This window comes from Melozone crissalis, unplaced genomic scaffold, assembly GCF_028551555.1.
Source record: "Melozone crissalis strain CALT ecotype California unplaced genomic scaffold, PUWL_Pcris_2 ptg000016l_1, whole genome shotgun sequence".
In the NCBI taxonomy this organism is placed as follows: domain Eukaryota; kingdom Metazoa; phylum Chordata; class Aves; order Passeriformes; family Passerellidae; genus Melozone; species Melozone crissalis.
Genome location: NW_026535794.1, coordinates 4,967,007 through 5,036,975, shown reverse-complemented (window position 1 = coordinate 5,036,975; position 69,969 = coordinate 4,967,007). Strand labels below are relative to the sequence as shown.

Here is a 69,969-nt window from a genome sequence, read left to right as displayed (position 1 = left end):
ATGCAGAAGAGGCAGAAATGTTTTTTGGTTGATCAGTGTTGACTCTCCATGATGGGTTAGGCTCCCTCCCTGTACCTTTCTCTTGTGCTCAGCCCTGGGAATGTTGTTAGCAAATGATGGTAATGAACCCAAGAACTGGTGAGTGCCACAAAATGGATACAGAATGTGAGGAAATGCATCTCCGTGTACTTTCCATCTCCTCAAGGATGTGTGCTTTTCAGCAGCCTGCATGAAAACAGGTTGTTGTGTTGTGTGAAAGCTCATGTTGCACAATACCAGCTGAAGCTCCAGCACGGATCCACAAGGATCTCCATCAGCAATTCCCTGCCTTGGAGTGATGACAGCAAAGGGGTGGAGGGGAGGGACTGCAGGGAGCCAAGCAGAGCCAAGACTGCAGCAGGGCAGCAATCCCTAAAGCTGGAAAAGGAACAAGGATAGAGTGGATTTGGAGGAATGGAACATCTTCATAAAGAAGCTGTGGGGTTCTCTCCCAGGTGCAAACTGGAAATCACCTTCTAAACAAGCCCTGTGAGGGAGCAAGTGGGAGCTTTGCTGTCTGTGCATAGGATGCAGAGGATAGAGGCTCTGGGGTTATAGACAAGGGAGACAATTTCCTTGGCCAAAAATGAGACAAACCAATCCCATAGGTCATTCCTGCCCTGGGATTTTTGGGTTTGAGGGCTGGTTTTCCTTTGCCTTTACTTTTGTGTAGGGAGAGCAGGGAGAAGAGGGTATTTGAGTGCAAGTTGTTTTCCAAATAACAAGTGTTTCAGTGATGCACTGAGCACAGCCAAGCTGTTTCCCACATGCCTGGACAAGGCAGTGACCTGCTCCAGGGAGGGAATACCCACAGGTCAAAGGGGAGGTGGTTTTGTGGTTTGCTTTGAGACTCACTGGTTGTATCACAGCAGAACTCCCAGAGCTCTTTGCTTTCTAGCATCACACCTGGATGCAGTGACAGCTCTTAGGATCCAGGGTGTGTTGAAGGCCAAGTCTGGTACGCATTGTGTGGTCCCACAGTAACAAACCCTCCCTGGTGCTAAAGCTTTGGAGGATGCCCATGAACAGCATCACACCTCTAGCTCCATTCCCATCCTCATGAGTTCAAACCCAGCTGTGGCAGCAGCTCTCTGGTCACAGAGAGCAACAGACAACTTTCCCAGGCATCGTTCTGTGAAAGGCTCTGAGAAGCTCAGAGAGAAGAATTATTAACAATTCTTATCTTCACTTGCTGCACCTGTGGTTGTGAACATGTGGAATGTGTTATGGAGATTTGTGTTCCAAAGGCTGGTTCCTTAATTAGCCAATGGTGATGGTGTTTTAATTAAAGGACCAATCAAGTCCACCTGTAGGGATGGAGTTGATTGGTCCTTTAATTAAAACACCATCAGGTGTTTTAATTAAAGGACCAATTTTAGGGATAGGGATTTTATACTAGGGTATAAAAAGCAATGGGTTTGTTAATTAAGTGAATTGGCCTTCTGTGAATGCCTCGAGAGTCCGTGTCACTTATTGCACCACTCTGGACTCCTGTGCTGACACCCAGCAGCATCTCCAGGAGCTGTGTGCTCACTGGGGCAGCGTTTCTGGAAGGGTTTGGGTTGGTGGGTGCCCTCCCTGACCGTGTGTGTCCCTGCCCAGGCTCCCTGCACACCGGGCGCAGCTCCCCGCCGCCGGGCAGCGTTCCCGAGGAGCAGCAGCAGATCGCCCGCCAGGGCTCCTACACCAGCATCAACAGCGAGGGAGAGTTCATCCCCGAGACCATGGACCAGAACGTGAGTGGGGCTGGGGGGTGGCTGCTGTGGGACAGCTCTGCTGGCTCCTTGGGATCTCTGACTGGTCAGAGTGACCCTGAGATACATTAGAAAGTCTCTTTTCCCAGCCTGGTGGTCAAAGAAGGAGTCAGAGCTCTTCAGTTCTCAGTCTTAAGGTTGTTTATTGTTTCTCATATATAAAATTCTTTCTCCTGCCCAGCCGAGGTCCATTCAGCAAGACAGTCCAGGCACTCTGCCTGCCCCCAGGGCGGTGTTATGTCTTTATGCTAAAAATTACATATACAGTATTTACAATTACTTTCCAATACCTATCACCTATGTTAGACAGTGAGCTTCTACTCTAAACCAATCTAAAAGTGCCACCGTCACAGCAGAAGATGGAGGCCAAGAAGGAGAAAGGCTGGACATGCCCACATTCCTCCATCTTGCCCCCTGAACCCCCATTCTAAAAACCTCAAAAATCTAATTTTCATCCCATGATAAATTCACTGTCATTCTGCTTAAACTGTTGTGGCTTGCAGATCTTCGTACAAGGTTGGTAATTTGTTCCATGGGTCATAATCAAACCCACAGGCATTTTGGGCTCTGTGCCAGGGTCTCTGAGCCCCCTGGCAGGGGTCTTGGCAGTCCAGGACAGCCAGAGGGATGTCCTGAATTCCAGCACTGGCTGTGCTGGGAGACCTGCCCCCACCTTGGGGTTCAGGCCAGCTTTATCCAGGATTGGGTGCCCCTGGACTTGACATGCCCATGGGAGTGTCTGATTTCCAGGAGCCCTGAGAGCCAGTGGGGATGGCAAATGTGCCCAGGCACCTCAGGTAGCTCTGGGGCACACATGTCCACCAGCTGCCAGGCCCTCGTGGCCACAGCATTCCCAGATCCCAGGACTGTGAGGGAATGTGCCAAGCAACCGATTGCCTGCGATTGCAACAGCCTGGGGATATCAGCAGCTCTGGCTGCTTCCCAAGTGGTGTTTCTGCCTGAGCTCCAGTTACAGTTCTTGGCTCTGCCCACAGCCTTTGTGGTTTTGTGTCTCTGTCCCTCCCCCGTTTATATTTTTTTAAGCTCTCTTAATAAGGGCATTGTATATTCCAGTCTCTCAGTAATAAAAGAGCAGCAAGATCCTCAGTGCTGAGCAGTACCTCATCCTCCAGTCAATTTGGTACCCACGGTGAGGGAAACTGCAGTGTCAAGGGACCACAGTGGGAGAACCTTACACCTCCCTCTCAGTTTGCATTTCTGCTCAACCTGTAGCTCTGAAGAGCTTAGTGTAGATCCTGTGCAGTCAGCTGGGCTGTCTGAGCACATGTCATTCTTACAAAGCTCTTGGAAACACAGGACCAAGAATCCCTAGTTTGCAGGAGGAACATCTGGAAGGCACTAAACTCAATCCATCAGGTTGCTATGCTGGCCCTCAAGGATATTCCTGGGGAGATGTGTATTTCCTACACTCAAAAGCACCCACTAGCTCCACATTTGCATGCAGGCTGTGCCAGTGTTTCCATGGCAAAGTTGTGTTTTCAACAGTTTATTATCCAGCCATTAATAAAATAAGAAGTCACTCCGGGTGAGTCTTGGCAGCGTCAGAGTGCAGATGTATCGTGTGCTCCTTGCAGCCAAAAGCTGGCTCTCCATTGTTTTCACATGCCTCCAAAACATGTTGGGGAGGTTTAAGACAAAGTGTGTGTGTGTGCAAGGGGAGGGTCCCCCTGACCCCCTTGGGTGTAAATTAGCCCAGCTCCACTGGCTGTTTGTGCAGCTCCATTAATTCAGAGCCCTGAGCTTGCTCTGGATGAAGGTTCCCAGATGCTCTCCTTGCTTTTCCCCAACATCCCTCTGTGGGTGGCCCACAGCCCTTTGCTGGTGAATTAAAAGCAGGGAAAAGGGGTTTGGGGAATGGTTTGGGGTTTATTGTCTTTCCTCATTGAGCAGTTCTGCTTTTCCCTATATGGGCTTTGCCTTCAGAATGTTCTTGTACTGCTGCTTCCATATGTGCCTCATGGAAAAGCACTCAGAAGCTGGAGCTTTCTGCCTTTTGGGGAATGCCCCTGTGCAAGCCTGTGATGTAACTGTGGTCTTGGGACCAGCCTGGCAGATGAACAGAGGCTGAGTATGGAGCATGCTCCAGTTCCCAATTTTATGCTTTTGAGAAATGAGTCTGTTTCAGCTTTGACTGCTGGAAGAGACCTGGCATGGCTGGCAGAGGTGGGGAGTGGCTTCTGTCACAGTGCTTGCTCCTCTTTGGCCTAGTGCATTTTGAAGGAGGTTTTAGGGTACAAAGTAGGAAGCAGAGAAGAATTGCACTTTGCAGTTGGGACTGCCTGGCCAAAACAGCACGAGCTGTTCTGACAGCTGGCTGAGGAGGGCTGATGGGAACGGCCTGGGGAAAGGGAGGCTGTTGGGGAAGGAGGAGCCATGTGGGAAACAGCAAAGTGTGGCTCCACATGGTGTTTAACCCTTGTTGCTCAGCTTTCCCAGGAATGAGCTGTGGAGCAGGGCTTAGTGAATGTCCACAGCCAGGAGGGAACATGGCAGCACAGTGTGGCCTGGAGCAGGCTCTGCTCCATGTGGAGCTGCGCACAGCTCCAGGGTTTACCACTCCTTACAAACCCTCTATTGTTACTAACCAGCTATAAATAACCCTGGCCAGTACAATGTCTCATCCAGGAAGCAACACAAATGCAGCTTTTGACTTCACTGAGCTGGTGAGTGCCAAGGCGGTTCTTCCAGCCAAAGCCCTGATGATGCTGCTCTTATCAGCAGAGAGGAAGGCTGGGCTCATGTGCCAGGGCAGCTCGGGAAGTCAGGAGCCCAGGGCTGCAGTCCTGCCTCTGCTACACAATATCCACTTGGCCTTGGGCACATCATTTGTGTCCTGATACATATTTTCCTTTAGTAGTAAGGAAAAAGTAGTAAATATTGTTATTTCTCACAAATGCTTTGAGCACTTTGAATCTCATTGACTCCTCCGCACGCTTTGAACATCGGGGTGCTGATGATCTTTGCTTCAGTTTTTCTACCAGCAAATAGCAGCTGGAAAGAACAATAATGCAAAAAAGGCATCATAAATGGATGACCCTGCAGAGGTCTGCTAGTTCTGGAGCTTGGGGATCTACAGTGCATGGTTTTATTGTTTCCCTTTTCTTTCTCTGTCAGATGCTCGAAGCTTTCATCAGCCCTGATGATTCTCTGTCTGGGAGTTGCCAGTCACTGGACAGGTCTGTGGACAGGTGAGTTGTGTGTGTCACCATGTTCACAAGCTGAACTGCAGCCTCTGCTCTATAGCAGGAGAGCAATAGGATCAGTGGCAACCCCTGAAGTTTCTGTTGGGATGAGGATGCACCTGAGCAAAACAAAGTTACCTTTATTGCTGAAAACCAGATCCTAGCACAGATGTCTGTGCAATGGTATGATTTGAATTGCAGTGATCTGAGCTGGACAAAGACAGCCTAGCCTTTTGTGACCAGGTTTTCTTTTTTTGCCTTTTGAGATTAAAATTCTCACAGACTCACACAATGGTTTGGGCTGGAATGGACCTTAAAGATCATCCAGTTCCAATCCCCTGCCATGGGAAGGGGCAGCTTCCCCTAGACCAGGTTACTCAGTGCTCCATTTAGCCTGGCCTTGAATTCTTCCAGGGATGGGCACCCACAACTTCTCTGGGCAGCCTTTTCCAGTGCTTCACCACCCTCACAGCACCTCCTTCCCTCTGGCTCTCTGCAGTCACCAGGTCAATATTCCATCAGCCTCTCCGTGCCTCCTCCTCCCTGGGCATGCTGTCTGCTCTCCACTGACCACTGGCAAGCTCAGCAGCCCTGTGCAGTGCCAGCAGCCACAGACGTGTCAGTCGAGGTGCTGGGGACACCAGATGAGCAGTAACTAAGTTTAGCTACTCAGCAGGAAGCAACTGGGACACGCTGTACTAAGCCAGGCTGCGATTCAGTGCCTGCTGCCATTGAGCTGGATCCCAGCTCCCACGTGCACAGAATCCCTGTGTTTGCTGCTGTGCAGGGTGAGCTGTGGATAAGACACAGTGTCCTTTTGGGAAGCAGTGTATTTTTTTTTCCATCTGCATCAAAGGTTGTCTATTTTTTTCCGCTGTTGCTGTTCCATCCAGCCCCAAGGCTGTGTTCCAGCAGGCCTGCCTGCCTTGGGTTGATTGTGTAGCGTGTTTGGGGTTTGCAGCTCCGTGTGCTTTGGACCTGTCTCAGCATCAAGGTCCATTTCCTTTTTGTGGCTTTTAATAATTTCCTGTGATGTATTTGCTCATTGTTAGGGCTGTATCGAAGCTGGATTCCTTGTGTTCCCAACCTCTCTGCCCCAGCTTTGCTTTTGCACAGATTTTGCCAAGAAGAACAGCAGAAGGAGCATGGGCTGTTTGTAACACCCTGCTGTGAACTGAGAGGAGAGCTTTAGGCTTTTAGCTCTGTCTGTGAGAGGGTGGCATGGCCTGATTTCATGTCCAAAGCAGGCAGATGTGTCCAGTCATGGGTCTAGGAGCTGGAAAAGGCACAAGGAGGGCTGTATTACTCCAAGGAAGAGGAGTTAGTGGGACTCTTCCTGCAAAGAGGTGGTGGAAGCCTTGCAGCCAGTTCTTGGGACGGCATGAGCCCAAGAGGACAGAGCAGGTCACCAGGCTGAGGATTAGGGACAGCACCACAAACTCCTCTTTGCCACAGCAGGGATCAGCTCTGACATGAGTAGGTTTCAGAGCACTTTACAAAGCTGATTTCTACTCTCTTCCCATGTTGTTAAAAGAGAGAGTGGGAAACCCACATGCCCAGCTCACTCTGTAAGAGCCTGGGGTGAAATTGGGATTTCTGCAATCCCCTTGCAGTGCTTTTCCATCCTGTCACTGTAGTTTAAAGGCCTTGAGGCACCAATGCCACGCTCTCCCTCCTGGTCCTGTGGGAGGGTGTGTGTTCCCAGAGGTGGTGCAGAGTCTGTGTGAAGAAGGTGGGAGAGGAGGGAAGCCTGCGTGAACTGAGCATGGCTGAAGGGCTCTGGTGTGAGCACCTGCAGCAGCTCAGCAGTGTCCATGGAAAGCAGAGGTGTGTGGTTGAACACTTGACACTGAGGGAGCAGAAGCCTGTGGCCCTCCTGAGCTGTCTCCTGCACAGGGGTGATGATCTTTGGCTGCTTCATTTCAGCCTGGTGACTGTGGGTTTTGCAGCATCCCTGTTGTTTGCCACAAGAACAAGCTGTGATCCAGCCAAAAAAACCAGTCCTCATTCTTGTGCAGGATGAGGATGGGAGCTCAGTGGTCAGTGCAACTTGAGGTTTATCCTGTCCTTTCCTTAGTGTATTAATTCCATAGCTGTTCTAATATAATAAATAAATCCTTTTTTTCCCCCCATCCCTTTGCAGCCCTCCCTTTCCCCAAACCCCTGTTCCTGGAAGGAAGAGCCATCCCAAAGACGGTCTTGATTGCATGGGTAAGCACTCTTGGTAGTTTGTATTTGCTGAAAAGTACAAAAAGCTTATAGTGAAGAGGCTGGATGAAGACTATTAGCAAGATGGCACTGCATGAAAAGTAATAAAAGCAATCAAGCAAACCAGCTCTGTGGCTTTGGTAACCCTTCAGAACTGACCCTGCAATGATCAAACATGAATATTCTCTAAAATCAGAAGGTCCAGAGCATCAAATACAGGCAGGGCTGCTCTTGTCTTCATTAACCCTTTGTGATTCTGCAGCAATACCTTCGGGGCTGGTTTGGGAATCAATTGACAGCAGCAATAGTGCAAACTGGGCAGCTGGGGCCCTGAGGTGGATGGATGCAAGCAAGCAAAGCTTGAGATCTGTGCTGGAAGATGTTGCTCTTGTGTTTGCAGACAACTGCAGGGTGCTGGGAACAGCCTTGTAGGATCAGCTTTTGTCTCTCTTTTCTCATCTGGGAGTTGCCCCTTCAGGATCTCAACTTCCTACACAGCAAACCCCAACTCCCTAGGGAGTTACACCTCTTCCACTTGCATGAATAATAATCTGCAATAGTGCAAATGCTGGGAGAGAAGCTGTATTGGTGCTTGCACAGATCATAGGTTACTGCTTAATCACTTACAAACATCCAGCTGGTTAAATAATGGAAACTCTGTAATATTGTAATGACTTGCACTAATAAAAATGAGCAAATGGCAGCCAGCCTGTGGCTGGATAACTCATTGCTGGCCTGAGGCAGGATTTCTAGATTGAGCTGCAGAGATGAAGCTGCAGTCAGCCCTGGTTGCTGAAGGTTTTAATGCTTCCCCCATGGCACTTTGCTTTGAGACACCTCTGGGCACTGTTGCTCACACGTGGCTCACTGAGAACCTCTTGCCCTGTCCTTGCTGCTCCTCTTGCTGACCATATTTCAGCCATTATGTGCTCTTTTTGGCAATCACACCGAAGCACAGCAGAGGCCAGGAATGGCCTCTGAGGAGCTGCTGCTGGCCCCAGGCTAAGACAAACAAACAGTCAGAAGGGGCTGTGTCATTAGAATTGGATGGAGGAAAAACAGCAGGTGAAAGAAGGGGGTGGAATGACAGATATTTTAATCTCAAGTTATTTGGTGCTACCAGCAATGGCTTCCTGTGCTGGGATTTTTATTAAAAAAATATGTCCTTATCTTGCATGTCCATCCATCTCTCTCATCAGCCAGTGTCTAAACTCTGATGGTCTTTAATCCCTTCTGTATATTCTATCTTTCTAGCATTTAATCAAATACATATAAAAGTTTGGAGCTCTGGAGGTTTGAATTGGCTTTCAGAGGGGAGGAGTCACATCTGAGAAGAAAGAGGGGAGATGTTATCTGGTGTTAGTCAAGTGCTGGATTTTTTTGCATTTTCCTGGAAATAGCTGATATCATAACAAATGTTTTGGAGTGGATGTGTCTAGGCCTGACCCTGCCTGGCAGTTCTGTTTAATTTTTTTGCATTTTCCAAGTGCAAATAAGATGTTTTAGTGCTATGCCTTGGAAACCAAGCATGGTCTGTGTTAATCCCCTGCCTTGAATGTGGGCCAGGGTCCATAAATTCAGCACTTAAACTTCTGCTTTCGGGGCACTAAGGGCAGTGTGTCTAACCCTGATTTTCCACTGAAGAGTTTGTGAGTGTGGGCAGATTTTACAGGGAGCCTTGGGGTATGTAGGGTTGTGTAAATGAACACCTTGTCTCCTCCTTCTCACCTCTAACTCAGTGTTTCCCATAAGAAACACCCTGGGCATTTGATACTGAGCTGATCTCAGAAATATCTGTGTCTTCTTCCCTCCTGGCAGATTTTGACATCCCATTCTGTGAGAGGTTTGGGAAAGGTGGGACCTTCCCAAGGCAGTACCATCTCTCCCAAAGCCGCAAGGACTACAGCGATGGTAAGGACGGGATGGGGGCTCAGGGAGGGGGTGATCAGTCCTTGGTGCCTTGTGCCGGTGCCTGGGACTGGAAACACTTGGGAAGGAGAGGTTTCTGATAAAGGGAGAGCCCCTCCAAGTGCTTTGGGATTCACTTGTGTGTTCAGAAGGGGGTTCTCTGTGAGACCCTGTGGCTCTGCTCTTGGGAAGTGCTGAGCCGGTCCTCTGCTTACACCTCCTGTTTTAATTTAGCCATGGGGATGATTGGCATTTCTCATCCTGGGCAGTATCACCCTTCCTACTCCCCTAAATTGCTTGCTTTTGAGGATGATTTTTGTGACCTTTACAGCAGGTTTCTCACTGAGCCATAGGAAATCCCCAAGCAATTTCAGGGTAGCAGTATCTGTTTGCTTCTCTGTTTTAAGCTGGTGAGCTCTGAGCTTTGGGGCCAACTCCATCATCTTTTTCCTGCTCATTCTTTCACTGTGTGAGACTGCAAGTAGTGGGAGGCAAAAATTCCCCTGGGAAAAATGTACTAAGGACGTGCAGAGAGCATATTGAGCTTTCCAGAATGAGCTTCATCTCTCACTGCCACCCCTGTGAAAGCAGCTCTGGCTCTGCTGTGTGGTCATTTGCATGTGGACTTAGGGGATGGCAGGGATAATTTTCAATGTAAATCTCTGCCTGTTCAGTGTTTAATTGTGATTAACAACCAACACACCCGTTGATGTAATTAAACTGTTGCAAACCCCTCCGGAAACATCTACATGAGATGTAATGCCTGCTGTTATCAACTCTTAAATTGAATTAAAATCTTCACATGGCTTTGTTTCAGTTTCATGACACTTGCTTTGCTTAATTTGAGGAGGTGAGGATCTCAGTGATGTGAGAAGGTGGTGACAGGTGGATCCAAGCTGCTGTGTGTGTTCTGGCTCTCATTTTACCTCTTTTCCCCTGCAGGCCGGAGGACTTTCCCCAGGAGTTACTTCCCACAGGAGAACCTGTTTCAGCTCGTCCCTTCCAGCAGAACCAAGAGCTTTACTGGGGACAGCAAGCTCAGCACTCTGCAGTATGATGAGTACAGGCCCAAGTGTTGGAACAATTTTGAAAAGGGTCTGCAAGCCTTCAGCACCTCCCCTACAAAAGCCAGGAACTGTGAGTGAACCAAAGCCCCGAGTGCCCAAGATCTCAGGAGAGCTGGGATTTGGCACAAAATTAAGTTTTTGTGACCTGCTGAGTTACTAATTACTGATGTTGCTGGCCATCAGCTAAGCAGCCATGGGTAAACTTTGATTGCACCCCCCACCATGAGGCACACTGCACCCGCTTGCGTGTCACGAGCAGGGTTTAGTACAACACCCTGTGTCTTACTCAGCCTTTGGCTGACAGCTGTGTGGGTTCAGCTGGTGTTCATCTTGCTGGGTTGCAGGTGATTGCTTGTGTGTTGGACTGTCAGCTTCCCAGAAGACTTGGGATGTGGGAGCAAATGCATCCAGAGTTTCTGTTCCTTGCCTTGCATTGCTGTCACCCCAGCACTCAAAGATGCTCCTCTGCTATTGCAGCATTGCCCATGGTATAGAAGCTGGTGCATATTGGGCCTGTTTAGTGATGGACAACATCCTAGAAATGACCAGTGAGATAAAACTCCTCACTGGTCCCTGCCTGGGTTGCTGCTCAGCCATCCTGTATTCTGCTAAACACTCCCACAGCAGAAGGGAAATTCCAGTGTTGGCTAAGGAAATAGTTTTTAGAGGAAGGACTCTTAATGAAATAGGAATTTCCTGGGATTTGTTTCTGCTTTATGCTAATGCAGACTGGGGGACATTCCCCCCACACCAATAGCACCAGTATAGTTAAAACTGGTTTGTCCTGGTGCCCCTGGGAGAGAGAGACTCACTGACTGCCCTGTAGGGTCAGGTGGACCCTGATGCTGAAGTCTCCCTGCTGTGCTCTTCTCTCAACCCTCTCCTCTCTCTTGTAGCCCTGCAGGCACCTGTGAACTGGAGGCTGGGGAAGCTGCTGGGAAGAGGAGCTTTTGGGGAAGTTTATCTCTGCTATGATGCTGACACTGGGAGGGAGCTGTCAGTGAAGCAGGTGCCTTTCGACCCTGACAGCCAGGAGACAAGTAAAGTGAGTACAGGGGCAGGGCTGTTCTGCAGCACCCTGGGGAACTGAGGGCTGAGGGTAGAGGTGTCCATGCCCCTGGGAGGCTGTGTGTGCAGACAGGGTGTTGTTTCCCCTCTCTGGAGTAGTCCTGAATGGCTCTGGTGACTTCTGTGCCTCCCAGTTCCTTGGTTACATTGGCCTGCTCTGTGTCAGGTATCACCTCTTGCAGGTCTGTCTGATCTTACTTAGTTTTGTCCTTCTTGCTCCCTTAACCTTCTCCTCATTCTGCTCAGTGACTTTTTTGGAATCTTTCCAGAAAACCTCCTTAAACACAAGTAATAATAGTAATAATAATTAATGAAACCTGTCTGAAAGCCAAGCCCTGTCTTTCTCCTTACCTTTCCCTTAGGGCCATGCTCCTTATTTCTGGGCCTCATGTGGCCAATGGCTTTGTGGACAGCTTCACAGCTGCTACAAAAACTGTGCTCAGCATGGAGCAGTATTTCTATCATGTTCCCAAAGACACCATTTCCCTTCATCAAGAAGCCTGTGTGGTTTGTTACAGGAGGTGAATGCTTTAGAATGTGAGATTCAGCTGTTGAAGACTCTCCGTCACGACAGGATCGTGCAGTACTACGGGTGCCTGCGGGATCCTGAGGAGAAGAAATTGTCCATCTTTGTGGAATACATGCCGGGGGTAAGTGTGGTTCCTGCTAAACATTGTCCTGAGTGGCAGAAAACAGATTTAGAGTTTTCCTGGACTTTGGTGAAATTTGTATCTGTCCAGCTGAGCTGTTTTATGGCTGATGAACCAAACCAAAGCAGTGGATGCATCCCCGAGGCTTGGGAGAGCTTAGGGTGTGAGTCAGATCTCATGGTGAAGCCCCTCAAAAAGCACTGGGTGAAGAGAAAAGCCTTGCAGGCAGGTTTTAGGTTTGAATCCTGGAGCAGGGTGTGTGCACAGTCTGGAATCTGAGCTTGGTGAATGTGGGACATGATCCAGACCCTGCTCCAAACACTGTGGCCTGAGCCCATCCTTAAGTATTTACTGCAACTCCCTGCAGGACAAGTTAATAGTACAACTGTCCACCCACAGCTGTCACCAATTATTTGTGGCTTTCAGCACGTGTGTATTAAACACAGTGGTGTTCATTAGAGTCCTCTGGTGAGGACGGAGCTTTTTGTGGGCAGCATTATCCTCTTGTGCAGGAGTGGCTTCATTTGTGGCTTTGCTGATATAGGATGAAATAGTCATGGGGAACAAGATCAGAATGCTTTGAGGGAGTTTAAGCACGGGCTGGAGAATGTGCATGGGTGAGTTGAGCATCTCTGTGTGTTTGGGAGCTTGTGAATTACATCAGCCATTAGACTGATGGTGTAAAACAGCATAATGCTATTTACATTGCTGGAGAATGTGTTCTCCTAAGTCCCTTCTGTCCAGCTGGATTTGTTCCCCAGAGTGTGGGAGAATAAACCCTTGTTTATACAGAGATTTGTAAGGTCAGAAGGGACAATTAAGTCATTTGGTTGCAAATCATTTTAGTAGTTAAGTAAATGTGCTAGAGGCTCTCTGAATGCATCTTGCATGTGAGTGATCAGGTGGATTTCCATGCCTGAGTCCCTTCCATACCCTGTCCTCCCTCTTTCCCTGTGGGCATCTTGCCTTCAGGCCCTGCCACAAGGCATGGACCCAGAGAAGTAAATCCCAGGAATTCCAGCAGTCCCCTTGCTGATGTTTGTTAGCAGCCAGGAAACCAGCATTCGATGCTGGGGCAGTGTCCAGCGGGGCTGGAAATTCAGTGTTTGTTTTTTTAAATGATAAAGCTGAGCTCTGACCAAATACAGATTGACTTTGCTGCTGCAACAACAGCTCATTTGACAAAAGCAGCTTGGGGCTCTGGTTTCCAAGGCCAGTGGAAGTGAGGGAGTTCCCAAAGCTTGCAGGACAGCAGCTCTGCAAAGCTGGGTCTGGCCAAGCTTCCAGTTTGAGACAGTCAGCTTGGCAAAATGTTCAGAGGGCCAATTCTGGGTACATCCTGAGGCTGCCATTCTTTTGCTGGCCCCCAGTTAATAGCTGACTCTGTAGTTTCTGTCCTGCCCATAAACTGTTTTTTAAATTATGCTTGGAAAACAGAGTGGTCTGTTTGACCACAGGCCTCAAAGAACCAGTTTCCCCTTCTTGCTTGATATCCCCTGAAAAGAAAAAAGAAATCTCTTTTAGTTGTGATGAGGGAATGTACCATGCATACAGGTTATATTGAGGGGGTCATTTAGAGCATCTCAGGTTGCTTCAGCAGTGCTAAGAAAAGGAGAGGCCCATCCACAGGATCACCACCAGCCTCAAAAGAAGCCAAAACAGTAGCTGGGCAGAGCAACAGCAGAGATGGGTGGATGTGGAAAAGCTGATACAGTTGGATGGGCTGGCTTGGAGCAGAGCAGCCTCTGTTCCCAGAGCAGGACTGGCAGTCTTGGATCCACCCCAGAGCCGCAGGACTGGCAGAAACAGGATGGGTTTCCCCTCCTACTTCCCAGCTAACCTGAATACTGGAGGTAGAGCTGAATGTGAACCCCAAATCTGCCTCTGGTTCATCCCTCCTAAAACCCAGCTCTGGCACAGTGAGACACATCCATTTCCAAGTGGTCCAAAAATACAGCTGAAGCCAAGGGGATCAACCTGCTGCAGATGATGAATGTCTGCACCCCTGCTCCCTTTTTTCTTTGATCAATACCATCAAACCAGTTTGAGCCTGCATGCCTGGGTCAGGAATTCAAGGACCTGTAAATTATCTACTCTGGGTGGTCTTGGTGCAGTCGCTTTTGGGGCTGGTTGTCCCTCATGGCTGTGGGTGTTCCTTGCTGTGCAAAGTTTTGGGAGGAGGCTTTCAAAGACTGACTCATTATCTTGACCCTAAAGAACTGGCTCTCTGCAACTCCATGTAAGGAGATTGTAGGCAGGTAGGAGTTGGTCTTTTCTCACAGGTAATAAGTGATAGGAAAAGAGAACATGGCCTCAAGTTGCACCAGCAGAGATTTAGATTGGGTGCTAGGAACAATTTCTTCACTGTAAGGGTTGTCAAACATTAGAATAGGCTGCCCAGGGAAGTGGTGGAATCACCATTGTTGGAAATGCTCAAAAGAACACATGATTTAGTGATGGAACTGGCAGTGCTGGGTTAATGATTGCAATGGATGGTCTCAGAGGTTTTTCCCAACCTTAAAGATTCTATGAATCTAATTAATCTACTTGATCTTCTCATTTGGTTGCAATTCCTCGTCCATTTGGTCTTCTCTGTGAGCTGTCAGTGAGTCCCCTGCAGCCACTAGAGGGGGAAAAAGGTCTGTGCTGTTGGCAGGAGGAAGCTGTGCCAGGCACCAGCTTGTGTCACCTTCATCTCCCCAGGGATCTGGGACACGGGCACAAGTCTTTGCTCTTAGTGGATTTCTGCTGTTTTTACAAATAGGGTTTGGGGGTTTTTTTTGAGCTGGAATGCAGAGTGGTCAGAAAGGTTTAAGAAGTTGCTGAGATGTGATGGTTTCTCTGGTCCTTACAGTTGGTGTGTGTTGTTTCTTTGCAACAGGGCTCAATAAAGGACCAGCTGAAAGCTTACGGTGCTCTGACGGAGAATGTCACACGGAAATACACCAGGCAGATCCTGCAGGGGGTCTTCTACCTACACAGCAACATGATTGTCCACAGGGATATTAAAGGTGAGTGCATAATACAGAGGCTTCTTGCTTGCTTGGGTTTGTCCAGCCCAGCCTCCCCCTGCCTGAGTACAAATCCAGCATAGTGCTGGGATCTGCTCTTTGAAGTATTTTTGCCCCTGCCCTTCACCAAATTGAGCCATGAAAATCTTGAGCAAACAGCTGAAACCAAAATCTTGGGCTGTTTTCTCTCTCAAGGCATTACTGTTAACTGCCCTTACATGTCTGAAAATCTGGTGCAACATAGCCAAGAACTGAGAGGCTCTGCCATTTGGAGAGGTCTGAAGCTGCTTTCTGCTGTCTGTGGGTGGGATAATCTGTTGGCTCCCATGCACTGCTCATTTTTGGGAAACCTGCTGAATGAGGAGATGCTGGTGGGAGTCAAATCTCTTGGAGAGCAGCTGCCTTAGGAGAGAAGGATTTGAAATAATGCTGAGTCCAGCCCCACCACAGCCCTTTGGGTTCTCCCCTGCCTGGCTCGTTGCCTGTGCCCTTCCTGCTCTCCTCACTGTAGCCACTTCAGGTTCCTGCTTCATTTCTTGGGGGGTCTTATCTTTGCTTCTCATCCCAGGTGCCAATATTCTGAGAGATTCTGCTGGAAATGTGAAACTTGGAGATTTTGGAGCCAGCAAACGCATCCAGACCATCTGCATGTCCGGGACTGGGATTAAATCTGTCACAGGGACACCATACTGGATGAGCCCAGAGGTTATCAGTGGAGAGGGCTATGGAAGGAAAGCTGATGTGTGGTAAGGAACACAGTAAAAACCCCACCACTGCTACTTAAATCCAACAGTCCTTTTGGAAAGCTGTAATGGGAGCAACAGATATTGCTAGTAGCTGGAAGCAGTGCAAAGGATGGAAAATAGGAGATGCATGTTAGAATCAACTGTGCAGATATCCAGAGTAAAACTGTTGTAGCTAAGTTCCCAAACAGGAGCACTCAGAATCACAAGTTGCTTTTGGAAACTCTTGTCTTGTGTGAGTCTCACATCCAGCTCATCCCCATAACTGCTTTTAGATTCTGGAAAGCAGGTTGGTAACAAAGCTCACTGAAAGACCTATTAAGTTTTGGTGGCCCTGATTTTGGGTTCACTATGCTCAGAGGCTCAGGGGATCTTCATGGTCTTCCCAAATTTGTTGCTGGATGTTTGCATGTGGCTCAGGCACAAAGACAACTAAAATCATTGGCTGCTTGTGAATGTTTTGGTCTGTGGAGGATGACAGATGGAACCTGGAGGAGTTGGGATGACACTACTGTCTTCCCAGTATGAGGAAGAATGTCTTCCCAGTGTGCTTTCTGTTAGGTGCCCAAGCAAAGATGGTCAACAAAAAATAATCCTTCCAAGAGAGCCCTAATTGGGTGGGAAAACCTAGAAAGTCCTTAGCAGGTGTCCATGTACCCTGCACCACTTGCACTGGCTGATGGGAGGCAAATGTTTAAATTTTAAATTTTTTAGGATCAGTGGGATAGGTTTATTTTTTTTTAGGATCATTCATGAATAGAGGTGGCGGAGTATCTCTGCTGAGACCAGGATTCTTGAGCAAACCAAGGGGAACCTCTCAGGCTCTTTGCTGCTCATCCCACCTGTCCCTTCTTAGGCACACCTCAGAGATGAAGCTGGATATAGGCAAACATGTTTCATTGTGGCTCAGCTTCCCTGGGAACTACATGTTATTGCTGAAACTCTGCTGTCTGAAGCTGTGCATGGGTTTCCCTTTTGGGGATGCTCCAGTGAGCTTTTATGAGACTTTTAGTATCTGCCAATTAACTTAGTGTCTCCCTGACCTTTTATGAAACTTAGTAGCCTGGAGAAGAGGAGGCTTAGAGGTGACCTTATTGCTCTCTACAACTTCCTGAAGGGAGGTTGTAGCCAGGTGGGGTCGGTCTTTCCCACCAGGCAGCACTGACAGAACCAGAGGACACAGTCTCAAGCTACATCAGGGAAGGTACAGGTTGGATATTAGGAAGAAATTTTTCACCAAAAGAATAATAAAGTACTGGAATGCTCTTCCCAGGGAGGTGGTAGAATCACCATCTCTGGATGTGTTTAAATAAGACTGGACATGGCACTTGGTGCTATAGTCTAGGTGAGGTGTTAGGGCATAGATTGGACTCAATGACCTTAGAGGTCTCTTCCAACCTCATTATTCTGTGATTCTGTAAAGTGGGCAGAAAAGCCCTCAGCTTTAAGGCAAGGCTCGTGCACCCACTCAAAGTTGAGTGCCAAGAACCTGTGTGACCAGGGAGCTTCAGGGGACCAGACATTCCAGGGCTATGTGCCCATCTCCTGCAGGTTTGCTCCCTTTAGGCAGGTGCAGTCCCAGGGCTGGTTAGACTTGAGCTGCAGTGTGGTGGAGTTTGTGGGTCCCCAGGACAAGGGAAGAGATGAGAATCTTGACTTCATGTTTCAGAAGGCTGATTTATTATTTTGTGATATATATTATATTAAAAGAAAATGATATACTAAAAGAATAGAAGAAAGGATTTCATCAGAAGGCTAGCAAAGAATGAATAATAAAATCTTGTGACTGACCAGAGAGTCCAACACAGCTGGACTGTGATTGGTCATTAAGGAAAAACAACCACATGAGACCAAAGATGCACCTGCCACATTCCACAGCAGCAGATAATTATTGTTTACATTTCGTTTCTGAGGCCTCAGTTTCTCAGGAGAAAAACCCTAGGAAAGGTATTTTTCAGAAAATATGTCTGTGCCACCTCCCCAGTCCCCTCACGCTGTGCTCGGCCTTGTTGCAGGAGCGTGGCCTGCACCGTGGTGGAGATGCTAACGGAGAAGCCGCCCTGGGCAGAGTTCGAGGCCATGGCGGCAATTTTTAAGATCGCCACGCAGCCCACCAACCCCCAGCTCCCCGACAGCGTCTCCAGCTCCTGCCGCAACTTCCTCAAGCAGATCTTCGTGGAGGAGAAACGGAGGCCGACGGCCGAGGACCTGCTGCGGCACCCCTTTGTCAACTGCGGGCTCTGAGCGCTGCCAGCGGGGCCGGGGAGCGCCGTGTGGGGAGGTCGGGCCTCACCCGGGGCTGTCCTGACAGTCCCTCCTCGCTCGCTGCTGCCTCGGCCCCGCCGCCTTGTTGGATTTTCAAGCTGCGCTCGGGACTGTGGGACTTCAGAGCCAGGGATTTCCCGGCCTTGAGCAGGTGCTGGACCACGGGACCTCCCTGCTGCCAGCGGTACCGGGCTCGTCCCCCCTCACCAAGTAACTGCTCTCTTGGGGGAAGTGTGACGAGCGGGGGAATGTCCCCCTCAGCGAGCGGGATCCCCTCAGCGAGCGGGGAATGTCCTCCCCAGCAAGTGGGGAGTGTCCCCTCAGCGAGCGGGGAATGTCTCCCCTCAGCGAGCGGGGAATGTCCTCCCCAGCAAGCGGAGATGTCCCCTCAGCGAGCGGGGATGTCCCCTAAGCACGGCGGCGGTGCCGGCAGCATCCCCAGGAGCGGCGGGGGAATGGGATGCTCAGCGGCCATCAGCACCTTTCGCAGAGGAACAGACAGGGCCTTCAGCCAAGCCGGAGGAGATGATCCTCAGACCGCAGAGTCGGGGGGACCTGGGCGTCCCCGTCCACGAGGGGACCGACCCCGCTGGAGCGGGGCGGCGTTTCACACTGTCCTGTGCCTTACGCGGTTACAATCAAGGAGTGATGCTCGGCTCGGATCTGGTGTGAGGATGCAGCAGCCGTGTTGACTTTGCCTTGGCGTGTGTGTGTGTGTGTGAGTCTGGGAACCAGGGGGTCTTCTCGGGGTGCAGGAGGTCTCTGCCGGGTGCGCCCGCGGACGGATGCCCGGGACCCCTGCCATGGGCTGAGGGATGGGTAAATGATGGTGGTGGGGGTTAAATGCTGTGTGGGCAGCGCTGAGCAGCAGCCAGGTTGTGCTGGGAGCCATCAGGATTCAGGTGGGAGCTGAAGGGGGTCACAGCAAGGACAACTCTGCTCACAGCCACAGTTTGCTGAGCCGTGCCCGCGCTGCTGGGATGCCATCGTGTTCTGGACATGGAGTTGCAGGGAGAGCCCAGTGCATCTCTAAAACCCAAGAGAGTGCCTAAAATTAGGCAGAGAGGACTGATGCATGTGAATCTGGGTGTGTCCTCCTCCAGGCACCTCCTCTGTGCCTTGTGGAGCATCAGTGGTGCCCAAGTGAGCAGCTACAGGACAATGCAGCCCCAGACTGGGAAAGTGGAGCTGCAGCAGTGGAGGGCAGCTGGAAGCAGATTCCTTCCCTCCCTCAGTAGGTTTGAAGCTGTATGAGAAAATGGGCCAGTCAACAGCAGAGCTGAGCTACAGCCTCTGACCAGACTACCCTGGAAAACCTGGGCAGCAAGCACGCACAGAGTCCCTGGAAGCTAGTTAATTAATTAATCAGATCTTGGGGGGTTTGGGATAAATTAATTGCACTATCCTACCTCCCTTCTCTGCTGCATTAGCTGTTTCCACTGACTCAGCAAAGGGTCCAAAAAGCAGTTACCAGGAGGCTCCATCCTCAGGCCAGTGTGTCAGACACAGGTTCATTTTAATGCTGGTTTTCAGTGAAAATGAAAAATGTTGCTCAGACTTAAGAAGAAAGTGACAAATTGGTTGTTTGTGTGAACACATCCTTGAATTCTTCCATGTGGAAGAGATCATGACTTTGCATCACTGGTGTGGTGGTGAGAGCATGTCCATGTCCTCAGCTCTGAATAGAAAAGCAAGATTGAGGAGGCTGCCCAGTGTAGCTGTGGATGTCCCATTTCTGGAAACATTCAGGGTCAGGGCTGGATATGGCCAACCTTGGAGCAACCTGGTCTAGTGAAAAAGTGTCCCTGCCCCATGGCAAGGGGTTGGAATGACATGAGCTCTAAGGTCCCTTCCAACCCAAACCATTCAAAGATTTCATGATTTCAAGAATTATTTCAGTTTAAAAAAAAACCCAAACAACACTATTTGGACAAATTAAAAGAAATACCTAAAAGCATTCCCTATAAATCTGTCTGAAAGCTATCAAGGCCATTTATTCCAGGCCAGGTTCCAGGGAAGCTGGGTGCAATGCTGGAGCAGCACTGGGGCTTGTGTCAGTCAGCCATGGGGTGATGGGCAGCTTCCATGGGGAGGGGGAAAGTCTCCTTTTGCTGAGGGGAATGAAGAATTTTATTCTGTGAATAGGACCAAATCCATCAGTCTGATCAGTAATATGGGATGGATGGAAACAAACACAAGGGGAAAAAAAAATCAGCGTTGTCTGGGAACGGGTTTGGCAGAAGAGGGTAACAAAGTGTGTGTTCACCAAAGCTAAAAAAAAAAATCAAACAAATTTTTAAGCTGTTTTCTCTTCTTTCATTAAATCTGTTTGGTTTGGGTTTTCTCAGCCCTTCAATGGTGGGAGGGTATTTCCCTTTTTCCCAAAGATTTGAGAGCCAAAGGGGGCTCCTGGCTGCCCCAGAATGCTCCCAGGGCCCTCAGACCACCTCAGTCCTCCCATGGATGGATGTGGTGAGTGTGAGTGAGTGTGAGTGTGTGTGTGAGACACTCCTCAGGTGCCTTTGCCTTTCTGGTTTGTAAAACCCTTGCAGTGTTCTGATGTACAGAATGGAACTAGGAGAAGCAAATGGAATTATTCTACCATGTAAAGTCATTTTCTGTTGGTTTGTTTGGTTTGTTTTTATTTTATTTTCCCCGTAGCGGGCCCTGCGGCTTTCCCTGTGTGCTGCCACATGTCCATGGAGAAATAAATTCCTTTTGGGGGGTGGGCAGGGGCAGGACATGGGAGAACAGGCTGGCAGGAGGGTGGTGGCATCACCATCCCACCATCCCTGGAATTGTGGATGTGGGATGTGGTTTGGTGATGAACATGGTTGGATTTGATGATCTTGGAGGTCTCTTCTATCCTTAATGACTCCATGAGCCTGCATTCCTGCTGCCTGTCCCCTGCTCCCAACAGGGCAGCTCCCAGCAAGGGTGGGGGGCACAGGGGGCACTGGTGTCACCATCCCGGGGGCGGTGACAAAGATTGGATGGTTCTGGCTTTTTCTGGGACAGATGGATCTGTGCAGCTCTCTGAGCCCATGGTTCTGCGTGTCCCTCTGTCCTGATGTTCCAGCTTGGCCTCCCAATGCACAGGATTTTGTGCTTCTAAACTTAATTTTCCTTTATTTTAATTAATTTCTTTTTATTTTAAAATTTGGAGTATTTTTCTTTGTTTCTGTTTCATCTTCATTTTCCCACTCCTCCCCTCATTCCCCCATTGTCTCTACCCTGTTCCTTTCCCCCCCTTTTTTCCCATTCTTCCTTTTTTCCCCTTTTCCCCCCTTTTCCCCCCCTCTTTTTTCTGTTCTTCCCTTCTTCTCTTCTTCTTCCCTTCTTCTCTTTTTTCTTTTTCTTCTTCTCTTTTTTTCTTTTTTCTTCTTTTCTTCTTTTTTCCTTTCCTCGGTCCTTTTTTTTTTGTCCTTTTTTTTTCACCTCTTTTTCCCCTCTCTGTTTTTCTTGTTTCCATATTTTCCCCTTTCCCCTGCTTTTTTCCTTTATTTCCCCTTTTTTATTTTTTTGTTTCTCTTGGGCTGTTGGTTTTACGGACGGAGCGCGCTTTGGCCGGGGGGCGGCGCCATGCAAATGAGGTGGGCGGAGAATGCAAATGAGAAGGAGGCTTGCCCCAGTCTCCCGTATGCAAATGAGGTGGGCGGGGAATGCAAAGCAGCGAGGCGCTCCCGTGACAAGATGGCGGCGGCGGCGCGGCGGGCTCAGCTGGTGCTGGGGCACTTGGCCGGGGCCGCGCCGGGCCCGGGGGTCGCCCCCAGGGCCGTGCCGTGCTCCGGGGGCCCCCCGCGGGCCGCCAGCCCCGACGATGTGGTGGTGGTGCACGGCCGCAGGACCGCCATCGGTCGCGCCCGCCGCGGTGGCTTCAAGGTACGGCCCGGGGGATCCCGCCCTGCCCGCCGGGTGCCCTCAGGGGCTTGGCATCCCCGCTGGGAACGGGGTGCTCCCCTCTACGCCTCCCCTCCTGGGTGTTGGGCCCCTGCTTGACCCCAGACACCGCTGCTGTGCTCTGGGAGAGCCTGAATCCCAGCTCTGTGTGATGGTTTTAATGCCGGGGGTGGCAGCGCCAGTGGCATCCCCCGAAGGAGCCGGGCGTTGTGTCCCCAGCTCCCCTGGCAGCGGTCACAGCCCGCTGTCACCTGCCCTGCCACGGTGTCCCTCACCTGCACGGCTTGGCACGGACCTGCCACCCTTCTGGAACCTGCTTCTCCTTGGGTGACATTCGCAGGGTGCTGGGGAAGAACAAGGTGCCAGGATGACCCCAGAGGGTGCTGCCCGTTCCTTGTCACCCTCCCAAACAGGTCTCCTCATGCTGGCAGTGCTCCCCAGCAGCTGAGGGGTCAGCCCTGCTTCTTCCACAAAGCAAATGGGGCTCCATTCACTGGGTCTTGCCACATAAATCTCTGTAGCTGTGTGATTTTGAAGGCCCTGCGGAGCGTGTTCCTATAAATCCAAGAAAGGTGAGAAAGCAGCCTCTGTGTTGCAGTGCCTGAAGGAAACCTGGGGTAAAGCCATGCAAATAATTCCACTGTGGTAGGGAAACAACAACCACAGTGAGCTGAGGAGTGGAGTAAAGCTGCCTTAGCACCACAGGCCAGCCCTCTGAAGTGCTCTGAGGCTGAACTGGTGACAGGGCACTTACTGGTGGTCACTGGTGGTGCTGATCCCCTGTGCTTTTAGGACACAACACCTGATGAGCTGCTGGCTGCTGTGATGACAGCTGTCCTTCAGGATGTCAACCTCCATCCTGAAATGCTGGGAGACATCTGTGTGGGTGAGTGACAGCCTCTGCCTGGTGAAACCCCTGCTCTGGGCAGCTCTGTGGGACAGGCTCCCCATGTGGGATACTCACAAGTCTCATGAAGCTGGGTTAGTGTGTAGCATTAGGTTTTTATGCCTGTCCCGTTGGTGTGGGGCTCTGACCTGGTGCTGGGCAGTACTGAGCTGTGGTGATGGGAACATCCCTTCAGTGCCTGTGAGGGAAGTGCAGCCAATTGACTGGAATTGTGTCTTTGTACTCAGGGAATGTGCTGCAGCCTGGAGCTGGTGCCTTGATTGCAAGAGTTGCACAGTTTCTAAGGTAAGCTCTCAGCCAGACTGAGGATCTTCCTCTCCTCAGTGAGCCATGGAGCAGCACAGGTCAGAGATTGCAGTGGGGCTCATGCACTCCCAGGAGTTACAGCAAATCACCTTTTGCCTAGAAACTGGACTTTGATCGAGCTCTGAGTGCTGATGGCAAAGAGACAGGGAGGCAGGTGAAGCTGTTTGATCTGTTTGTGCTGCCTGTGTTGGGCTTACAGAGGCACAAGATGTTCTGTGGGCTCCCAGCTGCACTCTGAGGCTGCACCTCTCTCTGCTGGTCCCCAAACCATGGATGGGCTCAGATCTTTCTGTCTTTGCTCAGTGCTGGTCAGGGGCTTGTCCTGAGCTGGATCCCAGATTCCAAATATTGCAGTCAATTTCTGTTGCCAGTGTTTGCTTCAATCACTGCACAACTACCACTTTAGAGAGGTGCAGGCACAGCTTGCCATAATTTATGAATATTACAGAACTTTTTAGGGTTTCTGGCCTGGGTCAGAGCTCAGGATCTCCAGGGCAGGGCCTTGCTTACAGAGCACCTTCTGAAGACAAACCCATGGGGAAACAGCACTTGGAACCATGTGCAAGTGAAGTGAGGAAATAATCTTTGCACTTTGCTTTCACTTGGTGCAGGACCAAATAGATCAAGAGCTGGATAAAGGGATCTGCCTGGAACTTGAGGGTTAAAGTTTAATCAGGTGGATAAATGCACTCTTTAGAGCTTTGGGTTGTTGTTGTTTGTTTTTATCACTGAGGCTTTGCCAACATTGCCTTGTTTTCCAGTGGCATTCCAGAGACAGTGCCGTGCTCCAGTGTGAACAGGCAGTGCTCCTCTGGCCTGCAGGCCATTATCAACATAGCTGGTAGGTGTTGTGGGCACTGGCATCAGACTCAATCCACCCAGAGCCTGTCCCACTCCAAGGGCTCATTCCTCCTGTCCTCCAGTCTCTCTGAGCAGTAAAACACTGATAATGTCTTGTGCTGTAGGGAGTTTGCAGTGTGGTGCTGTTTAAATACTTTTATATCCTCGAGTAGCCAAGTTTATCCCTAGAAAAGGGACTTGGTTTTCTGGGGATAATTTCCACCATCACCTCCATATCAGGCAGCTCCCAGAAGAATCCTTCCAGCTCTCTCTGGCCCCATGTTAGCCTTCAGCCCCATCAGCTCCTTGGCTGTCCCTCTGGCAGGCAGGAGGGTGAGGAAGTGCCCATTTGGCTGTTGTGGGTGCCCAGGTGTTTGGAAGCTGCAGCTGGGCTGGAAATGCTTTTGCTGCTGCTGACAGTAAGGACATTTCTGCACTGCTGTTACAGGTGGCATCCGAAATGGAGCGTATGACATTGGCTTGGCCTGTGGGTAAGGAAGGATTTTCATAGTGCTTGCTTAGCCTGAAGGTAACACTGTCCCTGTGCAATAGCCTGCCAGAAAATTAGCTTTATAGCTAATCTGCAATTAACTAGCCTCTTGAAAGACCAGCAGCTCTCTTGGGTGAAGAAATTAATATCCTATGTGTGCTAATCGGTGTTCTGCAGATTTACAGGATCTGTTTTGTGCTTCAGTCCTAACATCACAAGTAATACTTATTTTTTGGAGGATTATGTAAACATTAGGTTGGTTTTGGGGAAATACCAGTGACCACATACACATTGACTTCAGAAGAAGGAGTGAAAAAAAGCTATTCAGTAATCTTGAGGCCAAAATACTGGGTTTCTCTTTTTTTATAACTTGATGACTCTAATCTTTCATTAATTATTACTGCACACAGTAGTGTCCACCAAGATGTTGTGTTTGAAGGGGCTGATGGCCTTTGCACCCCTGGCTGTGCCAGACACTGGGTTTGGCTGTGGGAAGCTCTCTGGCCTCTGCCCTGCAGAAGACATACAATCCATAAATTACAAATAGCTTTTGGGAGCTGGGTTTATCCCAAGTCTTACTCTTCCACAGAGTGGAGAAACCCTGGATTCAAGCTCAAAAAACAGTAGCTGGGGTTTCCCTTACTTAAAACCCAGTCCTGTGCCTTCCTTCAGGAGCAGATGCAGCTGAAGTCAGTGATGGAGTGTCCCATCTTAGAGCTACTTTAAATTGCTGATAGCACTGAGTACAAGCTGCCTTACTTTCTGCTTGCCTTTCATTTTCCAGGAGCGGTTTCTTTGTTATTTATTCTTCATGAAGGTATTTGTGTGGTGCAGAGCAGAATTCAAACTCTCTTCCCATTGTAGGCTTCATGATCTAGACTGATCTTACAAAAGCTCATCAGTCTTAACTGAAGGCTTTGTATTTCTGCAGTAAATTTGAGTATCTTCAATGTGTTAATTCATTTGTGGGTCAAAGATTGCACCCTGTGGGATCCATGTCTGAAATTCTTTCTATTGCAAAACACACATGGTGCAACTCACTGAAATCTCTGTGCCATGGTTTGCTCAATACTTCTTTTTCTACTGCCAACCTGTTCAACCTGTCCTGGTATTTTTATGTCTGTTGGCAATCTCACTGAAAACTCCAGCCTTTGAACCTGATTCTGTTTGAGGACAAGTTTGCTAGAATCATAGCAATTCCTTCCTAGCTGTGGAAACACAAGAAATTAACTGCTGACATTGGTATCCTGTTCTAGTGAAGCAAGAACCAATTGAATCTCACAATCTGTTTTCATTTCATAGTGATTCTTAAATTGATGATTAAAGAGCTTCTGCCTCAGCCAGTTCCTAATTAGCAGCTGTGTTTCTGTGGGATAATGGGAAAGCATGTTGTCAGGATACTGAGTTTTGATCAGTCTTAATGGAGCAATTCAAATTTTTCTTGTGTTTAGAGTGGAAACAATGTCCCTCAGAAGTGCAAATAACCCTGGTGATATCAGTTCCAACATGATGGATAACCCCAAAGCTCGAGATTGCCTTATTCCTATGGGGTAAGTGTTTCCCCTTGCCACACTTTAAGGGTTTTATAGCTGCTCTGTCTTCTCAGTGACGCCGCAGTTACAAATCAACCTGAAGGTGGTGAGCTTGGAGCTGTGTGTGTTGGCACCCTTGGCTGTGGTGGAAGATTAATGATGTGAAATGGGGGGGAATCAACAACTCTGATCAAGGATTTTCTTGTCTTCAGATCAATGGCTTGTTGAGCAAGGAGAACAGATTTGAACCTTGTTCTGGTCCTAGATTGGATTCAGGATTAACTTCTGCCAGCAGTTCTGAGTTGAGAAGGCAGCAGTTGGCTTTCAGTGTGGCCATTCCTGCTTTTACAAGTCTGAGTGTCAGTTTGTGTGACTCCAAGGAGAATCTGGTGTTTAACCATATTTTGGCTTTCAAACTCAAGCCATTGCTTATACCTCATGTGCTCTTGGTAGAAGCCAGTGCAGCTCCATGAGAGGGGTCCTTGCATTAACTCTGTGATGTTTTTCCCCAGAATCACCTCAGAAAATGTGGCAGAGAAGTTTGGAGTTTCCCGGAAGAAGCAAGATGCCTTTGCCTTGGCTTCCCAACAGAAGTAATTGCTGGTTTTGTTAGTCTTTTGGGGTTTTTTAACCTTTTAGTTAAGAAATAAGAACAGCTAGAAAGCACAGTGCTGCTTTCTGGTGAAGTGCAGCCTTTGTGTTGCCTTCCAGTCCTTAACAGTGAGCAGAGGCCTGAGGGATCCAACTGAAATGCAGAGCAGGGTTGTGGGTGATGGGGGAACTGGAGTCCAGAGCTGTGCTGGGATTGTGGGACTGATCTCACAGACCCTGAACAGTGAGTGCCCTGCTTGTTCCAGCATCCAAAGGTCCCTGCTCATGGCAGTAGGGGTGGAACTGGATGATCTTTAAGGTCCCTTCCAACCCAGACCATTCTGTTTCTGTGACAGAACCTCAGGGAGGTTTCTGGAGCCAGTGCCTGGTGAGGTGTTTTCACAGTGGCTTTGGCTCAGGATCACTGGAACCTGACCATGGGAGCAGCAGCAGGAGGAGCCTTTCCCATGAGGGAATATTTGAGTGTGGCTGTTGGTAGGGAACTGCTGAGCTTGTGGGAAGAGTGGCTTGTCCTCAGTGCAGGTGTTTGGCTCTGAGGGAGTCCAGTCCTAGCTCTGATAACCTTCCCCTGGGTTAAATCACTGCCAAAATCAACTGACCCCAGAATCCATGGGGCTGTGCTGCCAGAGCAGTGGCAGGTGATAAAGTTCCTGCCATCAAAGAGTTAAACTTGCTTTCAGAGCTCTGTTCAAGCATCAGCCTGATCCAGTTATTTATCTAACACAGGAAGCCACTGCACAGGGTAGTTAACCTTTAAATTCCGGCCCTGCTGCTCAGGGAACTTGGCATGCCAGCCTTTCTCACTGCCATGGAACTGATAACCAGGAGGGTTTGTGAATGTGATCCTCAGCTCACATCAGGCAAGGGCTGACTTTCTGGCCTTGGTCTCAGGATATCTGTGGAGTTACTGACCTGTCCTTCAGCACTTTGCTCCAACTCTCACTTACCTGGGAGCACTGAATGTTTTCATTTTTTATGGGTAAAAGTGCAAAGTGATGAAGGGATAAAACAAGCTTTTAGTCTCCAATTTGTATTCTCTGAAGTATTTTCCTCTGGAAGGTAAATCTAAATAAGCTCTGCTTTGAAGAGCTTATTTAGATTTTTAAAATATCTTGGTGATAGGAAAGATTAAATCTACATGGCTTGAGCTAATTCAGGTTTAGTTAATTGTATTCTGCCTTGTCATGACAGTTGTTGACTGCTGCTAGTTCAGGGTTCATTTATTTTCGTACAGTTGTGATGTGGCTGTAAAAAAGTAAAATTTCATGTTGGAGGCTGGTGGTGGTCAGTCAGCACAGAGGTGTTGATGGGAACAGAATGGGGATCTGAAATGAGTGATCCTGTGACCCAGATTTAGGGACAATGCCCATAATGTTGATGTAGAGATAAAAAGTTTGTCTTTCCATGAATGGAAGTAATAATTTGCCTGTTGTCTTCACCACCACTAAGGGACAAGGTACCAAATCCTCTTGTATTTGTGGGGTTCCCAGATGAAGGAAGGAATGATGAATCTAACTTTATGTTTTTAGAAGGCTAATTTATTATTTTATGATACTAGAATATATTAAAGAATATTATACTGAACTATACTAAAGAATATAAAAGGATACAGACAGAAGGCTAAAAGATATTAATGAAAACTCCTGACTCTTTCCAGAGCCCTGACACAGCTTGACTGTGATTGGCCATTAAGTCAAAACAATTCACATGAAATCAATGAAACAACCACCTGTTGATAAACAATGCCTAAACACATTCCAAAGGAGCAAAACACAGGAGAAACAAATGAGATAATATTGTTTTCCTTTTTCTCTGAAGCTTCTCAGCTTCCCAGGAGAAGAATCCCAGGCAAGGAGATTTTTCTAAAAAATATGACAGTAACAAAATCCCACCTTAGTTCATTCTCTGTCTAACTGCTTTCCTTCACTTTTGTTCTCTTGCACTTTACCTCCAAAATATTTTAACCTTTCATACTCTTTTTGTTTTACCAGAGCAGCAAAAGCTCAGCAGATGGGACTGTTTAAAACAGAGATTGTTCCAGTCAAGACCACTGTTGCAGATAGTGATGGCAACAAAAAAACAATCACTGTGCACCAAGATGAAGGGATCAGACCCTCCACAACACTGGAAGGCTTGGCAAAGCTGAAACCTGCCTTCAAAGAGGATGGAAGCACTACAGCAGGTGAGCTCAGCTGTTCCATTTGTGCTGCTGCTCTGGTTTAGCTGCCTTTACTGGAACAGAAAGCATGTTAACAGGTCTGTTCCCACAGGGAATGCCAGCCAGGTCAGCGATGGAGCAGCTGCTGTTCTCCTGGCAAAACGCTCCAAGGCAGCGCAGCTGGGCCTGCCAGTGCTGGGGGTGCTGAGGTCCTTTGCTGTGGTGGGGGTGCCACCTGATGTGATGGGCATAGGGCCAGCCTATGCCATCCCTGTTGCTGTGGAAAAGGCAGGTGAGAACCAGCTGGCGTTCAGGCAAAGCAGATCAGACTCCTTGCACTGAGATTTAAGGTTATATTATTCAAGCTTGTGCAGCTGTTGGCCCCAGGAACAGAAGTTAAATCTGAAACTGTAAAAAAGGTCCTGCCTCAGATTGTTGGAATGCCTTTCCCTTGTACTGGTGTGTAAATTGTCATTCACTCACCTTTGAGAAGCTCAGGAGTAAATCCCTGCACAGAATCAACAAGAGCTGACATGTGGCAAGTGATTCAGTGCTCAGTCCTGTTTTCTCTATTATGGCCAATGTGTAGGGGGTGGCTTTGTATTTGGTTTTTGATAGATTTTTCTCTGTACAGTTTTGTCACCTTACTTAGGTTTTTTACCACACTCATTGGATTAACCAGCTTTATTGGCTGATGGGCTGATTTAGCCTGGCCTGGCTACAGTCCCATGCCCACCTGTAGCTTTATCTTTCACTCTCCAAACCCTTCAATCCTTAATCCCTCTGCAGAGAAACCACACTTAATCTGAGGAAACCTGGCAGACGCAGTGGCACAGTGCCATGAGCTGGGATGTTTTGCAGTCTTTAGACACTGCTGTACATAAACTTGTTCCAGTGCAGATACCCCACATGGAGCTGAGCTCTTTCTTTGATGGAGTAGAACTGGAATTCATAGAGGGAGGCTGTCAGGCAGTTGCTCTCTTTGATATAGTCATGAGGCAAAAATATCTCCTTTTAACTCCTGACTTATCTGGCCCATAGGTCTGACTCTGAATGACATTGATATATATGAAATTAATGAAGCCTTTGCAAGCCAGGTGAGTGAGCATCATGTTTGTGTTGCTGCATTGCTTGGCAACTGAATGTATTTCAGCTCGGTCTCCAGGTTAAGATTTTTAACTTGTTCCACATATTACATCTTCAGCCAGATGTTAATAACATGTGCAGACTATTTTCCTTTTCCTTCAAATAAAAATGACCAGGACATTGCTTATACAGCTTAATCTTAGAAAAAAAAAAGTCCACTAAGAATTGGCTATTGTGCTATTGTTGGCTATCATGCCAGCTTGCAACATCTGTTTCATCAGGTCTGTGATTTATTGTCAGGTTGTCTGAATGTGTGTGGGCTCAGTTTGAGATGAGTGAACAGTTTTAGCTCACTTCTCTGCCTTGGATCAGTTCCCCTCCTTTCCCCTGAGAACGATGGTCTGGCTGGGCTCAGGCCTCTGACCTGCAGGAGCAGAGCTGAGAACTAATGAAGACAAGAGCACCTCCATGAAAGCACTCCCTGTGTCTTTGCAGGCTGTGTACTGTGTGGAGAAGCTGGGCATTCCCATGGAGAAGGTGAACCCCCTGGGAGGAGCCATAGCCCTGGGACACCCCCTGGGCTGCACTGGGGCCCGCCAGGTCGTCACTCTGCTCAATGAACTGAAGCGCCGAGGGAAGAGGTGAGTGCTCACATCAGCACTGGCCTCACCTGCTGCCTCTGCAGCTCCCACAGGCTCAGGGGTCACCAGTTTGGGTTAAGCTTTCTCCATCCCCTGGATGAGGTAACTGTCCCTTTGGGTTAAGCTTTCTCCATCCCATCGTTGGCTTCGAACTTGAATTCCCCAGGGCTCTCCTAGCAAAACAGGAGAGCAGTAGACAGCTCATGTCGCAGACATTTTTTCATAGAAATCCTTTCTTTGGGACTTGTTCATCTTCTGGGAAGCTGAGGCCCCAGAAAGAGAATGTAAACAATGATTATCAGTTGCTGTGGGATGCAATAGGATGCACCTGTGATTGGTTCATGTTCCATGTGTACAATTAAGAGCCAATCACAGGGCAAGCTCTCTGGAACACAGTGACAGAGAACTCTCTTGTTTTTAGATTCTTTTCTATTCTATTCTTAGCTTAGCAGCCTCGGCAACTTCTCTCCTTATTCTTATTAGTATAGTTATAATGTATTATATATCATATATCAATAAATCCAGCCCTCTGATCATCAAACAAGATTCTCATCCTTCTCTCACCCTGGAGACCTCATCAGGTCGCTGTAATAAGCTCATATTTTTATTTTTTCCTTGGATGATGTAAAGCTGAGCTGTGCTTTTCTTTCCCTTAATTCCACATGCTCTTTGTTTCAGAGCCTATGGAGTCGTGTCCATGTGCATTGGAACTGGCATGGGAGCCGCAGCCGTGTTCGAGTACCCGGGGAAGTGAAGTGAGCTCCAGGGCTGACACAACACCACCACAGCTCCCTCTCTGCCTTCCCCAGGCATGGCAAGTGATTGCCACTGAAATCAAGTGGGTTCTGGGATTTGTTACTAGATCTACACATTTTAGGCAGAAATTGTGAAGTAGAATTAATGGTGCAGTTCTGCAAAGAAGGTGAGGAAATGCAAAACTGGCACGTGGCTTCCTGACATAACTAATTAGCTCAGCTGAAATTCCACTACAGCCCATGGTGAGATGATTATGAATGATGTGGTGATTATTTTAAATTTAATTGATCTTTTTTACTCTGTGAATATTACCAAAGGGTAATAGTTCATGGGACAGTATTTTTGTATGACAAATTGGCAAAAAGAGTCACTCAAAATGAAGACATCAGTCCAGGTGAAAAGACTTTTCCAGCATTTCCTTAAAAGGTTTCACCATTTTGTAAGAAGTTTAAAAGAGTTTGTTTTGAAGCAAAGACTTGACATCCTTGCCTTTACAACTGTGTCAGAAGTTGTCTGTGTCTGAAATTGTCCCTGCACTGGAGGATGGGCTGTAGCTCACTGCTGGTGCAGCTGCTCTGAAGCCTCTCTCCAGTGGGGGAAAGTGGAAGGACTGAACATAATTTCCACAGGAAATGCCTGAATGGAAAGGTTCTGGTGCATTGCTAGAAGCCAGGATTTGGATGTGGCCATTCCTTCTTTTACATGTCTGAGTGTCAGTTTGTGTGGCTCCAAGGACAATCTTGTGCTTAATCATATTTACCTACCTAACATAAAGCAAAGAGCAGCACTACATTTACTACATGAACATCAGTGACAGCTCAGTCCTTCAGTGCTAACACAAACATGTTCTATCTTGTGTCTTTTGTCATCCCTTATTTCTTCTTTTGTCTGAACAGAAAGATCACTGAAACTCAGCTTGAAAAAGAAATTTACTCATTGCTGCTTTGAATTTGTAACAAACTGAAGTTCTTTGTCCTGACTTTTGTTTTTGCACTTAATAATACAATTGGGTTCTTGCAATACAATTGTTTCCTTTTTATGATGATTTTTAGTTGAAGGTCATGATGAGTTAGAGCTCTCTGATATTTTCACAATCCCATGCTGTAACCTGTCTCACCCAGCAATCACACAGGTCCTGTCTTAGAGCCAAAACATTGAATTATTTAGAGGGAATAATGAGCCATTTATAAAAGCCTTTTATTTCATGGAAGTGGAAAATTTAACAAACTCAGAAGTGGGAATTCCAGTGACCTTTAGCTAAAATAATACTAAAATAGTTTAAAAGAGAAGTGAGAGTAAATGGGAACCATGTGGGGGGAAAGAATGAAAATGAAGAAGGGTTCCTACCTCTGTTGCTGAAGGGGATGTTCTCTAAGCCCAAGCATGATGAAACACACAGGTTGGTAATTTTCCAAGGAGACCAGGGAAAGTTCTCTCTTCCCTTTTTCATGTAAGGCACTGAGAAAACAGCCTGGGAAATGCTGCCCTATTCACCAATTCTTGTTTTATTATGTGTCAATGTCCATTTTAATGTCAAATAAATGAGGCAAAACAAAAGCTACTTTAAGGTATGAATAGTCTTTAGCTGTGATTCAAGGTATGCTGGGCTCTGCAGAGGGCTTTGGCCTGACATACACAGCTGCTTTGCAATTGAAAACCTTGTTCTGTGCCTGAAGCTGAGCTTATCACAGTAATAAAAGTAAAAGTACAGAGTGTGATTATGACTGGTTAAGGTACCACGAGAATTTCTTTCCTCACAACCGAAATTTTCATTCTGCTATAATTCCAGTCCCTACTGAAAACAGAAGTAGATGACAATACAGGCTCAGCTGCTGCCACATCTGCATCCAACCTGTTACCTTGACATTGTGCTGCTTAATGCACCTTCCCACAGTGCACTCCCCTCCCTCTGAGGTGCAGCTTGCAAGGCTTCTCTTCCAGCATTCCAGAAATGGTCACAATTGCTTCATAGTCAGTGTTGCTCCTAAAATGCACAGCAAAAAGTTCAGTTACAGCTACATGCAGGCCTGTGTTTAGGGATGAGATGAAAAGGGGACAGTGGTGTCTTAAGAATGCTCAGGTCACTAATGTTAGTGCCAAGTCCACAGGGCTGTGTTCCATGGGTACAAGGTGTTGGAAAAGGATGTTCAGCTCTGTGCCTGAAGACACTGGATTCATGTTTTGCAAGAATGAGAACATCATCCTACTTGGGAAATTCTGGTTTAGGTGAATAAAGAAATTAAGCTCTGCTGGGAGCAAACACCTGCACTGCCTTGATAGCAAAACTCCTCCCTGTGACAAAGTTTGAAGGGAAAAGTTTCTGTCACTCCTCTTGAGACAAGGGGCAGGTAGTGGAGCCCAAACTGTAAATTAACATCACAAAGGTTACAACAACTCTAGTTTTGCACTAAGTTGAAGAACATTATTTGCCCAAGGCTAATGCCACTCAGTGCTCCTGTGGAGGACTTCTCTGTGCCCAAGTGCCAGCTGTTGTAAGGGCCTGAGGCAAATGCCTGTTCTGCCAGTCTTTGTTTTTTCTTTCATAAAACAATTCTGCAGAAAGACCACTGAACTGGGGAGGTGAATTATTAAAATCACCTCACACCTTGCATATAATTATCTCCTACTGCCACATTGATCCCACACTCTGCTGTGTTGGGAATTCTTCCTATGGCTCCCACAGATGAGCTGGTTGCTAAACAGAAACATCTTTGCTTTCTGGTATTTCCAGGCATTTTCAGCCATGCTGATTAGTGCATTTGTCAGACAAAAAGAAGTGCTTCAGGCATATTCAGCAGAATTCCAGAAAAATTTAGGCAGCCAGGAGCCTGGGGAGGCTTCTGGACCACCATGCTCCTCTAAGTAGGGACAGTTCAGTGCAGCTGCTCAAGGCTCCATCCCACTGCAGCATCAGTGGCTTCAGTGATGGAAATCACTGGGTTGTGTTCCAAGGGGATGGGAGTTATGGCAATAACTCGCCCACAGTTTGCCTGAAATTTCCCTGTCAGCAGTTTTCAGAGCTCACTGAAATCACTGGGATAGACTTATTATAACTTGCTGCCACCATGTGATAACCTCCAAAAATACTTTGTAATGAAAAATGATTTTTTTTTTACATGTCCCTAATCAGAACAAAGAAATTAAAGTCTTTTGGTCATCATATATCATGAAATGTTTTGGGTTGGAAAAGACAGCAAACCTCATCTTGTTCCAAGCCCCTGCCCTGGGCAGGAAAACCTTCCACTAGAGCAGGTTGCCCAAAGCCTCATCCAGCCTGGCCTTAATTCCAGAGATGGGGCAGCCACAGCTTCTCTGGGCAGCCTGTGCCAGGGCCTCACCACCCTCACAGTGCAAAGTTCTTTCTCATCTAACCCTGCCCTCTGGCAGTGTGCAGCCATTCCCCCTTTGCCATCACTCCAGGCCTTTGTCCCCAGTCCCTCTCCAGCTCTCCTGGAGCCCCTTGAGGCACTGCAAGGGGCTCTGAGGCTCCCCAGAGCCTTCTCCAGGCTGAACAAGCCCAGCTCTCTGAAGAACACAATTTCAGTCACAATTACAGTTAACTGTACCTTGCAGCAAAGCTGATCTGCAGAATCTCTCTGGTGGGTGCCTCCCCTTCACGTGCCTCCAAAATGCCTTTGTTTGGGAAGATGGAAAATACCTGCATGGCCTTAGGGCTTTTCTGTTCATCTGCAGTGGAAGGGGCAAATGTCAAACAAAGCCATACAACACCCTCTAACCGTGTACAGCAAGCAGCACTCATGGCAATGCAGCTCTGAGCAACTAACACATCATGTCTCACACTGTCAGAGGGTTTCTATGCATGTGCCCAGACTCTGCTTTCATCTTCTCATCAAGGGCAGTGATCAGTGGTCTCCACATTGAAATAATAAGGCCCTGATCTTCTTTCCTCTGGAATCTGTTATTAACATCTATTATTAACAGCATTAGGCTCATGCTCAAACTGAAGCCATGAGGAGCTGCTGGTTCTTGTTGTCCCTCAGGACTGATTTATAAATGAGCAGAGCACGTCCAAGCATTGTGAGGGCTGAGACTCAATCTTTTGGTTAGATGTGGAGTAATTGCTGAAATCAGTAGCGGCACAATAATGTCAAAAAAAAGGAGGGGAAAGAGACGAGGGGAAAAGCCCACATCAGTGAGAACAAAAGCAAACCATGTTTGCACCCAGGATCATCACATATTGCCCCTATATTGAGTGAGTGCATGCAGTCTTAGTGAAACTCTGTAACAAGGAAATCAATTGCAAAACCAGAATACCCAGCAAAGCAGTCCAGTAGCTCCTGCAGCCACTCCTGTTGTACAGGAAGACATGTTCTGTCTTGGTCTGTGCAACAAAGCAGGTCTGGAAATCAACCCTGTCACAGGAGAGCTCCAGGACTGGAACAGTGAGGTAGGCAGTCACTGGGACCAGCTGCAAAACAGGGGAAAGGGAAAAGAGAATAAAACCCACCTCAGTTTTACAGAGCTTTAGTAATGCCTGCTCTAGCTGGATCATTCTTAACCCCAACCACTGAATCAAGAATGATTGTTCTGTGTTCTTTCACAATAGAGTCAATTCCCATTCTACAGCCTTGAGTGAATGAAGTTGTTGCTTGTGTGTTACTTTTTTGGGATAGGTTTTCAAACCAGACACTGTGATCTTAATGAAGTAACACAGAGTGAACATTCTCATTTGTTTTTGGGGTTTTCTGTGGAACTTCAGACATTACAGCATCTCCTGGTCCCTCAGGACTGTATATGGCCCACTGTGAGTCATTCAGTTTGTGCAGATTGCCCAGGGTTATGATTCACTTGACTGCATCTTAGGTATGGTGCTCAGTCTCACACAGGTCCTGCCTCAGAAATACCTGGTGTGAAAGGAACACAGGAGTGCCTGCAGTGTGCTGGGTGCTGCAGGCTGGGAAGGGGTTACAGATTTCTGACTGGAAGGGATCAGTCTTTACATGCACCTGGGCTTTGACCACACTGCCGGAGCTCAATGGACTCAGGAGCCTTTCCAGAAGCCCTTGGTTGCTGCAGGAGGCATTGCCTGGTGACTCAGGCATGGCTTGTTCCCTGAGACAGCCCTGACTCCTGTCTCAGAGTCATCCTGAGACTGGGTGTGTGGCCCTTTGAGTGTCACCAGGGCTGCCATGCAGAGCTGGGGTACCAGGGTGTGACCCCAGCCTGCACAGCCCACCTGGGAATCACCTGCAGTCTCAGCAGAGAGCAGCCCCACAGCCATTTACTTTCCCTGGATGACCCCATTTACTCCAGAGTAATTCAAGGCTGAGTAAATGCTAATCCCAGTCAGAGATGCTGCTGAAACAGCCCTTTCCCAGGGCCCAGAGCCCTGTCCTGACCTTACCTGGGTAGTGCAGTTACTGTGCTCAATGACCAGATTTTGATGAAACTTCAGCTTTCTCTCTCCACTCTCCAGCTGGAGCACTTGGCATCCAGGAAGCAGCTGGGTCTCTGGCAAATGCTGATACCTGAGTAACTCCAGACTTGTGTGGAATGACACTTGCACCTGTGGGAAGAGAAATCCTGATGACCATCACATAAGATGACAGGAATCCTGTCAAAGAAAGATGTGTGCAGGAAATCCAAAGTACACAAAGGCCCAGGCACACATTTTCCCACTGGAACCCAAAGGTGTCATGCCAGCAGCCAAATTCCCACTGGAACAAAGCAATACAATTAAAGAAAAAAAACCACAGCTATTTCCTATGAATCCAGTACACTGAGATGGAGTGTAAAGGGGAACAGCTGATCCCTAAACCACAGGGGAGAAACTGCCTCTAGCAAGCCAAAGGCTTTGAGTTCCTGAGGGTACAAATACCACATTCCCAAAGCTGTCTTAGACATCTAAATCCTCTTTCTTCCCCCACATGCAGAATTGAGATGTGAGTGTCTCCATGTCAAAATGAACACAGCAAAATGAGAAGCACACTTCAAAAATGCAACAGTTGCTCATTCTTTGCAGGTTACCTAATTCTCTACTGTGGGACTTCCTTTCCTTTAATGTCATTTGTACACCCAAAACTAATCAAATTTTTCTCTCCTTGCACTGCCCACATCTAATTTAAGGAAATGAGGGAAGACTGCAGTCCTTGGAAATCTTTTAATCTATCCAACATATATATGGCTATTGATTTAAGTGAGCTGCAAACCCACAGGGTTTCTGCAGGAGTTTGCAACAGGTCAGAGTTGATGGGAAAAGCACATCAGGAACAGAAAAAGATTATTTGCAGGAAAAAAAAAAAAATCTGCACCTGCAATGTAGCAGGCAAAATGGCAGTAATTAGCATTTGCTAATACAGCACCATTTCCCCTGAAACTGGGAGATTTCCATGCCAGTTGTGTTTTTCTGTGGTTCCTCCGGGCCACACTAACACACCAATTACTAAACTCTCTAATCTGGCACAGGATTATTATTTTTGAGCCTACCAGCATGTTTTGCTGTGGATAAAGTACATGTTGCAGTTGCTGTTTCCTTTCCTCCTTCTTGCTGTGGGATGTTTCTGTGCTCTTTTTGGGATCTGAGCTGGAGAAGCTGAAGGGCATAGAGGGTGTAGACAGAAAGAGCCTGAAGTACAGCCGGACCTTGGTACAATTCATGAGTTTCAAACTCTGAGTAATTACTGCATCTGTCAAAACCTGGGGGAGAAATGATTCAGAACTGGTCAGTTTTACTCCCTGGAGAGGTCTGTGTTGCTCTGTTTGGTAACAGTAAAATCTGAAGGATTTTACCCCAAAGCAACTCACTATTTTCTACCTGCGTTACTCAACATTTCTTGAGTGAAAAAACAAAATAAAAGTAACATAATAAAGTCTAAGTTTTCAAATGCCAAGGGTCACACAACTGAAGTGGCTCATTTTGCTTTTGGACTTTCATGTCCTGAAAATCAGAACTTATTTTTCTACTTACAAACTCCCTTACAATGAAACAAAAATTTGAATAAAACAGGCATTGTCTGAGATCAGCTTTTCTTATTCCTGGCTAATAAGTGCTTGTATGCTTTTTTTTTGTTGTTGTTGTTGTTCCTTTCTTGTTATGTGCAATATAGAAAATGAGGCTACTGGTGATTAGGATGCATTTTCACATCCATGTGCACACAGCTCTGAATTCTCCCAGCAGCACAGGAATACAAAGCAGCCAAATACACCAGTGTGGGAAATACTCACTCCAGAGAAAGGCTTGGCAGGTAGGAGATCACTCGCCACTGAATAAAACACCATTCCTCTCTCGTGATCCATCTCCACTTCCAACCTGAGTGTAAAGAAGCAGGGCTGGTCACATCCCTGTCACATCCCTGTCCCAGCTGAGCCTGCCATGAGGGTGGCAGCTGTGACAGTGGCACTTACAGGGGATGTCTCAGGACAGCCTCCACGTGCACCCGGAGCGGGGGAGCTTCGTAGACGTGGCTGCGCCGCACCTTGCTGGGCACCCCCCTGGCCAGCTGGCAACAAGATGGAAACAGAAATCCTGTGGGAAATGGCAGCACTGAACCTGAAATGCTGCTTGGAGCTGCCAGCCAAAATAGGGCTCTGCTTGGCAATGATGGAACAGCAGAGGCCAAGCAGTAGCTGGACTCTGAATGGCTGTGGGTGATACAGGTGCAGGGAAGGTTTAGGTCAGATCTTGGGAAGAAATTCTTCACTCTGAGGGTGGTGAGGGCCTGGAACAGGTTCCCCAGAGAATCTGTGGATGCCCCATCACTGGAAACATTCAAGGCCAGGTTGGATGGAGTGTGGAGCAACTTCTTCTGGTTAAAGATGTTGCTGCCCATGGCAGGGAGGTAGAGCTAGATGGTCCTTTCCAACTCATACCATTCCAGGACTCCATTATTCTACATCCCTTTCTTCAGAAATAAGGATTATTAGGGTTGTTTTTATTGAACATTCTATTAGCATTCATTCAGGTCACCTTGCATCTTTGCAGCAATTCATGTCAGGGAATCACTGAGTCATTCATAAAACCCTGATCAAGCCTCTCATCAGCAGTTGTTGAAGAGGAAGTTTCCCAGAGGAGAGATATGCTGTCCAAATTCACACAGGAAGGTGGATGCAGAGCCAGGAACAGGACTCAGCAGTCCTGAGTCTCATTTCCATTGTTAATTATTGTTAGCAATAAAACCTGATGCTGTGATAGCATTTCAAACCCCTGGGCTTTTGTCTGGGGTCTGCTGCCCCAGACAATGCAAGGAGATGGTGACATTCCCACCCCAGAACGCTTCCAAGCTCCAAGAGAAATGCAACAGATGAACAACCCTGGTTAAGGAAGGACGTACAGGATGGCAGGAACTGGGCTGTTTACACAGACCGGCCAGGTAACAGCAGCCTGTACATAAATACAGAAAGGGAAATGACATTCCCCTTTGGCCTTGCTGTGACAGCCAGTTTACCTTGCTGTCCAGGCTCATGAAGCCCAGCAGCAGCGCGGCACAGCACAGCTCCGCCTCGGTGTCCGGGATGACGAGGGGGGTGAAGGAGATGTAAACGTCGCTGCTGCCACCTCCTGGAACCACCTGCGGCCGGGAGAGAGCGTTCAGGGCACGGAGCCGCCGGGGATTGCGCAAGAGCCTCGGGGCTCGGCTGCCAAAACGGAGTTGCACAAGCAGCACGAAATCCCCCGGGCACGGGCTCAGGCTTGCACGAAAATGCCAACATGTGACAGCCAAACTGACAATTACTTCAACTGCAAATATCTCTGTGGCCACTTCTCAGCACCAACAGAGTTTAAGCACTGTCACAGACCAACTCTTTAAGTACACAAACATGTACACATCTGTTTGTTTTTAAAAATACCCAGTTCTGCCCACTCTTACTCCCTGGCTACCTTAGGTGATTATTCCACAACTTTCATATATGAAACATTTTTTGAAGAGTTACAAGTGTGAACTAAAAGTATTTTACAGCTCAGTTTAGTCTTGGCTATTTTTTAATTTTACATGACAGCAGGGAATGTAATCACATGCACTAGCCAGCTGCAGTGGATTTTCTGGGATTTACAGGCTGGCTAGATTATACTTTCTTTAGGTGAACTGTGCAGGTTAAATCCTGATATTGCTGCTGGCTACACAAAAGCTGCCTCCACAGTGAGGCACTTGTTTGTCTGACCTTTCTCAGCCTCAGCCACCTCAGAGCTGACTGCAGCTTCATTTCTATCATCATTCCTTTTATGTAATCTTTAGCTCATTTTAACTTGTAACTGAAACCCTCTGGCAAAAAAATATTTAAAAGTAAATTTGGCACACTGATGTTTTGGGCAATCCTGTCACTCCTAGCTAGATCTTTCTAGTGCTGACTTTATTTTATGGCATTCCTAAGGGATTGTGACACTGTGTATTTGCACAACTCCCTTGTGAAGCACTGTGGGTTACAATGGTTTATCCACCAATTATCTACAGAGCACCCCCTTTCCAGCAGCCTGATTTCCAGCTCTGCATGTTCCCACAGCTTCAGGCTGGCACATTTCACCATGCCAGCCCAAGTGAGAAGAGCAGAGATGTCACTCTGGTGTACAACAAACACTTCAGTCATCAAGTCACTGCTCAGATGTAGATAGGACACTTTTGTTGTGTTGACCTTACAAACTCTTCTCATGATATCTCCAAAGCCTTCCTTTTACTGTTCAATAGTCTACCTCAAACCAACCTCAAAGCTACCTCCTTCTCCTTCTCTGTGTCCTCTGCCCTGCAGAAAATGTGCTAAATCTAAGCCCAAAGAAAATGTAAAAGCTTACTATCTGCCTTGGAGCAACAGAGTAGGGGCTGTCTGCAAGCACCCCCTCATGAGGTCGGATGAGAACAGAGATATTTTTCTCTCCTGCAGACTCCTGGCTGCTGATTTCCATCTCTTTGCTGTCAGAACCTGGAGGCTGCAGAGACACAGGGGTGGGGAATGGTTAAAACTGTTACACTGCAAGGGAGGAATGTGAGTGATGTGCACAGGGAACTGCTCAGGAAGCATGGCCAGCTCCAGTTTCTTTCTGGCACAAGGGCTGGACACGTGGATGTGTCCTGTACGTTAATTTTCTCATCCACAGAGTAGCTTTCCTGAAATTGCTCCTGAATTCCTTGGAAAATGTGCATGCTTGGGTCCAGTTCTACCCAACCATGACACCTCTGGCCCATTATACAAACCAGCACTCTGGGGCAGTGCTGTTCCTTTTGTGCACAAGAAAGGTTAGAGCTCTGTTCAAAACAACTGTGCATGCTGAGCTGAAGCAGAGAAAATGTGATTTTAATATCTTTTGTGCGAAGCTTTTGCCAGAGAAATATAGAATATCCTGGGGGATACCTTCTCCCTGTCACTGCCAGCCCCTCAAGACACTAAATTGCCACATTATAATCAAACTTCATGTGTAATAGATGTTACCATATTCTAACAGAACCAATCTAATTTTAGCACTGGGATAATACCTCCATATCATTAGGTGCAATTTGAAATTTGCAGGGTAGGTTCTGCTCCCTGACTACAGCACTTGTTGACACCAGAAAGCACCCATGAGAAAAGCAGAGCCAAAAGAAGGAGTTTTAGTTATTTTAATTCTTTCATGTAATAATGTCAATAGTTTGTCACTGACAGTATTTTAAATAATATTTCTTTAGCTTTTTAAACACTTTTAAGGAGAGCCAATTGCTTATAGCTCACTCTGGAAACAGACTGCTGATCCCCAAAGCCACCTACCCACATGTTGCATGTTTGACTGGGAGAGGAGCTGACATTCCTTTTAACAATCCAGCTCTTAGTTACAAGTTCTATCTCCTGTTATTGTTTTCAACCCTTCATGCCAAAATCCCATCATGTATCTCAGCGGCAGTACAAGAAACAGCCTAAGAGCTGACCTCATCTGTGCTTTCCAGAGCTGGACAAATGCTCCCACAGGGAATCCAGCTGGATGCAGCTTTAACACTACCTTTGACTCTGAGGGGCTACCACTTGATGCAGCCTCCTTTCCAGCCATGTCCACAGGAGGAAAAGGGTCTCCAAAGAGCACCAACAGGTCCACCAGCTTCTCATCATCTGGCTCTTGGTTGTAAACTTCCAAGTCCAGCCGGATGTCTGAATGGGAAAGGAAAAAAGGACAATTACTTCCAGTCAGTGAGAGGGCTCATGGCTTAGTTGGTACCAGAATATCAAATTTGTGTCTGGCAACAGGATTTGTATTGAAATGTATCTCTTAGGTTTCCCATTTTTGCTGTAAATGAAAATTATTCAAGAGCTTGCTATAGTTTGGCCACTTTCTATGTCCTAAATGATAATCAAAATAAATGATGAGTATTTTGTTTAAGCAAATGGATCTAGTAGAATTAAAAAAAAAAAAAAAGGTGATTGACTTTGCTCTGAAAAGCTTACAATTTCACTCAAGAGCTAAAAAGACTAAACAGAAGAGCCAGATGATGCCAGTAAAAAGCAGGTAGCACACCTGACTGACCAGGCTTAGTGTTGTAAGAAATTCATAAAAACAGGATGGAAAATCCTGAATTCCCACCATTTCAATGAGGGAAAACCCAGCTACATCAGGATGGGAAGTGCAATTGCATAGTGGCAACACATTGAGTCACCTTCTATTTTTTTTTTGCTAAAAACATCTTCATTAGAGAACAAGTATGCCTGTCAATTAACAGGTTAATGGGTCCTTCTACTTTTATTTCTATAAGGAACACAATAAAGGCATCAATGTTTGCTGTTCAAAAGCCATCCTTACCAAAGGGAGTGGGATTGTTGAGCTGGACCCTCCGAATCACAGCGGACCCTCCTGAGATCTGAGTGCCAAACCTGGACAGGGAACCTTGCTGTGAGTGCATGCAGAGAACAAAGTGTCTGAAATCACTGAAGAGTTGTTTAAAAGTGGAAATGATCTGGCTGCACTGGAGTGGCTCTCAGGTAAGGCATGGCTGCCACAGACATCTTTTATGGAAAATCCTTTCCTTAGGATTTTTCCTCCTGAGAAGCTGAGAGGCCTCAGGAACAAATTGTAAACATTGATTATCTGCTGCTGTGGAATGCAACAGGTGCATCTGTGATGGGGTTGTTTCTAATTCATGGCAAATCACAGTCCAGCTGTCTGGACTGTCTCGGTCAGACACAAGCATTTGTTATCATTCCTTCATTTTCTATTCTTAGCCAGCCTTCTGATGAAATCCTTTGTTCTATTATTTTGTATAGTTTTAATATAATATATATAATAAAATAATAAATCAGCCTTCTGAAACCTGGAGTCAGCATTCTCGTCCCTTCCCTCATCCTAAGACCCCTGTGAACACCACCACACATGGCCTACACTGTGAAGTGCAATATTGGTTTATTTTATCTGTCTCTTTCCTTTTTTCCCCAGTTTTTTCAGCTGTCTCAGACATTTCAGAGTAACCATGTGCAGTGCTGGGGTTCCCCAAACACCAGCCCTTACCCCTCATCCCGAGGTGCAGATGCCATTTGCTGTGTGAGAGGGTTTAAACATTCCCCTGCTGACCTCAGGGCTGCATTTCTCCTGGTGCAGGTAAAGGGCCAGGGAGGAATGAGCTGTGGGTGATGAGAATTGTCACCATGTGCCAGCTGCCATCTCCACAGAGCCAGATGAGGCTGCACTGGGTGAAATTCTACAGCTGCAAGCCCAGAACAGACACAGCTGGCACACTTCAGCAGTCTTGTAGTGCAGATCATATTCTAATTGTGTTGGCAGAGAAAAATGTAATGATGTTCTAGAAGCAGATACTGTGCTTTGACTGACACTTTGCTGACCTTCTCATGATATCACAAGATGGAACAGGTGTGTGTGTTGGCTGCAGCCCATTGGCATTTCATTCACTGATTTGTCTGACAATATTTTGCACTATACCTGACAATGGGTGGCTCTGGTTTTGGTCCTGTCACCTGCAGGAAGATTGGACAGCCTTCCACAGTCATTTGCATAGGAATTAATTTAGGTTGTAAGTGTCCAACCTATTAAAAAGAATTTTTGCTATTAGGATCAAGATAACATCTTAGTTCTCTGCGTTATGAGATTATGTTTTGCAAACTGGTTGGATTTTCAAATATTTTTGACTAGTTTCCTTTGACAACCTCTAATTTATATGCTAACAACAACTCTTCTCAGCAGGAGAATGCAATAGCTCATGCATTTATCAGCTTTCCTGCTGCTTTTCTACACAACACAATCTATGGTATTGGTAGAGCAGAGCAGTGCACTGGCCAGCTCCCAAACAGATGTTATAAATCAAAACTACTCCAGTCATTTTCAAGGCACATGAAAACCTCCCAAAGAATAAACATGTGCCCCTAAAACGAAACAATTGTTCCTTACATGTCATTGGAAGTAGTGGTATAGCAAGATCCATCCTGAATTTTTACAGAAGGCCTAAAAAACTGAAAAAGTATTTCTAACAGAAAGGCATCTGGGAAATATAATTAGTGTCAAATCTGCAATGGTAAAACCAAAACCCCACCTACCTTACAGACAAGGTTATCCTGGTACTCTCCCCACATGTTGTTGTAAGCTGCTATTTCTATGGTGAGCTGCTGGAAAGCCTCCAGAGTTCCTGAGGAAGGTTGGATATGGAAAGCTGCTCCCTTCCCCTGGGACAGCAACGCTGCTGCAAACTCTGAAGGAGCAGAGCAAAGAAGCATTTCATGAATTCTGAGGAAATGGAACAAAGTTAGTCTTTCAAAGAATACACAGGACCACAATTTTAGTTGCCTTTAATCAGCTTAACCTCACTGACTTAGAACCCCTGGGATCATTTGCACAGCTCACATTGTACCACTTTACCCAAATTCCCTTCTGCAGTGGGTCTTACTTTGTTTTTAGAGCTAGTGCTTACCCAGAATATTTTACAGCAGGACAACCCTTCCAGAAACCTGATCCAGAACTCTTTGGGATATACAAGGCACTAACTGGTTACCTGAAAAAATCTGAGAAAAATAGGCTGGGATTTGTGTTGACTGCTTCTTGTTCACTAGCAGCTGCCTGTTTACCTCAGCGTGCTCTTCCATGCAATGAATTAATTACAAAGAGCAAAGCCTTTCCACACTCTGAGTTACCTAGGCCTGCATGGAATCTGTCAGAACAGCATTTTTCTAATCTTAAGCACTAATTCAACAGCTGAAAAGCTCTGTCTGTGGAACAGATACCAAACTCTATGGCAAGGTACCAATATGTGCAAGTTTTATTTTGGATACAGAAAACACATCCACACTTCACAGCTTTTTGCTCCCATTTCCTCCCTCCCTCAGTCTCATGTGGCTGTAAATATTATCATTTTTCAGTACAACACATCAGAAATGACAGATGGGGCTGTGCTGTACTTTCCACACTGGGGAAGGTATGGTAAAAGGTTTGAGGGAGAAAAACTTGCTGCAGTGGTGCTGGAAAACTGTGTGGGAGAGAAAGAGCCAGAATTCTGCATGTCATCCATCCCATGTGCTGGGAGTGTTCTGGGAGTGGACTGTCACCAGAATCACCAACTTTGTTTCATACTGTTGTTTGCAAGAAAAGGATGAAGAAAAGGAAGAAAAAAAGGAAGGAAAGGAAGGAAGAAAGGGAGAGAGGGAGGGAGGAAGAGAGAGAGAGAAAGAAAGAAAGAGGGAAAGGAAAGGAAAGGAAAGGAAAGGAAAGGAAAGGAAAGGAAAGGAAAGGAAAGGAAAGGAAAGGAAAGGAAAGAGATTGACCTAATGCTTATACAAGCTGGGCTTTCAAACTCAGGAATGAACAGAGGAATTAAGTAATTTAACAGTTTAGACTTCACCAAATACCCCAACAATGAGAAGATGTGCCTGACTGGCACATTTAGTGCTGACATTCAACTGGCTTTCACTTTCTCTCCACAGAAGAAATATTTTCATACCTGACTTTACTTTTCTAGCTGCATGCTCTGTGACAGGCCCCCTTTTTTTCACCAGGTAGCTTGGAGAACATGAAAAAAAATAAAAATCTGATTTCAGGTTTAAACCAGACCTAAATTAGTATTTGAATCATTATGCAGAACAGCAAGACTCACGGGCAGGCTCCTTGTTCTGGAGGCACCAAACAGGCACTAAAATACTCAGCTTCCAGTGTGAATGGAGCTCTGATTCCTGAGAGATTTGTAAGAATCAGCTGATGCTTTACAACATCTTTGACTGCAACTTCAGACCCAAAGTCCAAAAGAAGCTCACATGGGCTTTGTGGCATTTGTCCTTCATCACTGCCAGAAAAAATAACAGTAGTATTAGACATGGGTCTTATTTTCTTATGTCACAGATGATTTCAGGAGATTTAAAAATGTGCAACATGCAATGTGCTTGTGATGCACAGTGTAAAAGGACCATGCAGTCTATGATTTTTGCCATCAGCATTTTCTGCTTTTCATTTTTTTCACTTCTACCCCCATAAGGATATTTCTGGGGTCAAATTTTTATCCTGTATAACATGCTAGTCTACCAAATTAAAGACATATTTACTTATATGAAAAGATATAAAGATGCGCATGTTCCAAAATACAGTCATCATTCTATGTATCATAAAAATGAAATAATATTCAGTTAGATATTACCTGTCAGCTCCACTGCCAGAAGGTACTGAGTATGTGACATGAAGTCCCTTCACTTCTCCAGAAATGCTCAGGAAGAGGGGTTCAGCCATGTCTTCTATGCTACAGCAAAGTGTGAGGTCTTTCAGCTCACCCTGGAAAGCAAAGAATCAAGTTTCCTTGGGAATGAAGCATCTATCACAGAGGCAGACTCTTAATGGTATTTATTTTTAAAAGGTGTGTAAACTTCCCTGGATTAAACCCAGAACAACAGAATTGTCAGAGGTTTTACTGAATTGTTTTCAGTGCATTTTCTGCAGCATCAGAGCTGCTTAGAGGGCAGTGCTGAGGTAAAAATTTCTGGCTGTTTTTCAGCTTTGTACCTGCAGCTGTCTGTGAGCCTAGAACTGCTCCATTACTGATTTCTGACATAATTCCTATGCTCCAAGTATTGAATCATAGAATCCTTTAGGTTGGAAAGACTTCTAAGATGATGGAGTCCAAACATTAATCCAGCACTGCCAAGGCCACCACTAACCCATGTTCCCCAGTGCCACAGATACATAATTTTAAATAATAACTCTGATAGTACAGAACACCTACTTTTAAGCAAATAAATGAAACCCAAGTCTCCAGTGACTGTAATGGGAACTAAGACACCATATCTATAGGAAGATCCTGTATTTAGCTGCCTTAGCTCAGGTATTTCAATGCCCTTGCAAAGTATTTTTCTGAATTCCTAGAGTTTGTAAGCTCTGCTCCTGTATTTTGCAGATTCTCAGTCCCATCAGCCCCTTTTAAGTTTTCAAGTATCAAAATGTTAAGAGCCTAACTGTATTCAGAAAACCAAATAGATACTGTATATACCACTCTGCTCCACATCATTCCAGATAATCCAAAGTGAGGATCTGTATGCTCCAAGAAGAGAGATAAGCATTAAGACAAATTGCACAGGACTTCAAGAAAGGAAGAAAACAGGAACAGCTGAGATATAAAGAAACAGGGTAGAAATTGCACACCATGTACACTTCTTTAATTCTTGCTTTCAACTGTGGTATCCCTAAAGCAAAGCCATTTCAGAGATATTGTCTGGGAAAAAGAGCACGTGGTTTTGTATGCAGAATTTCTTCCTTTTGCCAGATGGAGGTGAGATGAAAATACTTTTATAAAAGTGCATCAGTTTGTAAACTTACCACAGAGTTAGCTGACAGCTCTATGCAGAATTCCTTCTCTTCATTTGGGCCTAAGGTGCCACTGGCAGGGGACACCACGATGGAGCAGGAGGCTGCCTGGCTTCCAATGGGCTGCCAACAGAAAGGACACTGATGATTCCCTCACATTGTCTCTTCTGAAAACACCAAGCTATTCTCAGGATTAGGACAGTCAGGCAGCAACACCTACAGTTTGTAAAGTTTGAGGCTTTACAGTTCCCCATGAGTGAGAAGATCCTCATGCCTACATTACTCCAAGTAACTTCAGGTGCCCACTGAGGCTGCTGGGCTGGGAGCAGAGCCACTCCCATCCCTCTCACAGTCTCAGGCCTTTCCAGGGTGCACCCAATCTATCTGATACCAGAGCAGGTCCCAGATGTGCCCCATCTCTTTCTACTTCAGAGGTGAGGGAGACACAATCCTGGTGCTGGCACCTTCCCTAAGTGACCAGCATGGAATGTACCCAGGGCTTCCACTCATTTCTTCACACATCAACATCACACATCAGGAAAAATGCTCTAGATATTCCTCCCAGGCTGCAGATGCTCCAAAGTGTTTTCCTGTAGGACCTATACCATGCACATGCTCTGTTAGGATCCCTTGGGCACCTGAGGACATCTGCAGTGGCACTGAGTGCTTTTATGTAGAAAATTGAGCTAAACTTTGGATGTCAGATGTGATGGATGCCAGATCTGAATGACCAAGGCACTGACCAATTTCCATTGACTGGAAAGAGAGTTCAGGCACAGCTTAAATACTGACACTGAATTTGGGGTTCCTACTCTGTAAGCTGAATCCCAGCCAGAATGTGAATTCAGACACAATTCAGAATTCAGACACAATCCAAAAGCACTAAAATTTCTTTTTCTTTACTAAATTAAGTGCAAACCCTAAACTGCTGTAGTACTTTGTTTAATACCCTGGTAGCTTTACATCCTATGACCCTTCGCATCTGCTCATCCATTTTCCCAGGCATCCACAGACAGTAAGAACATAATGACATCATCTGGTAATTAATCTTTTAATAAAGGTTGGTCTAAAGTTGAAATTCTGTTTCCAAGCCAATAAAACAGCAATGACTACTCAAAAGATACATCAGAAAAGCTTTTAAGAATAGTCATTATTTGTATTTCCTACAGAAATTGCAATTTCCATCCCTGCTGTATTCTTCACCCATGAGAAGAGCATTTACCTTTCCCCATAAGTATTTTGCTGGCAGCAGTGTCTGGTTAAAAAGTTTATTGGTTGCTTTGACAGGAACTCCAGTATAAATTTCATTGAATACTAGATGACTAGATATCAGGCACACTTGGGGGGTCTGAACTTCAACGAAAACAGGAAGATGACTGGAAATAAACACACAGATGGTCTATTGTTATTGTTAATGAAACGTGCTAGACATAAAACAGCATGCTGGGAAGAATGATGTTTATGTTCATTTAGCAATATTAGAAATTTGATAGTTCATTGATAGGTTACACAACCCCACTGTGAGTTCACAGTTTTGTTGTAGGAGGGAAAACTACCTGAAGTGAAAACCAGATGTGAACCTCAGAAAAAACAAAACAAATGCTGCTTTTGCTCCTTACCTTCCTTCTCCATTCTCCACCTCCAGTTCCAGCACTGTCTGGAGACGCTGGCACTGCAGTGATGTGAAGTGAACTGAAACTGTGCACAGACCCAAGGGAGGAATTTCTCCAGCTGATGGCTGGATGGTGAAGGTGGATACCTGGGAGACGAGAGAGGGAACAGAAATTTTTCTGACATGTGCAAAGCAAGGGTAAAATGTTGAAGCCACACAATCTAATTAGGGTTTCCAAGTGTCTAATTTTTCCTCAGATGTTTCCTTTCTCTCTGCCCCTTGAGTCCCACCTGGGCTGATGTCAGGAAGCACAGTGGCAGCTTTGTGAAAGCCTGGCCACACAAGGAGGCAGGGCTTTGCTTCAGTCAGAGCCAAGGGCCCAGCAGGGTCAGCTGTGCATAGACTGACAGGGAACATGAAGGAGAAGCAATGGACTGACAGGGAACATGAAGGAGAAGCAATCAGCCTCAGCAGCAGCACCTGCTCCCAGGCAGCAGCAAGGTGCCACAAGGGGGAAGGTTCTTGGACAGAAGGGTGAGGAAGGAGGGTTGGGAGAGTGGCACAGGAAGAGCATCAGCAAGGAGTGGGGCTCAGATTCTGGTCCAAGATGCTGATGTGGGTATCTGGGAGGAGTGTTCAGCAGTCTCAGCTCTACTAAAGCCTTGAACTCTTACTTAGAGCAGCAGCAGCTGAAATAATAGTCATTCAGGAAATACTCTGTGTCTCTTTGGATCAGGCTGGCAGGGGATTTGTAATAAAGGGAAATAGAGAAAAATTGTAAAGAGGTATTCAATCTCAAAAGCACTCATGCACTTACAAAACTGTGCTGGACTAGTTTCATAAGAAGTCACAAAATTTAGAACTTCTGATAGCTGGAATGAATAGTACAACTCCTAAGAGGAAGAAATAAAATACCTAAGGAGGGACTACAGCCAGCTGTAGCAGTGACTTACCTCTTCATTCCTTTGAGCTAGAAAAACCTGGCTTTCTTGCATCCTCCACTGTGCTGGCACCTGAGACAGATTATTAATCTCAAAGGTTCTTGACACAGTCTCACCCTGCTTGGTCAAACCAAACTGGAGTGATGGAACATCAATACAAAGAGATGGACCCTAGGACAGCAGGAAACAGACTTTAGAATGGACACCCCTGCCAAAACTGCCTCATTAAGAAACATGTTAATATCTATGATTAACATTTGATTTCACAGAGAATATCAGAAAGCAAATGCACTGTGTAATGCAGAAAAATTCTGTGTGTCATGGGAATATCAACATTGACTCAACAGTCACTATAGCAAAAGTAACTCCTGTTTGTCACCACTTCAGATTTCTCAAGCTATTGAGAGGCATAAAAGCTTTATTTGGACAATGGCCAGGCCACACAGCTCATCCTCCTGCAAGACTGAACTGCTCCTTACCTTAAAAGCAGCCTCAATATGCAGCATAACTGGCTCTGGACACAGCTCAACATGACACGGCAGCTTACGGCTGATGACCCCAGGTTTGCTCCCAGAAATTGCCAGCAGAAATTCACAGCATTTATTCACATCTAGAAGAGAAACCACCAGGCTCCTGTCTCACTTTTATGTAAGAAACCACCTGCTTCAAGCATGAAGCTACTGGAATCAAGTTAAGTCTCCTGCTGGCTCCACAGGGCTGGAGATCAGGTAATTTTTCAGTTTGCACTGTAGTGCTCTGTGACTGTCATAAATTGATATAATCAATTACTGCCTCTTTCATTAATTACTGCTTGCAAGTCACAGAAACCTTACCTACGACACCAGTACGAGGCTCAACTTCGATGATCTCACAGTCTGTGATTCTCTCCCATGTGTACTTGATCAATGTTTTGCTGTTGTTCCACAGCTGAAACAATTAAAATCAATGAGACAATTAATGCACTTAAAACTTTCAGAGCAGCAAGTCAGTTTGCTGAGAGCACTGATCACTGCAAACTGGGGTTTGAGCGATCATTTATTTAACAGTGTCTCCTTCACATAGGTGGAGGTGTTCCCTCAAACTTGAGGAGAATCCATTAACAATTCATTCCAAGAACATTATCATATTTGAGACTCTTAAACTTTCCCCCCATTTTTAAAAATGTAACAGAATTTCTAAATATAAACTGAAAATCTTTTGAGTGCAGCTTTTTTTTTTTGCCAAAGGTTCTATTTGTGAAGGAGATACAGGCTCTTGAAATGTTTGGCCTGCTCTTCAGATCTAGTCAAAACATTATTTCTTAACTACAGCAAATAACTTTGTTCTCTGAATTACAATTATCTCTAAGCACAGTTCAAATTCTTATCTTTTTAAGACTAAAAAACACCAATTGGAAACTGCAAAGGATGTTATATCATCAGTAAGTGGCTTAATTACCTCTATCACAAGTGTAGTTATACTGGGTTACTGGGAAGTATGAAATGGCTGCCTCAAATTGAAAAAAAAAAAAAGTTCTAGGGAGAGAAATCTTAAAACTAAAGGCTGATTAGCAGGATCTCTAAGAAAAAATGGGAAAACCATTAACTGGGAAATGTCTTCCTGCCTGGCTCTTGCCAACAGGCCTGTTTTTCCCAACTCAGTCTAAAATCAAAATTATCCTGATCTATAGTGAAGGGGCTGCTGTGTGAGCGGACAATTGCAGCAGCATTCTGTCCCAGAATGGCCAGAGAGAAATTACCAGAACCTGCAGGAAAGAATAACATCTAGTAAGCTGCAGCATGTGTGATTTTTGTAGCTCTTCTGTGGTGCCTGTAGTTCTTTGCATGAACAGTGCCTCAGTTAGGAACTAATTTAATCATGCATTGACTATTCCTCCCAGCTGGAAAACTTTTACACGACAGGAGTGACAAAGTGATAAGCAAGAGGTTAGTGACCCAGAAAAACTCTGAGAAGGGTCAAACTCTGTGGTATCAAAGTGGAGAGATGAAAAAGGAACAAAGGCTCTGCCTGGAGTGAAGGGCTGAGCAGGCTGGGTAGGGCATTTCAGTGCAGACCCTTCTGGATTCACGGCCTCCTTTAAAAACATTTCAGGAAAACTAAAACAACAATGACCGTCTGATATCTTCTAATAACACCTATGACATCCAGTGACACAAACCACATGACAACAGTGAAGTGAAAAGAACACAAACCTTAAATTTTTTCTTGACATTTACACCAATGAAATTTTCTCCAGGGATAATAATGGCATATGGTTCCAGAAGAAGGTTGTATGGTTCTGTTGAGCCTTTAACTTCTATTTTCAGTGCTATTACATCCTCTACTCTGCATTCTGGGATGTTTTGAAGCATTCTCTCTTCTACTAAACTTTGGGAGGAAATATGGTAGAATCATTAAATATGTTAAACCTGTGTTAAATTGGATCCTGTCTTTTAATTGCCAGATCAAAACTGATAACCATCACAAGTTCCTCAAGTACAGACTGCCTGTGGGCAATTAGCTCAGCCAATTAAAAACTTCATTATACTTTAAGGTACTCTAGCTGTCCCAGTCTGTCCATGAACAAGTATATAAGTGACATACTGCTGTGACAAAGACTAACAGCAGGAAACCCTGGAACATAAGCAGACAAAATGACAATATTATCTTTTTCCAAGAGAGGAAAAGCTTGGGCCAGGCATGCGTCCAGGCATGAGGGAGGATATCAGAGATGCTCTTTGTACCACAACAACTTGTGCAGATAATATTCTTTATACTTGTCAATCCAACATCACCAGAAAGAAGAAAAATCCCAGTAACTTAATGTAATAGCACAGATAAATTGTGGCCATATATCTTACTGGGAAATGTTTCTCATCTTACCAAGGTGAGTCTGGGGTGTTCCTCACTACCATCTGCAGCACACTGTGATAACTCTTCAGCTGCACAGATGAAGGAGAAAAGGATTTTAGTGTCAAGTAATCATTTATGTTGAAGATCAAAAAAAGATTGAAAAGTGGTTTACATGTAAAGGATAAATGATCACCATCAGAGTACTAAGCTCTGATAAACAATATTCAAACTCTGGAGTTACTAAAAGAAAACATGTTTGACTGCAAAACATTAAGCCAGATTCTGATCTCATGGTGTAGGGTTCCAAGAAAAATACTCATTTTTGACATGCCTGTTATTATTTCCCCTGTACATTGCATACTACACACAAGCATCTGCAAAGGCTCCCCAAATTAAGCTCAGTACTGCTGTACTAATTGAGAAGTTTCTTCCAACTGCTCCAGAGTATTCAACTAATCGACCATCAATCTGATCTGGAGTAGGAAACATGACTTTTCCATCATGGGAAGAGAATGCTTTTTTTATTCTAATGGAGAGGGGAAAGAGACACAAGAGCAGGCCTTAAATCTGAAGGGCAAAAAGATTCATTTGTTTGTGGACAGACACTAATTTTGATGTATATTTTAACTGAATATATATTCTAGGAACTATTTATTTTTAAAAAGCCAATTAATTTCTCTTCCATACAAATTTGAGGTATTTCTTATGTCTGTCAATCAACACTGCATGGGACATTCCCACTCTTGGGCTTTCCTTGGATCAGGTTTCTCTAGATACAGTGAGCTCATGCTCCTTATTTACAGGGGAGCAGAAACTGAGAGAACAGCATTCTCTGGGCTAACTGCATTCCAACATCCCTGCACCCCTCTTACCCACAGCTGCACACAGCATTTCTCTGCCAAGGGCTCCCACTATCCCCTTAATTCACCACTCAGCTGTTCATAGAGCCCATTTCAGGCCAAAAAAAAACTACAGCTGGAAACAGTTTAAATCATCAGCGTTTGTTAACCAACTTATTTAGGCTGGAGTAGGTACAAGGCACATCCCCCAAGAAGAGGGGGAAGGCTCAGGAGCTGGTGGAGGGGCTGCTAGAGGGTGAGGGTGGTAACTTCACCAGCCAGCACAGCTGCAGTGTGAGGATGTGTCCACAATTTCAGTGCAAAATGAACTGTGTCCAGTCAGTCCCCAAAATGACATGAGATCAGAAACTGTCTCACATTTTGCAGTCAAAACATGTTTTCCTTCAGTAACTTTCTACATTTTGAACACTGTTTATCAGAGCATAGTGCCAGCTAATTAAATTTAATTTAGAAAAGTTGCACAGCAAGGATTTTATGACTTGAATAAAAATACACAGCTGGAGGTTGTAGATAGGAAGGAATCACAAGCCATACCTCCTGTGGAGCATAAGTGAGAATAAACTCATGATCTGCATAGGGAAGCAAAACTCCCTGCTCAGGATTCAGGGAGAAGGCTGACTCTGGGTCCTGATTGTTTTTGACCTCTGTAAAGTCTGCAGTTTCTTCTGGTATTAATGGTTTCAGATGAGGCTTTGTTATCTGCCAGAAGAAGGGAAGCTCTAGATTGCTGCAAAGAAGTCAATAAACAACAGAAAAGCTATGATTAAAAAATCAGATATCTTTGAGTAAAATTTAATTAAGAAAATGTTCAGATTCTTTTTCCAGGTAGGAAATTCCTCTCTTTACAGATTACAGGGGTTTGACTTCCCAGTTTTTGTGAGTCACAAAGCTGCTGAGGCATCATGGAGTCAGAGCATATAAATCATATAAAGAACATGCTAGTATGTGAAAGCAAATTCCATAAATGTATAAGATACCTTAACACTTTCTTGCCTTATTTGAACTTGTCATGCAATCCAGGTTTCAGAAACTCTGCAATTCTTTTTTCAAAGATCTGGGATGAACAAGACCATTCCTGCTGACACCAGTACATTTGCCTTGAATCACTGCTGATGACCTACATCACATTCTGAATTTAATCCAAATGCAAGATGTGGTCTTAACATGTCAGCAAACACAATGGCTCCATCTAAAATTATAGCCATGGCTCTGCCCCACTCTCTGCAATCCAGAAAAGGTTGCTTAACTAGGTTGTTTCAGCAGAAGTGTTTTCCATGAATGTCTTCATGGATTTGAGAATCTTGCTCATGCTGACCTCAAAAAATCTGCCTTAGTAAGGGGGAGGAATTTGAAAGTATCACTGATAAAACTGGACATTTACAATTTCTTGTATCACTTTCTGTAGCAGAAAGAATGTTTCTTCTTCCTGCTTCCATGGAGTTTACTCTCAGCCTGGCCAGCTTTGTTTTATACAAATGCTGACACCAGATGTGCAGGGAGTGCTGTGGTGAGTATAGCTCAGAGAAAATGTGGAAATTGGCTCAGTCACATCCTTTGTCAGTTTACAATATCCAGTTCACCAATCACACTTTCTTTACTCAAACATCAGCCTGTTCTGGCATTATGCATGTGTGATTTCCAGACCAAAAAATAAACTGTCAGATATTTACTGCTTGTAAACATCAATTCAGATTAATGGTCCTAAACCCAGCACTGACCTGCTCACTGCTTTCATGGTCTACAGCCTCTATCTGCTGCAATCATGCAGGACTGTATTTCTGTTAAAGTCTGATTGATTCTGAACAAAATCAGGATGCCACTATGTTCAGTATGGTGTAATGGTCCAGAAGGACACATTAGTTGACTTCAAACTGAATATATATTTAAATCTGTAAGGACTCAATAGCAGGAACCATGTGAGAGTTTTAATGTGAGTTAATTACACTGGGCTCCCATTTTGATCCAGTGGAGTCCAGGATGTATTATGATTTTTCTTTAGGAGATGTTCCAGTCAGAATTATATGCTTGGAAGCATCTATTCCCTGCACTATGAAAGGAAAAGAGTGCTTATCTCAGTTGCACAAGTACATACAGCAGATATTTAAAATTAGATAAATCTCACCTGGATCACCCTGTATTTCCTGCAACCATGTATATTTATGAATTTTTTGTAGATTTACCTCTATCAAAGCAAATATATTGACTTTGGCTAATGGTTGCCATAGCACCTGAATAATACACAACATTCCTTGAACTTTAATTGCCAAATAAGGAGCAAAAAGAAGCAAAGATTCTGCAAGAAGTTTATCAAAGGCATGAAGGTTTCTCCAGCTTGAGAGAGCAGAGTGTGACAAATGAGATCCCTAGCAGCATTCCCACATTGCAGAGCATTTCTCTGACAGCAGCTACCCACGTGGAGTTCCTTATGACCAGGATCTTGTCCTTAGTGCTCCGGGGGTTTTGGGGCTCGAAGCGTATGAGGTGCTGTGCTGTGGCATCAGTGACTTCCCCCAGCAGAGCTTTGCTTTCTCCTCCTGTGACAAACAAAAGCTCCAGAGCAATCACCTCTCCAAGGCCTGGAAGAAATAATTAGGTTTTGCTGTTTACCATCGGACTATTAAGATAGTTCACATCATGTAATTTATGTTAATTATTGATTATATCTGGAGTTTCCTCAAGTTTCAGAACTCCAATGTGTTAATTGTACAATCCTGATGTTGTGTTTATCAACAAGTTTTAACAGAGACCTTCTGTTCATGAATTTCATAGACAGGGATTTCAGGGCCACAGCCTCAGCTCACTCACATCAGCATGGTTTCACTGAACTAAGCAGGGTGTTTACAGGGCTTGACAATGCGGCTCCCAGATGTTTTGAGCAATAGATTAAAATTAAAATAAGCAGCAAATGAAGTATTAAAAAAATCCAAAGTAAATACATGTGACAAAGTGATTCATTAAATACAAACCAAGCCTCATGTTATAGCACTCACAGTTTTATTACAGTACAAGCACCAACATTTACAAGAATTTGAACTGGTTCCATTAGTTAATCCAGAGACTGCCTGCCTCAAAAGGTCCAAATGTGGTTCATTTCTGCCCTGTAACACCTCATGTTTCATAGCTTGCCAAGTTATCTTATTGACAGAAAAGTAAAAGAGATGAGTTGCACCTGGCAGCTAGTGTTCTTTTCTGTGACTTGGTGATATTTTACATTTGGATTTTTGCCTACTGAAGGTTAAGAGCTCAATGTTTTCTGAATCCAGTGTATTCCATGCACTGGGAAGGAGCAGTAATAACAATACCAAAAAAAAGCCAGCAGGGGACACATTAAGTATTTGCTTAATCCAATGACATAAAATGTTACCATCACTTCATGCCAACAATTACCACTCACATTATCTGAATATCTACAGAATTAGAAAAGTGCTAGGAACAAACCTGTGACTGTAACATATTTGGTTGGATAATTGTCACACAAAATGGTGAATGTTTGCTGTGAGGCTTCTGGCAAAGAGGGGAAAAACACTACCTGAAAGAGAGAAGGGAAATAGCAAGGTCTGTAACTGTTTTCTCTCCCCTAAGTAATACACTTCAATTGCAAATATTCCCTGAAGGACAGTTTTAGTAATTAGAAATTAAAAGTAACACTTGCAAGAAACAGAATCAATTTTTGCTCACATAAACCCAAACCTGCAAGGTCCAGCCAGGTCTTCTAAAATGACCTTGTTATTTATTTGGTGAAGTAAAAAACCTTTCTACAGCAGTTGGCACTAACCTGTACTGTTGCATTCTGCCCTGGAGCTAGCTCCAAACCAGCAGGCTGGATCCCAAAAGGATCCTGTACCACAAAATCAGCAGTGGCAGCCACCTAAGGTATTAAAACAAACAGATTAATAAACTAAATGGATCAGATTGCTGTGTTTAAAACACTGATTTACCTGAAACGGGCAGTATACTACAACATCACTGTTTTACCTGTTACCATACATTTTTTTCACACATCTCAAAAGAGTCTGGCTCATAAATATGGCTTAATTAAAAAAACAAACAAATGCTCCCTGCTTTATAATGACCTTGGTGAAAGCAGAAGGGAAAGTGCAGTCTCTGAAGAAAAATGACATTGTCAGAAGCCCTATAATTCATGTTCACAGCAGAAAGCTCCACCTGAGAGAGGGGCTTCTGTTTCTCCATGCTTAAAACTCACTTTGAGTTGGAACTGTAAAGTCTCTGGAGGGACAACTTGGCCCATCTGCTCTTTCTCTTTTTTTCTGTCCCACTTTATCTCCTTTGTCCACCCCTGGTTTGTGATGGGGAGCTACAGACAGAACAGGACTGGATTGGATTGCTGTGTCCACAGGAGCAGCAAGGTCAGTAAGGGATGGTTTTGTTGAGGAGGGAGAGGAAATTACCTCAAGCAATGCTAGAGCTGACAGCATTTCTATTTGCTTCAAGGGCAAGGTTAAAGTTTGAGCCAGTTTTCCTTTCCCTCATCTGTGCCTCAGTTTACCTCTCCCCTGAGCAAGGCAAGCTCTCCCACAGGAAAACCAGAGCACAGGAAGGAGGTACAGCCATCCAGGGAGATTGGTTTCCAGGATAAAGTGAATTCCTGAAGGAATGGCACAATGCAGATATCCCCAGCAAGGCCTTATGACTTCTGTGCTAACACAAAATGATTGTTTCAAAAGCCTTCACACCAGGGCACCCACACCATGCTGGGTCCAGTACTGCCCTTCTGATCACTCACCCCAGAATCAGGAGCTGGCCAGGCTTTCCCTGGAATTATAGAGAACTTCCCAGTCCTAACTCCCTCATTTCTGCACAAAATTGTTGTTGTTTTTATTCCTCCAACAAGGCAGGAACCACAGTTTATATAGTCAGGCACTGCAAGGAGTAACACAGAAAATCAGACTCCAGAGAGAGCAAAGGCTGCTGATTAAACAACTCTTTACAGACATTACTGCATGAGACCACACCAGGTTTTGCAATCCTAAACCCCCTCAAATTCTTTCCATTTCAAAGTTGGACAGTGTGAGATGTGTATTTCTACATTCATCTTACATTTTAATGATGTAAGATGATCTTTCCTCCTTAAAGATTATTGAATGATAAAAAGATGATTTTTTTAGAAAACGTCAGTATAAGGTGAATTTACAAAAAATCAAAGCAAATTTTTGCAAAAGTAATCCTGTTTATTATAGTTGAACTTAGATATCTGAGAGGTGCAGGTATACCATATCCACATATAGTTAATTGCACATTGAATGAACATTAATTAATAGCATTAATTAAAAACTAAATCATAATTCCATAATATTTAGAATTAGTAATTACAATTGGGAGTTCAGGAATTAACAAAACACAAACCTAGAAATGTGGCCCCTACTCACTTCTCTAATATAGTGAGCAAGAAGAGCCTAAGATGGCAAGAACAAATCATTGAGGAAAAATCCAACAGGATTACATTTCAATAACTAATAAATCTGGATAAATGAAAATGAGATAGATATCAAAATGTAGAAACTGCACTGCCAATTTTTTCCACATTTGTTTTGTGACACAAAATTGAAGACAGTCACATAAAAAATCCAAGTCTGCTTAACTTTAGAGAAATTTAGTATTTGGACACTACTGACATGTTAATACTGGAAGTGATACTTTAGCTTGGACTGGGATGACAAAAGATTCTGATACTTGACTCTCCACTAATATATGATCTTCATACTCTCCCAGATTTTCAGGAATAAACTGGACTGTATACTGGCACGCCATCCCAGGAGCAATCATTCCTCCCTTTCCTGGATATTTTCCTTGGGGGAAAAAATAAAACAAAAAAAAGGCAGAAAATTAAAACAAAAATTAAAACCTCCCCAGATTGGCAGTAGTATTTATGATCACATCTTCCTCTGGAAAGATGCCTGTAAACTCCCCCCAGTTATTGCCTAAATCAAGCTGATAAAAAGGGATGAGCACAAGAGGCCTGGCAGTGCAGTCTGAGAATGTGCACATGTTCCAGGGAGCTCAAAGATTGAAATATACTCCTCAGAAACACACAAAATAGTGAGGAAAAACTTAGAGACATTTCCCGGCTTTGCTTTACCACAAGACAAAAGGGCTTCCATGGAGGCATCTAACTTCTAAATATTCCTCCAATTCTTGGGGTGTCACAATCTCCCCAGGCAATCTATCCCAGTGCCTGGCTATCCTACTGTAGGAAAGGGAATTTTCTTAACTTTCCTCTGCATTGCAGTGTGTTATTTCTTGCCCTCTCCTCATAATTTTTTAGGTGGAAACTCCATCTGTTCCTAGATGAATTTTGGATAAGACTCAATCTAGGTATTCCATGGACATATTTCAATCTAACATCAAACACTTTAATTAAGTCTTCTTGAATTCCTCATTAGACCATCTCAATCTGCTTCTGAGTTGCATGTGAGTGGCCCTAAGTCAGCTTTCAGTTTCTAAAGAACTGAACACTATGGATAACAGAACCAAACAGAACTTCTCTGGAAAATCTCTGTTAGAGCTGGTAAATTAGATTTTGTATGTGTTAACATTTTAAAGGTAGAAAAGAACCCTTACCTGGCCAAATGAAAAATACTGAAGAAGAGGGAGGGATAAGTCTCACATGTTGACCTGTTGAAGTGATGTTCCGTACCTCTACAGTCATCTTCATTAAAAAAAAAATAAAAAATGCTCCATTTTAATTATCATCACTCATTAAAATATTTGCAATTCCCTGGTGCTACTGCTAGGAGTAACTACCTCATCATCACAACCAACCCCAAAATCCCAGTTTATTCAATAGAGGCTGAATCAGACAGTACCAAAACCAAGCAGAGACTGAGAAGAACCCATTTAGTCTTCACTGGTTTGTGTGCCAGTGGCAGGTGTGATGGAAAATCTTCAAGGAAGTTAGAGGGTCATAAATTCAATATACAGAAGAAACTCAGACTTTTATTGAAATTCAGAAAGGCTAAACATTGGGTGAAATATGTAGATCATGATAGGATATAATTCTTTAGGGAGGCAGAATTAACACTCTACAAAGAACCTTCTCACCTCATAAACCTGCCCAGCTTTATCATACAAAAACAGGACAGACGGTGGACTGGCAAGAAACACAGGAACAAATGAGGTATCACTGAAAGATTAAAAAAAAAAGGAGACATTATCTTACTGCCTGGTTCTCTAAATACTGATAAAGTGAGAAATTGCAAAATATCTCCTTTGGCAAAACTAAAATATCACACAGACATATTTTGTTATTAAGAAACCATAGTAAAAATTTAGCTCAAAATATCTCTGGGTAAATCCACAGCAATTTCTATAATGGAGCTCTGTTCATTCCAGCCCAGAATCCAGAAACTGTACACAATGCATACCCTTTGGCATCTTCTGCTTTTCTTCTGGCTATGATTTCTTCCACTTTTTCTTGAGAAATTACAAGAGATTTGCCTCCATCCAGAGTATTTGGTGGGAAAAAGCGTGGATTCTTCAAGTAATTCTGTCTTTTCTCAAGTCTGGAGAGGTACTCACTCAATTCCTCTGCCTTCCAGGACTTACTCTCTTTCCTGGCTCGTTTCTGTGAGGCTTCAGTTTTCTTTGAAAAAAAGAGTGCACAGTGAAACACAGTGATCTTGAGCACGAGGAAAACTGGAGCTGCACATGTGTAATTAAAGCTACACAGCAATGACAATTGATACAGAAAATACAGTATTTCTCTTTTTTTAACAGAGGAAATATAAGTACTGGAGTCAAATCAACAATGGGTTGATATTCACCCTTTGTTGCAGGAAGAGCAACAGGCCTTACAGATCAGGCACACTAAAAGTAAATTGTAAAATGTACCTTACTGATGGATTTAGCCTCAAGGCTGGAGTCTTGGACAGAGGACAGAGCTGAAGACTCACTTGTCACACTGTCAGTTAAGTAGATAGTCTCATCCAGTGAAAAAGCACGTTGTCTATGTGTCCCTTTCAGGTATCCAGGCTCTGATTCTCCTGCAATTCAAAGAAAAAAAAAATCTGTAAGAGGGAAACATGAATGACAAATATTTAGTCTAAGCATAGGTGTATGAGTTTATTTTACGGCTTGTTGCTGGCAAAAATCCTCTAGAATTCAATGTATTTTTAGAACTTATTTTGTACAACCAAAGCTTAGTACTTTAATAAGAAAGCTTTCAGAAGCACTAATTAAACAGGCTGTGTACACTTATATTACTCTCAGAAAGATATTTTAACCTTGTAAGGGAAGTGAGATTTTTATTTTTTGTTTGGAATTAGAATGGAAAAAACCAAAACACAAATCTTGAAATCTGTGACTAAGTTGATTACTCTGAAAGGTTTGTTTTGGCTTGACTGAAAAACTTCATTTCAATAAACCTAAAACCTTTCATCTTGGCTCACATATAAATAAAAGAAGTAATCTTGACATTGCCCAAAATATTTTCCTTACTGACCTCCATGTGCAAATAAAACCAATATATTTCCAGAACTGGAAAACTTAAAACCCTACATAAAGAATACAATTTTATTTCACTGAAAATAGTTTTTACTTTAATGCAACTACTTCCATTCTTTAGATACAAGATGTATTTGCAGCTTTTGTGTAATGAAATTGGATGCGGACAGAACAGTAATGCAGTTTTTGTGTGAGATGGGAAGAACTGTAAATAAATGTGCAAGAATGATCAAATATCATATTTAAGAACATCTAAACTCAGTAGCTTTGAATTTATCAATTATACTTTGAAAATGTGTTCTTAGTGGAATCTTATGTTTAAAATACTTGAGTCCCTTCTGCTTTGGCAGAAAACTATAAAATATACTCAAATCTGCTACATCCTCCAATACTTCAAGTGTTCTAAAAAGTCTAAATTACTTTCTGCTTCAAAAGTTACCTTTTGGTGCTTTGGCAAGAGGTAATTTCTCAGTGATGTAATCCTCAGGACAGATTAAATTATTTTTTCTGAGAAGTTCATTATCCACAATCCACCGAAAAGAGGATGCCACTGCACAGTAAAGCCAGCAAACAAAAAACAAATTAAAAAAAGCAAAATAATAGTCCCTTAATACAATCTTGATCAATCCAAAGTAAAGTTGTTTTTACACCTCATCCTTTTCATAATATATTATATTAATTATATTATATTATATTACATTATATTATGTTATATTATATTATATTATATTATACATATCTAATATATATATTATAATATATATAATATTTTTATCAATTTTATATATTAGTTATATTGCATTATATATAATATAATACATATTATATTTTACAGAAAATGATATGGTATTTTAATCCCAAATCTTGGACATGCATCTCCACAATTCTAAATTCAATTCAAACCCAGCAATTGGAGAAATATTTAATCTGTTGCTGCTACATATCAAGGTATGTATGCTTGTAATATTTAGGTGGTAACCCCTGAATCCAAATTAAATACCTTGAACATGAGCTGGTTGTTTCGTTTCTCAGTGTTAAACACGTGTTACTCTACTTGAACCTCTGCACAAAATCTTCCAAAGTTGCTCTGCTGATGTAAAGCCAACCCCAAACTGGTGTCCAGGTACCATAAGCATTTACTGGGGAGCAACACTGCAGAATCCTCACCTGGAGGCAGCCCCAGTTTAGGGAAATCTTTCCCTGCATGAATCTTCATCTGCTTTAGAACCCTTGCCTCCTCACGTTTTGCTCGGGCCTGGGCCCGAATGATCTCCTTTTCTGCTCTGTCAGCTTCTGTCAGTCGGCTCCTGTACTCAGCCAGAAGCTGCCACGGGCATGGGTGAATAAAGAGAAATTTGGGTTGTTACAGGCAGATGTTTTCTGTTTGTCTTTGAGAGGTAAACACAGACATATTTGTAAAACATCACCACTTTACAAGCATCAACTGGCCTGCTAAAACACTGTCATTCCACGATGACACAAACCAGAAAAAAACCAACAGTGGCTCAAATCATCCAGCATCACTGACAACAGCTTCTGGAGTGATGACAAGATAAGAAACCTGGGCCACTGATCAGCTGGTACAGGGAAAAGTTTTCAGCCAGTACAACAGGCATTTAAAGGGCTACTGCTTTCACTGCTTGTACTCTGTGTCTGAAAAGCCAACTAGAGACAACAATATCATGAAGGATCATGTGACTATTAACTTACTTGAAAGGTTCTGTGGGAAACTGTGCTCAACTAAATTTCCATTAAAATGTCAATTGTAGGATCAACACCTGGCTTTAAATTTTATTTTACAGAAGATCTAAGTAGTGACTAAAGAGCTCCAAACTCTGATTTGGTTTGGACTTGTACCTTCTCTAGCTCATCTGCATAACTGTCTTGGTAAACACTGTCTCCTCCTTGGGACTCAATCCAGTTTGTTGCCATGTCGTCCTCCAAAACATCTTCAGTGCACAGGTCCTTAAAGGCACTAGCCAGCACATGGGAGATATCCTGGGGGAAAGAAAAATAGGATGTTTAGAGCTTAAAGCAAGAGACAGGATGGGAATATACGACTGGGTGCATACAAACAGCTGTAATTAGCAAATGGGAAAAGGTACCTGGAAAGGGGATGTGTGTGCACATGAACACTGAGGTGTGGATGTCTGTGTGTGTGTGCTGTGGGACTGTGTGTCTGTGCTGGCTGGAAGTGTAGGAGATGGTGATGGACACAGTTCTCTGTGTGCAAGTCTGTGTGATGGTTTGTGCAGGGATGGGGCTGTGGGAGTGGGGAGAGTGTGTGGGAGGGAGATATGAGTGTTGTACAGGTGATATGTGTGTGTGCCAGTCCTTGTGCAGGGCATGTGTTTGTGCCCCAGGGTGTGTGAGGCAGTTTGTACGGGGGTTTGTGTGTGCAGGGCTCTGTGTGTGGTCTGTATGGGGGATCTGTATGAGCAGGGATGTGAGAGGCGTTTGGGGGTCTGTGTGAGACTGTGGGTGTGTGTTTGTCAGGCTGTTCATAGCAGGGTCTGTGTGTGAAGCTGATTGCAGGGTGGTCAGTGTAAGATGCTGTTTACACGTGGCTCTGTGTGTGTGCAGGGATATATGTGTGTGTGATGCTGTTCACAGGGGAATCTGTGTGTGTGAAGCTGCAGTGGGGATCTCCGTGTGTGAAGCTGATTGCAGGGGGAGTCTCTATGTGCAGGAGGTCTGTGAATGTGTCTGTGTGTCCCAACGGGACAGGTCTCTGTGTGTGGCCGTTTTCAGGCTCTGTGTACAGGGCTGTGGTGCTGCTCGGGGCTACGCTATTTGTGCCCGTGCTGCCCGGCCCCACTGCGTTACCTGCGGGTCGCCGCTGCGGCTCCCCTCATCCATGCCCAGCCCGGCGTCGGACTCCTGTGTTGGGGCTGCTCCGGATTTGGGGCTCCCCTCAGCCATGCCCAGCCCAGCGCTGTGATCCTCTGTGCCGATATTAGGGCTGCCCTCAGACATGCCCAGCCCAGCGCTGTGATCCGCTGTGTCGATACTTGGGCTCCCCTCAGTCATGCCCAGCCCGGTGCTGGAATCTTGTGTGTGTGAATTGGGGCTCTCCTCAGCCATGCCCAGCCCGGCGCTGTGATCCGCTGTGCCGATATTCGGGCTCTCCTCAGCCACGCCCGGCCCGGCCCGACCCTTCCTCAGCCTCCCAGCCCCGCCGTTGCCGAGTGACCGGGCGGGCGGGCAGGGCACGGGCGGGCCGGGCGCGGCCGTGCGGGGTAATGGCGGTGCCTCCTCTTCCCTTTCCCCGGTGTCATCGCCCCTCAGAGCCCCGCCGGCGCTCGGGGGGCTGAGTGCGGGACCCCGAGACTCTGAGGGGCTCGTAGCCCCTCTCTTCCCTGCCATGTACTTGTGATCTGTTAAGGACCAGTAGCCTCGTGACTTAAATAAAATACTGGCTTGAAACCTGCGAAGGGGATTTGGCCATGGCGGGGATTGTTCGGCCCTCCGCCGCAGTGCAGGTCGCGGGTGGGAGCTGAGGGAAGAGGCTGAATCCTGCCCTGATTGCCCGCACGTGGGACGGGGAGGTTGGGCTCATCCCTGCGGCTGGAACCGGGCTGGGAGATGGAACATTCACCATCAACCCCAGCCCATCCATCGCCCCGCTCTGCCTGCGGCGCCCTGGCTGTATACACTGGTTGCTAACAACAGGCTCCGCTGAATCCGCTGATATTTTCCATAGAAACCATCCCGGTGTAGATTTCCTCCTTGTCCTGCTGCCTTTTTATTCTTTCTTTCTTTTTCCTCCCCCTCCTCCACTCTTTTTGCTCAGTATGAAGGAACCTAACTGTGGCCCCAGGCTGCTCCATCACTTACGGGGTCATTTGACTCTGTTGGTGAAGTTGGGCAATGTTATACCCTGAACGGAAAATAACTACGGCAAAAATAATTGGAATTTACCAACAGGTGTTTTTCCACCAGCAGACAAGCCAAAGGCTGTGGGTGTAAACCCCACAGCAGCCATGGGGGTGGTTGAAATTCAACTTGGTTTTTTTTAGGTATATGGCACATGGGCTTGAGACTACAGAGTGTCACAAGCTTCAGGTCCTCAGCTCTCCAGAGTCTGCATTTGGAATAAACCACCAAATTAAAGCCAGAGACACTGATGTGGTTTTAATTTCCCTGTGAAAAAGGAAAGCTTGCCCAAGAGAAGGCTTGGCAAATCTGCAATATCCTGTTCCAAAGATTAAGGCAGAGAAATCACAGATGTCTGACAAGGATAGGACCAGGTTAATAGAAAAGGTTCACAGCTTTCATAGAATCACAGAATCACTAAGGGTTAAAAGATCTCTAAGATCATTGACTCCTACCATTACTCCACCTTTGCTGAGATCACCACTAAAGCTTGTCACCACGTGCCACATCTACACACTTTTTCAAGTGGGTTTTGAAGTCTTCCAAGGGATGGTGACGCCCCCACTAGCATGAGCAGCCTATTCCAATGCTTGATAAACCCTTCAGCAGAGATATTTTCCCTAATATTCAACCTAAACCTTCCCTGGTGCAACTCAAGACCATTTCCTCTGGTCCTGCCCTTATTCCCTGGGACCAGAGCCTGACACCCCGGCTGTCGCCTCCTGTCAGGAGTTGTGCAGAACCAAAAGGTCCCCCCTGAACCTCCTTTTCTCCAGGCTGAGCCCCTTTCCCAGCTCCCTCAGCTGCTCCTTGTTCCAGCTTGTGTTCTCAAAAAATTTTGTTTCTGTGCAGGCTTGTAGGTTCTCGCCTTTAAAATTCGCTGCATGCACATTTTAACACATTTCCATATTAGAAGTCCAACTTTTCTCAGCATGTGCTATTACAGTTGATTTTAACATCTGTTTGCTAACTGGAACATTAGTAAAATCCAGCATTTTAAAAAAGAATTCTTTCCCAGCCTTTAAAATGGTGACAGTAAAGCAGATGTTTTTGTTTAAAACAGTATATAGAAGCACATGAAAACTAACTGTGGAAAAAACTTTCTGTACTTTCATCTTTACTGTCTTTCAGTAACTTGCCAAGCACATCATCTCAGCTTAGAGGCTGGATTTTGTTTTTCTAACTACAGTCTATAAAATCTGGAAGTGAAGGTGAGATCCATCTGCCCAGAAGCCAACTGTAGGATCAGAAGGAGGGGTGTAAACCACTGCAATGCACAATTGTTTCCCATATGACAGTGGGATATTTTTCCTTAGATTTCCATTTTTATGCCATGATCATTTACTCAGATAAACTAAAAAAATAAATGCCACAGTTCCTATTGTAAAACTATTTAATTCACATATCTATCTGTCACAGACACAGATTTTCATAAACATATGATGAACATTAAGAACAATCTGCATCTATATCTATCTATATCATCATTATAAAATATTTAAGTTCCAAAGGCTGAAGAGAGACTCGTGCATGTAGGGAATGGAAAAAAAAAACCAAAACAACCCAAACAACTACTTTATCCTACATGTATAGGAATAAATATACAGGTATAAATATTTATATGTGTAAATGTACACACCTCTAACTGCTATGTATGACTTCTAACAGGTGTTTCACCTTGGATTTCCCCTCTGTACCATGTAAGGCTGAATTTTATGGAGGGTTTTAGGTTTGGATTGGGTGTGTGGATGTGAACAGACTCCCAAAGGCCCCACCTTGGTGCTTGTTGCAGTGCGGAGCACAGTGGGATTTTTCTTGGAGGAAATTAATCTGAAACTGAACTGTCCAGGATCACCTGATCTGCTCCATCAGCTCTCAGTCTACAGGACCAGGAACAAGCTAATTTGAAATAAAATATGCCCAAATGCCTGCCACAGACCTTAGAGAAATCATAAATTCTGCTAAAATACAGATTATTCCATTTTTTAAGTGGAATAAGACTTTTGTCTTGTCAGGATCATATTGCTTTTCTATATTTATTTTCACACTCCCCCGGTGGTCCCTACACATTCTTTGTTCTCCCATGGGGACTGCTCAAAGTTCCTCTGTTGTCCAAACCCCTTCTTTCTTCTGGTAGCCACATGATCATAAAAAGTCATTCCAGTTGTAATGTAACAAAATCAGATTCCAGGAGGTGATTTGTTCAGGCACCCAGGTACCAAATGACATCATGATAGGACAGCCCAGCTCCTTCTTTCTCCTTGTTCTAAGACTGAAAATAACAGAACATTTTTGCATGTAAAATAGATGGATGTGATTTAAATACAAACAGGGAGCTCAGTTACTGAGCAAGAGGTTATGTGTACATAACAGAATTGCAGAGTAGAAGTGTAGCTTACATTTTTTACAAAAATATCAGGTTTTATTTACCTTACTCCTCTTTTATCAAAAATATAGATAGATGTTATATCCTGGGTCTGTAAGTCAGCCAGTACATTTCTTATTATTTCTATATTTATAACCAATGGACTACTGTGTCTAACTATCCTAAATTATTGTGAACATATATTCCTTAAATGTGCAAACACTGGACTAAGAATAGCATAATTCAACTTTTCTTGGGGAAAAGTTCCTACATTTATTTTCCTAATGATCCCAAAATCTTCACTAATGTCAGTGGACTTCTTTAGAGAGGGATCACTCATTATAGTAATTCCACTCACTTGGTTTTGAAAGGTTTCTTTGAAATTATAAAATTTAAGACACTCTTAAAAATAAAAATCAATGTTAATTGATTGTTGTGTTAATACAACAGTATGGAATAATTTAGAAATATGTACCAATCTCAAATGAGAACATAATTCAAATTTATACACACACACACATATATATACACAAAGATTTACAAAATAGCCTTCTCCTGTATATTGATTTTTTAAAAAACCACAAATTCTTGAGGTTCAGAATGCATCAGGACTCCACATATTTTTTTGATATTTTTAGCATTTTCTGGCAACAAGACAAGTCCTGTAGGCTTCAGGTGGCATTCTTTCGAAGTGGAAAATCAAAGGAACTGACACTGCAGTGCTGCCTTTTGCTCTGGAGGCAGTGCCCTGATTTGCATGCTTGCATCTGGGCAGCAGAAAATGATTTCTAATTATTTATAATTTTTTGCTAAGTTTTTTTGGGGGGGGGGTTTCATGAAGTAATTCCTAACAGTGCAATGATGAATGATTCACTTTGACATTGCTGCCCTCCAGTGGTCCTGTTAAGGTTTCCATGTTTTCAGGAAAGCCTTTAAAAACAAACATTGCATTAAATCTTTGTTTTGATCAGGCAACTGAGCAGGCATTAATATTTCCATCTATGCAATCTGGCACATTCTCTTACCAGTGTATTGGGTAAAATGCTTTTCACTGGCAGAACTATGTATTAACTTGTAATTACTGCAGATGCAGCCAAACAGGTATCACTGGAATGCAGTTCTCCTTTGCATGTTACCCTGGAAGTCACTCCTTCCTTCTTCTTGAAGAAGAGCTAAAGCCAACATC

At 45.0% G+C, this 69,969-nt stretch overlaps 3 protein-coding genes across 4 annotated transcripts in view; 2 read left to right on the top strand and 1 right to left on the bottom strand.

Annotated features, from left to right (window-relative positions):
• The window catches only part of LOC128935555 (mitogen-activated protein kinase kinase kinase 3-like), an 80,928-nt gene extending 62,843 nt beyond the window's left edge, over positions 1-18,085 (top strand). For both annotated transcript variants that reach the window (XM_054273973.1, XM_054273972.1), the window contains exons 8-17: positions 1,642-1,775; positions 4,929-5,002; positions 7,140-7,207; positions 9,023-9,115; positions 10,055-10,249; positions 11,076-11,224; positions 11,766-11,897; positions 14,779-14,908; positions 15,477-15,654; positions 17,667-18,085. In XM_054273973.1, the coding sequence (XP_054129948.1) occupies positions 1,642-1,775; positions 4,929-5,002; positions 7,140-7,207; positions 9,023-9,115; positions 10,055-10,249; positions 11,076-11,224; positions 11,766-11,897; positions 14,779-14,908; positions 15,477-15,654; positions 17,667-17,895 (1,382 nt within the window). In that variant the 3' untranslated portion in view covers positions 17,896-18,085. The remainder of the gene's footprint in view (positions 1-1,641; positions 1,776-4,928; positions 5,003-7,139; positions 7,208-9,022; positions 9,116-10,054; positions 10,250-11,075; positions 11,225-11,765; positions 11,898-14,778; positions 14,909-15,476; positions 15,655-17,666) is intronic.
• Positions 18,086-21,609: 3,524 nt separating this feature from the next.
• Positions 21,610-32,824, top strand: ACAA1 (acetyl-CoA acyltransferase 1). The gene is made up of 12 exons (XM_054273975.1): positions 21,610-21,798; positions 22,609-22,702; positions 22,951-23,008; positions 23,791-23,870; positions 24,318-24,360; positions 25,811-25,909; positions 26,404-26,484; positions 28,495-28,685; positions 28,774-28,953; positions 29,703-29,758; positions 30,243-30,388; positions 31,067-32,824. Exons 1-12 carry the CDS (start codon positions 21,610-21,612, stop codon positions 31,140-31,142), a joined length of 1,293 nt encoding a protein of 430 aa, XP_054129950.1. The 3' UTR covers positions 31,143-32,824.
• Positions 32,825-32,978: 154 nt separating this feature from the next.
• Positions 32,979-65,626, bottom strand: DLEC1 (DLEC1 cilia and flagella associated protein). Its single transcript, XM_054273962.1, has 38 exons — positions 65,369-65,626; positions 64,400-64,540; positions 63,710-63,866; positions 62,982-63,092; positions 61,931-62,082; positions 61,465-61,682; positions 61,142-61,223; positions 60,662-60,749; positions 59,716-59,889; positions 58,827-58,963; positions 57,858-57,950; positions 57,521-57,611; positions 56,496-56,658; positions 54,617-54,809; positions 53,253-53,311; positions 52,583-52,757; positions 51,224-51,317; positions 50,870-51,000; positions 50,403-50,561; positions 49,457-49,596; positions 49,060-49,213; positions 47,850-47,960; positions 46,681-46,811; positions 46,147-46,332; positions 45,994-46,052; positions 44,600-44,751; positions 43,989-44,092; positions 42,858-42,928; positions 42,066-42,211; positions 40,890-41,024; positions 39,550-39,672; positions 38,510-38,604; positions 38,330-38,414; positions 37,592-37,801; positions 36,510-36,671; positions 35,420-35,573; positions 34,711-34,831; positions 32,979-33,128 (listed from the first exon to the last, which is right to left on the bottom strand). Exons 1-38 carry the CDS (start codon positions 65,624-65,626, stop codon positions 33,020-33,022), a joined length of 5,124 nt encoding a protein of 1,707 aa, XP_054129937.1. The 3' UTR covers positions 32,979-33,019.
• Positions 65,627-69,969: the final 4,343 nt, after the last annotated feature.

Excerpts from the sequence above, each read along its gene's own strand:
- ACAA1 (XM_054273975.1), top strand. The coding sequence starts at position 21,610 with ATGGCGGCGGCGGCGCGGCGGGCTCAGCTGGTGCTGGGGCACTTGGCC. Across the intron at positions 21,799-22,608 it reads CCCGCCGCGGTGGCTTCAAG|GACACAACACCTGATGAGCT; the intron begins GTACGGCCCGGG and ends CTGTGCTTTTAG. Across the intron at positions 26,485-28,494 it reads GCCTTGGCTTCCCAACAGAA|AGCAGCAAAAGCTCAGCAGA; the intron begins GTAATTGCTGGT and ends TTGTTTTACCAG.
- DLEC1 (XM_054273962.1), bottom strand. The coding sequence starts at position 65,626 with ATGGCTGAGGAGAGCCCCAATTCACACACACAAGATTCCAGCACCGGG. Across the intron at positions 42,929-43,988 it reads CCAGAGCCACCCATTGTCAG|GTTTGGCACTCAGATCTCAG; the intron begins GTATAGTGCAAA and ends TTCCCTGTCCAG. Across the intron at positions 34,832-35,419 it reads CTACTGGACTGCTTTGCTGG|ATGAACAGAAAAGCCCTAAG; the intron begins GTATTCTGGTTT and ends CTTCCACTGCAG.